The sequence below is a fragment of the Conger conger genome, chromosome 2 (genome assembly GCF_963514075.1).
Source record: "Conger conger chromosome 2, fConCon1.1, whole genome shotgun sequence".
Lineage (NCBI taxonomy): Eukaryota > Metazoa > Chordata > Actinopteri > Anguilliformes > Congridae > Conger > Conger conger.
In genome coordinates, this window is record NC_083761.1 from 22,942,575 (window position 1) to 23,014,663 (window position 72,089).

Sequence of the window (72,089 nt, forward strand, 5' to 3'; positions counted from 1 at the left end):
CTGGACAATACACCAATTTAGGCTACTGAGGAAGTTTGAATATCCTGTTGTATCAACACAAATTAAACTGGTAGAAGTAGTAGAACATAAGATCACTTTCCCAAATGTCAAAAAAATGCACATTTGTGGTAGGTTAGTGGAAATTGTATTTTGATATGGATTTTTTAAAGGTTTTCTATGCTAAATGATTTGTCCTCTACCATAGCTTTCAAGGGGATTTAGCATGGCACACGCAATACTAGGAATCTCACGACTAGTCCCACAATGTCATGGAAAATGTGAAATTTCACATACTACTTGAGTAACGACATGTTTCGGGATACTTCAAGACATTCTTACTGCTTGTATATGCTTCGGGAAACTCACCCAGGTTTGTACTTTGATTGATGTGAACTGGGCCAATAATTATAGAGAAAATTACAAATAACTGCAAAACCCCTGTGTTCGGATGAGGAGCGTGCCTATGTCCCCTCAGCCCAATGTCCCCTCAGCCCTATGTCCCCTCAGCCCAATGTCCCCTCAGCCCTATGTCCCCTCAGCCCTGTGTCCCCTCAGCCCAATGTCCCCTCAGCCCTATGTCCCCTCAGCCCTGTGTCCCCTCAGCCCAATGTCCCCTCAGCCCAGTGTCCCCTCAGCCCAATGTCCCCTCAGCCCTATGTCCCCTCAGCCCTATGTCCCCTCAGCCCAATGTCCCCTCAGCCCTATGTCCCCTCAGCCCAATGTCCCCTCAGCCCTGTGTCCCCTCAGCCCAATGTCCCCTCAGCCCTATGTCCCCTCAGCCCTGTGTCCCCTCAGCCCTGTGTCCCCTCAGCCCAATGTCCCCTCAGCCCTATGTCCCCTCAGCCAAATGTCCCCTCAGCCCTGTGTCCCCTCAGCCCAAAGTCCCCTCAGCCCAATGTCCCCTCAGCCCTATGTCCCCTCAGCCCAATGTCCCCTCAGCCCTGTGTCCCCTCAGCCCAAAGTCCCCTCAGCCCTGTGTCCCCTCAGCCCAAAGTCCCCTCAGCCCAGTGTTCCCTCAGCCCTGTTCCCTCAGCCCAATGTCCCCTCAGCCCTGTTCAGATCAGTACCTCCACCCAGGCGTGTAGTGGTAACTCTGTCGAGTGCAGAGTTTACCCACCTTGTTTCCCCTCATTGATTAATACAGTTGATGTGAAAATAGATCATCACAATTTTCTCAAATTGACCCAACATAAAGACCGTGTTCAGCAGTGTTAATTTTGTAGACAGTAATTAATTTTGTTGATCATTTTCGTCATAGTTTTCGTCGGCAAAATTTTTTTCACTGACGAAAACTAAATAAAAGCGAATTCATGATGACAAAAACAATGACAAAATGTATTGACACTTTCGTCAATGAATGAAAATAAGACAAAAACGCTAGGGAGAGACTTTGGTTTCGTTTGAACTCTGATGTTCCTTGTTCTTGAATAAAGACATTTCTCTGTAACCAAGATGATCAGTATTTATTTTCTGCAGCGACAAATACAAGGTCAACCTCGCTGCCCCCTTTGGCTGAGTCGTCGATGTCCCAAATTATTGTTGCGTTCATATTTCTATGATAATAAAAACTGTGACGTAATAAAACCGCAAGATGTCAAAAATACTCTCCGCTAGCAAGAATCATACTGTGACGATTCTGCCTCCTCGATGTTGTAGCCAGTCAGCTGTGAGTGAATGTGAATGTAATGTTACTTGTGTGATTGGTCGTTGGCTGCTAAGTGTTTGCCCCGATCAGAGCCTAGCTCATGTTATAAAGTTCTAGCAGATCCAACGACAACTCTCTTTTTAGTTCTGTTTGTTAAGGCATTAAGATGTCAAGTGATGAAGCTACCCCAACCGCCTTTCTAAAGGCGAGAGCAATGAAACGAAGCTCCGTCATTGCAAAACAATGACTTCAAACAATGTAGCTAGTGATTTCTACTTCAACAAAAAAAAAAAAGTGTAGCACTAGTCCGGATATTGCGGCTGCTCCAAACCCGCCAACCTGTCCTGATGCATTATGGAATATACAGTTATAAGCTGTTGACAACTAATCACGGCAGTTGCTTTATTTTACTTTCAGTTGAACTAATTTCTGTATTTAATTTATTATGGCAAATGGCCATTTGTTAATAAGGTTTCTTTTTCTTTTATGCCAATAATGGGGTGGCGAGCGCCCCCACTTGCCACAATGATCGCACGCCCCTGATCCCAGGTATACATGCCATTCAAAATGTGAATTTTTACTGTAGTTTTAATGCACCTGACCACAATTTGGAGTGCCACAGCAAAGGGTCTGAATACTTCTGAAGATATTAGTTTTTTATTTTACATACTTTTTCAAATATTTCTAAACACATGTTTTCAATTTGTCATTGTGGGTCATTGAGTATAGATGGGCAAAAAATGTAATTTTATCCATTTCAATTTAAATCTACAACACAATAAAGTATGCAAAAAGGATCTGAATACATTCTGAAGCAACTGTATAGCTGGCATGGTACTCTTCAAGAATGTGGTGGTCTTTTTTATTTTTTATAATTAAAATATTAAAATATATTTTTTAGATTTTTAAATAGTGCCATGTATTGAATTGAATAGAGATTATAGCAGAGTCATAGCCATCCCATAATTCCAAATTACAACAGTAAAAATTTACAGAATTGATGGCTTGTTTACCTGGGATGGTGTTCTTCAAGATTGTCATGATTTTTATATTCAATTCAATTCAATTCAATTTTATTTGTATAGCGCTTTTTACAAAGGGCCTTTGTCGCAAAGCAGCTTTACAGAGAATCCGGGCCCCAAGAGTATGCCTAGGGCAACAGTGGCAAGGAAAAACTCCCTAGAAACCTTGAGCAGAACCTGACTCAGTAGGGGAACCCATCTGCCGCTGGTTAACACCGGTTTGTAGAAAGAATGGTTTTAAACAGAAAACCAGATTAAATAAAAGTACATAAATGTCCAATTATAAACTTGAAGTAGAGATGAGGTTGAGGGATGGCAGGAACACCAATGGGTGGCACTGTCAGGCAAGGGGACAACCTTGGTGCTACAGCTGAATCAGCAGTGGCAGGAGGGAGTTGGGCTGGAGCTCCAGGCCAGGAGGGGTTGCGCAGGAAAAGTTTGGCTAGCGCTCCGCCAATTTGTGATGCCTACATCTAAATAGAGGACTTTGCGGGAAATCCAAGGAATCTCTCGTCTCTCTGGCCTCCTGTGTATTCTCGAGTGAATATTTCTGAGGAAGACAGTGAAAACACCATTGACTCCACATTGTCGTGACCCCATTTTATATCAGTGATCATCTAAATACATTCTCAAAATATTGTATTATTATTCAGTATGCTTATAAATAAGGAGCAAGCCTGCTTTTGAATAATAAATTGCATGTGAAATTGTGGATTGTGTTTGGCTTGTTGATGGGGGTTGGGTATTTCACAAAAACATCAATCAATGGACCTCAATGACTATATTAGTATATAAGATGTTATAATTATGATTATTGATGGAGAGGTAGGTAAATGGTTGGCATTTATATAGCGCCTTTATCCAAAGCGCTGTACAATTGATGCTTTTCATTTACCCATTCATACACACACCCACACACACAGACAGACACAGACGGCGATTGGCTGCCATGCAAGGCGCCGACCAGTTCGTCAGGAGCATTTGGGGGGTAGGTGTCTTGCTCAGGGACTCTTCGACACAGCCCGGGCGGGGGATCGAACCGGCAACCCTCCGACTGCCAGACGACTGCTCTTACTGCCTGAGCTATGTCACCCCAGTAGGCCGGGGGAAGTCCAAACAGAATAAAAAGTGTTGTATACTTTAGTATCGAGGCTGTCTGAGAGTCTTTGATTATTGTTTTTGCTGCCTGCCCTCAGTTCACTGCATAAGATTAATCTTGTCCACCCATGTATCCTCCCTAGTTCCCTCCATGTGTTTCCTTCCCATTCCTGACATGGCCAGGCCGGAATGTCTCTAACCTGATCTTCCCTTCCAGATCCGCTGGTGTTGATCTCTGTGGGGCCGGTGGCCTCTGGAACTGCCAGTTGGCAGTCCAGAAAGCAGACTTCATATCAGCCTTTGCCCAAGTAAAGGGAGGGTGGAAAACCAGCAGTTCTTAGCCCTTGAAGATTGTAATTTGCTGATCCCTGACCTACAGGATAGTAGATCTCCAGGTCAAGGTTGGTAACTTGGGTTACTTAGGACCATGAGAAACCTGCAGCCAATGTAAACCCAACAATGCATATATATGCATATACAATTACATTTGAATGCTTTATAGGCTATACATATTTGCATTGTCCACATGTTTGCAGTGTTAAAACAGTACAGATTCAAACTCAAATTGAAGTTTACCTTTCTGTAATATGTGTTTGCAGTTGTATGATGGATAACAGTAATAGTAGAAATCTTTAAGTAAGGCACTTAATCTGTTTTCCATTTGTTGAAGTTTATTTTGACATGTCTGATATTACACAGACAATCATTGCACAATCATGACATGTCCTGTTGAATATTTTACATTTTAGACATTGTATAGTGACAAAAGAACAAGAAAAAACAAAAGGAAAGCTCAATAAAAGAAACCAAACACAAAACTTTTACAAGCATCGAACATTTTAATACATAATAATATAATAATAATAATAATAATAATAATATATACATAATAATAATAATAATAATAATAATAATAATAATAATTGTAGCCCTATGGAAAATTAGGCCAAGTTATTAAAAGTTCATTGATTCATAAATAGGAATTACTAACTAGTATAAATAGAATAAATAGGATTTAAAAGGTTAAAAACTATGCAGAGGTTTAATATTGCATATTGTGCAATTGTTACAGGATTTCATGGTTAAGTTTCTGTATTGTGTTAATTACATGATATAAAATGAACTTTGTTTTCCAAAATACTATGTTCACAATGCTGGACATATTGTAAATATGTTTTCTTTTGCATAATGTGAGAAAAGATTCAACCGTAAAGTTTTGCTTTTTGTTTATTGTCATTAGCCAATGAAAAGTGAGTTGAAGGTCAGGGGTCAGGATTTAAAAAAGATTTAAAAAGATCGCGAGGAGTGTGTTGCTATGTGAGGAGTACTTGTGTTGTTTTGAAACGTTAACAGTGGAAATACGTAGTCCACCTATTTCCAAAGTGTTTGAAGAGTGTAATAACGTGAGTACACAACCAGTGAACTCTAGGAGTTGTTATATTCGACGGACAGACTGTTTTGAACAATTTATTCCGCAGCGGAGTTCAACGTTCGGGCGGTCTGCCATTTTGCCTAGCTTAGCTCTACATTAAGATAGCTAGCTAGCTGTTCTGGATTGCTCACGGACTGTGTGTTCGCTAGCCCGGAGAGCTCGACAAGTCCGCGTAAACCAGAGGAGACCGTAACACGAGAGATTCCTGCGATTCCAACCAACTAAACACACTTTCCGGAGAGTTAAGTAGCTTCGCGCGCGCTGCCTGTTCCAGGAACTGTGAGTTGTCGTTGTCCTCTAGCTCATTTAGAGTGAAGGAGCCACCATTTGGTGTGCTACACCGCACACAAGCTACGCGCTAGGCCTGCAACAACCACTTTGACTTGGGGTATTTTTTAGTTATACTGCCGGCTATAGGGTTTATTTCATGTCATTGAGGTATTTCATTTCACTGAGGCTTAGAGCCCTGTATCTGTTTTTTGTTGGTACTTGAATGTGCTCTTGCAAACTATTTTGTTAAGCCATGAAAGAAAACTGAATTGAATGAATACTGTACTAAAGGAATTATATTGTGTACATAAGTAAATAGTTAATTTACAAACATTTCAGTGCCTGTCAATGGTTATTTGCAGTTAAGCTTGAGAACATAGAGCTATAGTTTCTTTAGAGTGAGCCTTTTAGTAGCCTAAACTATAAGTTAAAATGCAGAGGAAGTTGAAAGCTAATAAGTTAAGTGAGTAAATACCTTGTAGTCCTAACAGTCTATTACTGCTATACAGTAATTAATACACAGTGAAAAGAGAAAATATACACACACTTATTGTTAGAGTTAAAGAACTCAGGTTAGCTACCCCTATTAATTGCCCGGACAGCAAAGGGGCGCTACACGTTGTTGTTGTTATTATTATTATTATTATTATTATTATTAATAATAATATGCATGCAGAAAAATAGTATTTGTAAGGGGAAAATGGTGAAGCTGTTCCATTAACTATTACATTATCAAGCAAGTAATTCATTTCATTCTACAATTAATCAATTTGGCAAGTGGGAAAGTACATTTTATCAAAACAAAATGCATAAAAGTAGAATATTTCTCCCCATACTCTCACTCTTGCAAAATAAAATATGAAGAACAAGAATCCAGCTATAAGAGGAAGCTATGCCGAGATGTCTACCTCCAAACAAAAGAACTAACTGATTGTACCCCTTTCTTTGGGCTAATCCAATTATATTTATTTTTCAGAATGTCATATTTATAATGCATTGTCCTTTCATTGTATTTGCTGCTATTAACCATATCTTTGGACCCCCTCCCAACATTACATCTGCCATACCTACCTGTACACTTATCACACAAGCTGATCACTTGGATATTTACAAATAAGTAAGTAACAATTTTCTTACACACACTATATCATATACAGCTTTGTCAACATAATGACATGATTTTGCTTTGATGACATCACTGTTACAGGCATATTCACTGGGATGACATCACTGTAATGGATACCCTCTCTGGGCAGATCTGCAAGGCTCCAGGATTATTGCCATCAGTGTATAAATCAGGATTGAAATAAGGGAACAGTTTATCAGTAAACAAGTCTTTAAAAGTGTAGATGAGTGACATGTCACTGGGGTCAATGAAGGAAACCTCTCCCCTGTCAACGTCCAGCTGAACTCTGATCCTCTGGAGTTTCCTCTCCAGATTAAGGTGGGAAACTCCGGCTGCTTTGTAGCCCTCACCTTTTCTGAGGGCTACAACCCAAAATCCTTCTGCTGGGCTGCATTTAATGGCCCCCTTCCTGCTGATGGACTCTTTCACTACTCCAACATCCCAGGAAGGTTTGTTCCCCACATCCACTTCCCAACTGTGTTTTCCTGAGGTAAAGCCTTCAGATCCCAGCACTCCAACACATGGATAAAATCTTTCTGGGTTGTCAGGAATCTGCGGGTTTCTCTCTGTGTCTCTCACTCTGGTTAAACCATTGGAAAGAAAGAGCCATAGGGCTGCAGTGTTGGGGTCCAAAATCACTGGAGCTGTATGTTCAAAAAGAAAGATAGCCTAGCTGGAGATTATACATTTGATTGAATGGATAAAATACATGGTATTCCTTCATACTTATTTCAGCTGAGTAAACGCGTCAACTATTAGGATTGAAATGGTGTAAAATAGACATTACAAATTATGTTTTGAATCAGTGTGTGAGTTTGATGTGCCTAATCTTTTTTTGATATTATTGTCTTCTTTGCCCCACATTACAAGTACTTACTGTACTGCACCATCTCCAGCATCTTCTCCCAGACTCTGAACTTCAGGTTGCCCAGGTGTTTGGCCACATCTATCAGTGACCCTAAAGGCAGCTCTGGATCCTGCAGTGTGCATTGGGTTCTGTAATGACATGTAGGAGTCACTCAAGTGTGTCATTTCTGTCTAAGTGACTTAAACAGATGAGAGGAAGACAAATTATACATTACATACCTTTGCTTGGTGTCCTTGTATGTCTGAAAAACACAATTATAACTAAGTTATTAATATGATTATAATGTTACAGCATCTGCCAGCAACAACATCAAGGAAATCACATGTTAAATCACATGATGTCACAGCAGTGCAATATATCATTGTTGTTCAATTTTGCTAACAATAATAGCTATATCTATATTATATGCCTGAACAGTCGTGTGAAACATTTTCCAATAAATGTCTGAATAGCTAAATTGGAATGGGGGCTAGAGGTGGCAAAATTGAGGGGTCTTGTTGGTGGGCAAGATCTGAAGATCTTTTTTTTGCTGCCAGAATGGTTAGAGTATGTATGAAGGTAGCCAGTGGATGAAGATGTGTCTGGGGAGGTTGTAGAGCGGATGAGTAGCAGCATTCTGGATGAGCTGCAGAGATCTAATGACAGGCAGGTATGACCCTCGTCTGGACTAAGAGCTGGATTCCCTGAATGTTGTACAGGAATCTGCACACCAACAAATTGTTCTGATCTGAGAACATCATGGCAATTGTCATAATGTTCTCAGATCAGAACAATTTGTTGTCAAGCAGGTACCACAGGTGTATGTCTTCTGTGTTCCATTGGACTCAATTTATCTCAAAGATTACAGTTGCCAGTTAATCAATATATTGGCTGTGTTAAAGTTATTCAAAGGGAACGCTGAGCAAGTCATCTTTACAGATTATAATAGTTTTTGGATGGTTTCATGCAGTCTAATTAAAACGTCACAATATTTTGCTACAGATATGGCAAAATATAATTTTAAAGACACTGCAATTTATGTTTAAAAAAGGTACTATTCCAGAACTTTTTTTTTTTAAATGACTGCTCAAAGACAGTACAGCCAATCCTTAGGGAAAATTAAAGCGATATAGGGCCAGTTTCACAGACACAGTTTAAACTTAGTCCAGGTGTAGATTAAATTCCAGAGATGAATTCTCCATAACTCAAAAATGAATTTGCTCCAGGGCTAAGATTATTCTGTGTCCCTGAAACCAGCCCATATAATGACTTCGTTTATGAGTAATACTCTGTCACATTTACAGTCTGTACATGTAAACATGAATTGATTCAATGAACACTGTAGGCAAATCAGGCTCTCACCTTCAAGAAATTGATGTCTTTTCCGTCCATGGTATTCTCTATGGTTGTGATATTGTCTTTAAGGGTGGAGATCTGTCTTGCAATATTTTCAATCTGCGCTTTCATCATTTGACTCTTCTGCTCCTCTTCCTCTCTTAGTGCAGCTATTCTGGCCTGCTCTTCATCTTGCAGGAACTGATGGAGCTTCTCAAACTGTGTCTTTACCTGCTTCTCGGTGTACTGGGCCTGACTCTGTAATTCAGTGGCATATTATTCAAAGAAGAGCACGCCTTAATATTTATGTGAAATCAAAAAAGGGTCTCTTCCTGCCCTACTCACCCTTATGTGTTCTGCTGTTTTCTCACACTCTTGTTTAGCATCAATGAACCTCTCAATCTTTTCTTTCATAGGATACAGTGCAGCCTTGAGTTTCTCCTGGAATAGGAAGAACTGGTTCATGTTGTGAAATTCATGCCCTGTGAATGTCCCGTGTTCGCTGTTAGGGTACTCGATCTGGCATTCAATCAAGGAACCTCATTGGTTACGACTGGAGGCACGCTATTGTCCGCAACACTGCTTGGTAAAAAATTGTTTTAAATCATTTTCATTTTAAAACAGTTTCTTAATTTCAAGAAAATTGTTTTTCAATATATGATTTTACTACCTTTCTAGTATTAGGCAGCCCGCATTTTTAATACAGGAATACGTAAAAAGAGCAGAATTAACTCCCCCAAAACTATTATCTAAAACATACAGTAGCCTAAACAGGAAATATTCATAACTTTATTCTGTCTAGTGAGTAATTTCACAGATAATAATGTTCAGGATCAGTTTTGCGTTTTATTGTAACTTTATGGTTAAAGTTGGAATTGGGGTCAGGAAATCTGATCTTGGAAGATCTGCACATAAGAGCAACTTCTCCCTGGAGCTGTATATCAAGGCTGTATAAATGTTGCCTTTTTAAAAGTAGCTATGTTTTCAAAAAGACTTACTGTGCTACTGGAGCAACTACTACTGTTGTGTTATTAATAAAGGGTTATGTTATGTACAATACGGGTATTTCAGATCTATTTGTGTGGCAATCATTTAGTTCTTTATTGTACTTCAACCCACTTCAACTCCTGCTATATTAATCTCCCTGCATTACACTGTTCACCAAGGGTGTTCCAATTGGTGCCAAGTTACAACCCAGTTACAAATATGCCAATCTTGCCTCCTGGGAAATGTAGTTCAATAGGCCTGCAGCAATGTAAGTAAAGGTCAGAGAGACTTCCTTATTCACTCAGTGTCATGTTTTCTTTTAATAGAGTAAAGTATCAAGAGAGAATATATTGAATTAACTGATATCTGAAAGAGAATACCTTAAGATCTAACGTAGCCTCTTCTACTGGAAAGAGCTGGTGCTTGATATGGTTGTTTGAAGTCTGGCACATGACACAGATAGGCTCCTGGTCCTCCATACAGAAAAACAGGAGTTTCTGTCCATGAAGGCTGCAGCAAGCTTCATTCTTCTCTTCACTTTCACTCTCCGGCTTCTGCTTAATGTAGGACTCCACAATGTTCTTTAAATCCAGGTTCCGAGGTTGTTTGCCCACAGAAGTCACTCTCTTGCATACTGGACACTCCCAGGGGCTCTTCTCTCCACAGCCCTGCTGGAGACAGACTGTGCAGAAGCTGTGGCTGCATGGCATCAAGACAGGGTCTGTGAATATTCCAAAGCATACAGAACAGCTAAGTTCTATGGAAGAAGCTTTAGCCATCATTTTACAGTGCCAGCTGCACCTCCAGTCTTTGTCAGACACAACTCTGCGATATCGCCCAAAGTTTCGCTTTTAGTTTGGCTTCGAAACAGAGCTGTAGCCTTGCTCATGTTGCAGGGACATTCCTTGACAGAAATAGAGACGGCTATTCTGAACCAATCAGTAATTGTGCTTATGACTCAGTATCTTAATTCATTCAGTATTCAGCTGGCTTGCTACACAGCTAACTTTCCACTACACCAAGGTTCTGCTAATCACATGGTATAGCAGCAGAGCAAAAAAAAAGTTACAAACGACAAATTAATTTCCTCTGTAGCTCAGGTCATCTCTTAACCGTTGTTCCATTACACCACATTTTGATAAACCACTCCTGAATCCCTACCTGAAGAGAAACAGTCAGACATTTTATGAAGGACAGAATGTTCTGCATTTACGAAAATCTGAACAGGAGTAGCTCGTATTTTCCAAACAAGAACTCATCAACCCTGGACCTAGAGAGCCACACGGTCGCCTTAAGAACATCAACCAGTTAACACCCAAGAGACTGGGCAAGTTAACTGTGTTTAAAATAGCTTCTTTAGTTTTTTCTCCTGACTTGGAATGCCCAATCATATTCACCAGCTGCACTCATTGCTGATTCTGCTATCAGTTTGGGACAGTGTGAGCATGTGGTCTCCTCCGGGACTTGTTGCAGTGCAGTCCACAAGTTGAGCTAGTGCAGACATGCCTCAGAGTTAAAGTGTAATTTCACTCACTGTTTCAGCCAGACTGCCTTCTACACAGTTTTGAAAAAATGGGTTCTGGGGTGGGTAGAGTAGGTGTGTCCATCTCATTTGCATAAAGTATTCTCTAACCAATCAGCCGCCGGCAGTGTTGCATTTCATATTGATCTGTAACAGCTGGCTTGCCGACTTTGATAATTAAATTCAACATTGGTGGGTGTCAATAAAGCTCTGACTGGAAATCTGATGGACATCTACAGTGGCTTCAATCGACACTCAATAACCCTTAATGACAAAGTGAAAACATGTTTAGAATTTTTTGCAAATGTATTAAGAAATACAAAACTGACCCTATGCTGTGGCACTACAAATTGTATTCAGGTGCACCCTGTTTGCTTTAATTATCCTTGAGATGTGTCCAGAAATGGACTTGATTGGAAATAGTTTAGAAAGGCACATGCCTCTGTATATAAGGTTCCACAATGCAAACTGCATGTCAGGACAAGAACCAAGGAACTCCCCATAGGCCAATACAATTGTTGTGAGGTATGAGGATCAGGGCAAGAGCATCTAACCATTTTGAGTGTTCCCAGGAGCACAGTGGCCTCAATAATTGTGAAATGGAAGACGTTTGGAATCACCAGGACTGTTCCTAGAGAAACCAAGCAAGAAGGGCCTTGGTCAGGTAGGTGACTAATAATCCAATGGTCACTCTAACAGAGCTTTGGAAGTTCTCTGCAGAGATGGGAGAAGCTGCTGGAAGCATCTTGGCAGCACTCCATCAATCAGGCCTTTATGGTAGAATGGTTAAACGGAAGGCATATGACCACCCATTTGGAGTCTTGCATTTCTTAGAGCATGAGGGAAAAGATTATCTGGTCTGATGAGACAAAGATTGAACTCTTTGGGCCAGACCCAGATACCAGCACTGCACCAGTCCCAACTTTCAAGTTCTGTCCCGGATCTAGTTTCCTGCTTTACTCTATACCCGGTCCCCAGTGCCGCTCCTGTTCCAGCGTCCAGCGCAACCTCAGTTCCAGTCAGCAGCGCCTCGCCTGGTCCAGTTCCCAGGGTTGTCTCAGACCCAGTTTCCTGCCCTGCACCAGGTCCAGTCTCTGTCACAGTTGCCTCTTCCATCACCCAGTTGAACTCCATTTCCCAGGCTGCCCCAGATCCTGTCTCCAGTGCTTCTCCAGACCCAGTCTACAGTGTCACCCCAGTTCCGGTTCCAGTACCGCCCCAGACCCAAGCTACAACTCAGTTGCAGATGCTTTCTCCAGCACCTAGTTGAACTCCATTTCCCAGGCTGCCCCAGACCCAGTCTCAGGGGCTTCTCTGGCTCCTGCCCTAGTGTTGCTACAGGCCCTGTCTCCAGATCCATCCCAGGACCTGTCTCCAACACTCGGACCAGCTCTGTACCTGGTTCCGGCTTTGGCGTCAGCACTTACTCTGTCCCAGGACCCTGCTCCAGTTCCTGCACTGGCTCCGCCCCAGGTCCCATCCTCAGCATCAGCGCTGGTTCAGCCACAGGACCCAGCTCCAGGCCCTACACTTCTGGTTCCGGCCCAGTCTCTAGTTCCGGTGTCTGAAACCCTGTGGTTGCCTGTGGCAGAAGCATGAAGCCTGCATTTCCTCATCCCTGTGTCTGCACAAGGTTTCCCTGTCCTGCGTTCCCTGACAATGGCCAGAATATACCCACCTTATAATTGCTACTTCCAGCATGATAATGCACCATGTCACAAAGCAAAAGTAATCTCAAATTAATTTCATGAACATAGCAATGAGTTCAGTGTTCTTCAGTGGTCTTCCCAGTCAGTGGATCTGAATCCAATAGAACACCTTTGGGATGTGGTTGAACAGGAGTAGCATGAATGTGACAAATCAGACAAATCAAATAGAAATTACGTGATTCAATTATGTCAACTCAATCTCAAATGAATGTTTTCAACATGTTTTGGAATCCACGCCCCAAATAATTAAGGCTGTTTTATGAGCAAAGGGAGGCTCTATCCAGTATTAGTATAGTGTTCCTAATAAAGGATCTGAATGATTGTATATTGGACTGGCTACAGTGATCTTAATTTAGAGCGCAACCAATAAGATCAGCCAACTCAATGCTGCAGAGCTCAGTGAAATGGTCCAGAAGTGACACTTAAAAAAATAATAAAATAAAATAAAAAATAAATTTTTTTAAAGACAAATGTTATAAGGCACTGTCACACGCCATGTGACTCCCCTGAGAGGAAGATGTGGCACTTCCGGAATTTCCGTGGAAAGAGAGAGCACCAACACAAACACAAAATAAATAAGAAGTCTTAACCCTTCCCCCTCACAGATTCCGGGCAAAAATAAACATAATAAGCTAAAATTAGAAAGGCAAAAGAAAGTAGAACCGAGTGATAGCTTGCCAGCCGGCCAGCTCCGCCAATTTTTTGCATTGGTGCCTCGTTCAAAAAGCAATTAAATCGATGAAACCTGCAGACATCACAATCTCTTGCAAGCAGCTTCTTTAATATATTAGTGTTAATAATATTTTCTCACATAGACAGCATTCGTTCTGCAAAATACAACTGCATTTCTCACATGTAAATCGTCTACTTCAGTTTTCAACTGATTTTCAAAGAGCTTGCAATTCCTAAAAGAACCATTTGAGGTCAGGACTGAGGCAGAACAAATAAGAAAATGATATGCTTTCAGGGACTCATTCTGCTGAAGATATTGCACATATTCACTGAACTTTACGGTGTGTGCTTGGGTTATTGGGTTAGCATGTAGCATAATTAGACATTTCACCACAGGGGATTCGAGCACAAGTGCTGTATCCACGTTTGCCCTTGCTAACAAAAGAGGCTTCTTGTTAGGTTGTGATTATATCTGTGATGATGAGGTCACTATCTCCCCCTTCCACGTTCTCAAACACTGGAAAGGCCTGCAATGACATCTCTCATTCCTTCTTTCCTCTCTATACTCATCTTACAGCTGTGATATTGTTTATCACTCTCCCTCCTTTCTCTGTGAAAGTAAATTATTGTTTTGATCAGGCTGTGGCTGATGTGTGCAATGGTGTGTCCTTGGAACACAAGTGGGTGGCAGTGAATGATGTCTCTAAGTCACAGAGTTTGCTGTAGCATAACATCAGTGCATCTTTTTCCTCCCTCTCTTTTTCAGACATTTTGTGGTCTTATTCTGGCTGCCAAACCAACTCAGGACAGCCACAAGACATGAAACGGCCACAGCAGGTTCAGTCAGTGACAATTTACTTACCAGTGTACACAGGGAGAGCTTCTCAATTGTCATTATTGACAATCCTTGGTCACTTCCATTAGAATGTATCCACCAATTACTACCTTTCACCCCATACAAACCCCCCTGATCTGTACTGGTAGGCCGCAATCCTCCCGTAATGACAGTATGAGTGCCAATACACCACATCAAGCATTCTTTCAAACCTGCTTTGCTTCAGTGACTTACAATAACCTTGTGGGTCCCACTCGTGTACAGGCTGTCCCTATAAGTAGTTATTGAACAATTTGGAATTAATCAATAATATAAAGATCTGTGCAAGGTGAAAAATCACAATGAACAGGGCCTTCATTCTCAAAGAAAAACAGGCAATTCGATTCAGTCAGGAGGCCAGATGGCTTATTCCCATTATGTGCCTTTCCCAGACCGGTCAAGCTATTTGTCTGACACTGTTATGTAGCCAACACAAATACAAGATGAAACCAAAAAAAAGGTCCAGTGATTTAGAACACTGGACCAAACACAACCCCGAAATGTACTGTTCAGGCTAGCCAAAAGCCAAGAGCCAGTTGGTGAAGTCAGGTGCAAAGCATACACATACCCCTGCTGTCTTTTATGGAAACCACCAGATTGCAGGTGGGAGGGTTGTGTGTCAGCCCTGCAGGACTACTGATTCGTCTACCGTGGGGACAACAGATGCAGCAAAGCCAGTCAGGACTAACTCGGATTCTGTTATCTGAAACCAAAACCACCTGTTCCTTAAAACAAACTTACTGCACACTGTTTTAAAGATAGGCAAACTATCTACAGGCCAGGGCAGCAAAATCATCCTGGATTGAACTCCATTCCAAATACATGGACATTTCTGCTACAACTGTAACTATTCATGTCATGCCATTGTTGATTTGTCTCATTAGTGTACAGATTTTCCTTATCTTTCTCTTGTGAAATTGAAAATGAGTCTTTTACTACCTCTGGTTCAATCATCATATGGTAATATACAGGTACTGGGGAATATATTGGAGCAAAAAGACAGGGTGGTTGGGCAGACTTAGGTATAAACATGTTGGTAAACTAGACAGTCCAAGCACAGACATGTATGCGGATGAATAGGGGAGAGGTGTTGCGTTTGGGCCACCAGGTTGCATTCTTGCATGAGACAGGACCAGGACAGGGACAGGACAGCTGAATCAAAAAAGATGCAGGCACTTAGTTGAGACATTACACACGACTACAATTGCATACAAATTGTTTGGGTAATAGCCAACCACTTTGTCAACCTGCCACATCTAGCTCCATAATATTTCATTAGTCAGCACACCTGAGCTTAGGTATAGCCGACACGATAGCCTCATCTGATCGGACTACAATTAGCCTTGCCTAGGAACATTCCATTCAATCAATCAGTTTGCCTGCAAAACACCCCATTCCCAGAAATCTGTCAAGTCTGTGGTCAGGCATATGCAGTGGGTATAAAACTGAACCTAAGTCTTAAAAACTAAAACAAATGAAATTGAAATATTGGCTTTAACACTAAATAGAAATAGTATTGTAATAGTATTTTAGTCAATCAAAAAAAGCAAATTTCATCAAAAAGCGGAATAACTCTTTCCGCTTTCTCACTGTGCTTAGTTCAGTTCAGTTTATTTGACAATTCACTTTCAAATGGACAAATACATGATTCTCAATCCTAACCATTTCAGTTTTAATAAAAGCATTTAAATCAAACTTCATTATTCTAAACATTCCTGGTTTTCATTAAGAGCATTTTGAAACTTCAACAGTACCTGCACAATTAAAAGTACATCAAGGATAGGACAAAAAAGTCAAGACTTATTACCATTGTGGTCCTTGTTACATATCATGGAGAAGTATGTGTGCATGTGTGTTGATCGTGTTGTTCTGGAAGGAAGTGTCGTTCTGGGGAAGTGTCGTTCTGGGCATACTTTGAGAGAGAAATGGAAACTCTTGGGCATCTAGTGGTCAAAAAAGAAATAGCGTTTGGTAAGATTTCAAATACATTAGTGTTACTGGTAAAAGCAAATCCATGATTACTGCAAATCAAGCTGATGAGAGGATCGTCTCAGTGTGTGGTGAACATAAATACAAAAACAAACTTGTTTATTTAGTTAATTTTCGCTATTTCACTTCCACTCTTTCCATCATCTCCTCCAAGCCCCAACCAGGCCCTTCTGTGTGGAGTTTGCCTGTTCTCCCTGTGTCTGCATGGGTTTCCTCCCACAGTCCAAAGACATGCAGGTTAGGGACAACAGATGAAAATGAGCTCATTAGCTAACTCTGGCACATTTATATTGACATGGAAACTGAAAATGTTGATTAATGTGCACTGTCTCTGATAAATAAAATCAATAAATGGAACAGTTCAAATGTTTTGCAGTCGGCTGAATTTTAAGGCACCTCTGAATGGTCAGTGCAGCTGTTGTCTACAAAGCTGGCAATGTCAAAAGAGAGAACCGTCAGACAGCCCGCAGTACAGGATGTAATCTAATAATTTTGCATAGACACAGAATATCACATAATACTAAAATACTAAAACAAAATGGAAATGGGAGTCCTAAAACTAAAATAAAAATGGCCAGAAAGTCATAAACCTAATCTGAACCTAAACTGAATAGTAAATGGAATATAAAAACAAAAAACGTAAACTAAAATCAACCTGTTTCAGAGTGGGTTTTTTTACTTCATTTAAGCACTCATGCTGCTACTAGCTGTGTGCTTACTCTAATGGCATTAGTGGACTGTGGGACCAGGTCTGCAATTTGACCAAAGTACTATTACATTTTGTATGCTCCATGTCTTTTAGAAACCAAGCTCACAAATTCAACCAACAAGCACATCTAGTGGTGAGGAGGGGTAATGTAGGGGAGCACAGCAAAATACAAGTACACACTGGCTTGCCAGGGCTTATCAATAAAGTCTTGACAAAATTTTCTTCTCCTGATCCAGTGATCAGATGTGTGAAGCAGAATTGGAGTGGTCACTAATATTATAATTATTATTATTAATTACTTCTGAAGTCTTTGATATTGGTAATGAATTTTATTTTTTTGCAAATTGCACAAAGTTGTTGTTACCACATGAGATAAGAAACGAAGAAAGCCTGCCCATAGAGCATCCTATCTAAATCTGGCAGCCTGTTTATAAAACATCCATCAAAGCACAGGCAATGCTAGTTCAATCAGGGCTATATCATTCCTCCTATTTACCTGTCTTATATGCTGATGACATCAGGAGACAACTCCCATTCCCCCTCGGATATGAGTCTCGACACATTCATTCATTCATTATCCTAACCCGCTTATCCTGAACAGGGTCGCAGGGGGGCTGGAGCCTATCCCAGCATACATTGGGCGAAAGGCAGGAATACACCCTGGACAGGTCGCCAGTCCATCACAGGGCACACACACCATTCACTCACACACTCATACCTATGGGCAATTTAGACTCTCCAATCAGCCTAACATGCATGTCTTTGGACTGTGGGAGGAAACCGGAGTACCCGGAGGAAACCCACGCAAACACGGGGAGAACATGCAAACTCCGCACAGAGAGGCCCCGGCCGACAGGGATTCAAACCCAGGACCTCCTTGCTGTGAGGCGGCAGTGCTACCCACTGCACCATCCGTGCCACCTAGTCTCGACACAGCTTGCCTAAAAGACATCTAAACCTGGATGGCAAATCATTACCTAAAGCTCTACTTGCATATCGTCCTCCCGATACTTGACCTTTCCTTCACCTGAATGGCTCCACACTCTTCATCTGCTAGGAATCTCGGAGGCACCAAACTACAATTTGTTCCTCACTGAGAACATCACAGATTCTCTCAGTACAACATACAGATTAATCCCTTCTTCACAACCTACTCAGCTTAGCTGGTCAACTTTGCTGGCCTCTGTGCCTCCACCATAAAGGTCTGCCAGTCTGATCTACAACCTCCCCAGAATCACTCCCCTCTTCATCTCCCTCTACTGGCTGCCTATTAGCTCACATGAAATTCAATACTTAGTGCTAGCCGATCATGCAGGTAAATGGGCAGTTATCTCAAAAAGATCATCAGACTCTACATTGACATTTCCCTTGTAAATTTTGCTCAGCATGAAGAAATAGATTACTTGGTCTAGTCCCACGACAGTCATATTCCGTTCACTTTCCTTCATATACAGGCCCCTCCAAAAGTATTGGAACAGCAAGGTCAATTCCTTTGTTTTTGCTATACACTGAACACAATTTGAGGTAAAAAGATGTGCATGCAATGACAGATCTGAATTTCAGCTTTTATTTCCTGGTATTTTTATCTGGATTTGTTAAAACAACTTAGAACATATCACTTTTTATATCAGACCACCCAATTTTTAGGTGAGCAAAAGTATTGGAACATGTGACTGACAGGTGTTATTGTGCAGATGTGTCTTCTTAGATTGATTGGTTAAACAATAAATAGTTCTGAATGTCTACTCTTGGTTTTACCCTTGGGTTTTGCCTGATGTGCATGCAACTATACCAGCCTATACCACGAGATGCAGACCACTCATCAGTAGTAAGAATTGGAAGGTGAGAAAGTGAATTCAGAAATCTACAAAAACATTCTCTCTGCCAATTTACAGAGAAATGCGTCCAAACTAACTGGGAGGAATCAACTGTACTTTGCTCTGGATAAGAGTGTCTGCCAAATGCCAATAATGTGTAATGACCAATCAATCACCAGACCTTAACCCTATTGAGCATGAATTTCACCTCCTGAAGAGGAGATTGAAGTGACATAGAGTTAATTTGGCAGAAGTGTTTGATGTTAATTTGGAGAACAGAGCTTTGCACGTGGGTTAGACCCATGGCGATTCACATTTTACACTGGAGTTGCAGGCTTTCTGGCCCTGTCTGGGCTCTTCCATACAAGTGAGGTTTACAGCAACACCCTTGCATCTTGGTGTGGATTAGCGCCAGAATGGAGGAACAGGGGCTGTAGAGATCTGTTTATGGGTCCAGAACCCATGGCTCCTGTACCTCAACATCGGTTTTTGTACTCCTACTCCGGAGATTCTATTCATTCGTGTGCAATGCAAGCTAATGCTATTCTAGCTAATGGTGGATATCCGAGGGAGTGACGCATTGCAGGTACCAATGCACCAATCAGAAACAGCCGCATGACAAACACCGCAGCACATACTCATCCGCAGACTTAGTACCAATGTCTTTTCTACTCATATAGTGATAATTTGGTCATTATATGAGTTAAACCTGACGAGTTACGCGTTTAGGTTAATACTTATTTTTTAAATACTGTCTTCCGTCTGTTCTGTAAAGGATGTCTTGACAAAAGTTATAACAGGAAAGAAGGGATGTCAGTGAACGTATACAGGGGGAGGTGTTCATGAACAACCGTTGAAGGCGGGATTGTGGCAGTGTGTTCTCTACCATTAGGATACAATTGGACTAACAAGGAAAGGGAACTGTAGAATAACGAAATGGTAAGATTATTAACATTTGTTTTGGTAGATGGGATGTAATTGTGTGTTGTTTTGATATTGGGCGTTAATTCATTCGTTATAACATATACAAAAGTTGCGTTTAGCTATGTGCAGCACTGGACAAGGAATAGCATTCATTTATTGGATTGGGTGGAAGCGGGAATCCTTGTATTCTTTAGCTAGCTAGAGAGTTGTGCACGCGCCTTTCCCTGCTAAAGTTCCCTGTAAATGGACTCATGTAAGTTATGAATTCGTTAGCTATTGCTGAACATGGTTCAATTTAACAATGGCGACACGGCATCTGGTTAACCTTAACCACACTACTTGGTTATCCAACTATACGCTATTACTAGCTAGCTAACGCTGAGTAAATTAACGTTGAAATTCTAACCCTGCGTCCTGCTAACTATGCAGACAGTCGAGGGGCTATCCATCACCCATCACAGTGAAATGAAAAATATTTTGGTATCACACGCACTAGTTTAACGTTTGTCATATCGCTCGCTAAATTCATTATTTGGAGGCCAAGTTACTTTTGGCGATAGCTACCTTACAGCTGCTCCCGTTATCAAGCGTTTGCCAATAACGCTGTACCTGACGCCAGTGTTTTAAAGGACGTTAATTTAGCTAGCCGGCTGTTTGCAAGTGTAATATCTAGTGTTAAGTGGGCGGATATTATAACCTGACATTAGCTAACTAGCCTAACTAACGTTAACGCCACGCCTAGTTTTGTATCTAGCTAACGTTAGCTAGCAACAATGGCGGAGTCTTGCTATGGCTAGCTAGCTACGAAACTCAACACAATTGCTCTGTGCGTTGTTAGCTGGTTAATCTATGGCCGCTGCAAGTTATTAAATTACATTTATGGATGTCTCTGTGAATAGGTGACGTTAGTTAGCGACCTCGCTTCACCAGCACAGTTCCATGGTGAGATAATGTAGCCAAAAGGTAGCTAGCGCGGTCTAGCTCTTCGCTACTGCTGTGTATATTGGTCAAATGGCGGATTTTGTATTGCCTAACGTTAGCATAGCTAGGTAACTGTATTGCAATGGCGTGGGTTTAGCTAGCTAAGATATATATCATGTATCAAATGTGGTCTGAGCCTAAACATCCAGGTCTGGGGTGATTCCTCCGTTAATGCGGGATTACGTGTCCATTAAACGTTAGATGAGTGGGCCGTCTGAGCGGGCAGGTATTATCGCGCTTGCGCATTACTTAGAACGTTCGTACGCAGTTATGTGATTGGGGTCCACTGTGCGTCGTAGGCGGAGTGGGTGTTTGGAAGAACGATGCAGCCAAGAGGAAAGATTGCTCTTTGAGGAGGCAAAGGCGCGATTGTATAATGTGACGCGAACCATTTCGTAAAAGGCTTTTCTTTGAATAACCCCATTTCCTTTTTTCGTCGTTAAGCACTTGTATTGTAACCACTTTCATATCTAGCTACTACTCATCCACGCAAAATCAGTTCGTTCATAATTTGCTTGAATGATGACCAGTATAATGACCACATGATCGTTACCTCATGATCGCTTATTTATTAGTATATACATAGTGCGTGTTGTCTTGTTGGAGATCTATTGTGCACTGCTTGTGCATGTCCTAAGTCTGCTATGTTTGTTAGCAGACTTAGGAAAGTAAGAAAGTAGTTGTAAAATGCCACACACTCCAAAAATTGGTGTATTTAGTAAATTGCAGTGCCATGACTTAAAATCATTCTGTTTATCCACGGCTGTGAGTAATTCTAATTTCTCCACAGGCTGACCAGCTGACAGAAGAACAGATTGCCGGTAGGACTGCTAGTACTCTTCCTTTCCTCTGCCCTCTCTCACTTTGACTCTTTCCATCTCTCTGTCCATCCACTCTACCTGGCATGTATCCAGTGGTGTGGTTCCCAGCAGCTCTGCCCGCAGCTCGTTTCCCTCTTGGGGGTTATTTTTATATTGCCTTATAAGGCCTGGCCTGGAACTGTGTGTATATGCGCTCCCTGCGTGAATGGTCAGACTACTGAAAAATGACCTCCATATTTATTTATTTTTATTATTCACTTATTTTTTGCCAAAAGAGACTGTTATCTGTGTTGCTGTATCTCACCTGCCGTTGGATCTTTTCTCAGGTTAAGGGTGTATAGTGTGCTAGACAGAAGACTATTTAATTCATGCGTTTGTTTTGAGAGTGGTAGTGTTCAATTGTTGGGCCTCATGCAAGAACATTGACTTTTCTCATACAAAGGGCTCATGCATGTGTGCCACGCAGATTCAGGAAATGCACCTAACTTCAGACCACTGTCCTAAATTAAGATGTTTGTTATAATGCGGTATAACGGTATATGCATAACTGTTATTCCCATCTCAAATAATTCTAAATAAGAGAAAATTGGTGAATGCGGCAAGTTGTTAAATCATTTGTTTTAAGAGATTTACGAACAACTCTGTTCATACGAGTGGTTCTTGCATGAGGGTCTTTTATTCATTTATTTGTTTTAGAAATTCCAATTGTAGGTGTATGTTGGCTGGTGTAAGTGTTTGTGGACCGAGCAGCCAGCTTGTGCTTTGGAGAGCTGTTCAGTGTAGGACTAATGGTAGGCTTTTGGGATTGCTATATAGTTGTAGACATGTTGGCACTCTGGCTTTTTGTGGGAGTTTAGGTTTAGATTTAAATTTAAATTCAATCTATTGACCTGGTGCCTGCTTGTGGGGGTGAGGGGAACCTTACTGTTCCCCTTTTTCAGACCATTGAGGGACACTGTCTCTTGCACTGCTGTGTAGGGTGGCGTATCGGTTGCTCAATATTGGCATTGAGACATAATTGAGAGATATGTAGGCTGCCCAGATTGGTTGCAAAACGCTTGGTATGATTCACTGTTGCACCCTGTGACTGAATAAATTCACAAGGTATGTTTCACATACCTCCACCGTCAGGGCGCTTTCACACCTGCCTCGTTTAATCCGTTTGAATCCAACCCTGGTGTTTGTAGTAAAATTTTAGCCTTTTCTGACATAAATTCCTGATCTATTTTTGCCGAAGTGCAAAATGCTGTGTTTTATGCATGCCAAGTAGACTATACACCATTGGACATGTACTGTCATTAGCGAAAATGCTTTCCCGTTGTCAAATCAATAACATGCATGCAGTTGGTTCTTGGACAGAAGTTATACTAGTTGATTGCGCATGGATGGGGAGAACGCCTATACTTATGGCAACCAGCAGAATTCACTGGTAGTGCCCTGGGGTCTGAGTTGGTTAGTCCGGGATAGAAAATGGTACTCCTGGGAATAACAGCTGTTGAAAATACAGTGTAAGGACACATTAGCTTATTGGTGACTGATTGATTCATTGAGAAAAAAAAAGAAAAGAAAAAGGCTTGGAGTTTGCAAACCCTTTTGTACTGGAGTGAGTTTGAGTAAGTGAAATTCATCTTTTGGTGGTATGCCTACTTGCTTAAGATGAGCTTTAAGGCATGCTCTTCTGTGTCCTGCAGAATTCAAAGAGGCGTTCTCGCTGTTCGACAAGGATGGAGACGGCACCATCACAACCAAGGAGCTGGGCACGGTCATGCGGTCTCTGGGCCAGAACCCCACTGAGGCTGAGCTGCAGGACATGATCAACGAGGTGGATGCTGACGGTGCGGACACTGCCCCTTACCCTCGCCAACCCCACTCTTTTAACCGCCAAACTGTCTAAACATTTTGTGAACGCCATAATGGCACCAGCTGCCACAGCTGGTTAGTCATATGGTGGACTTTAAACTCAACAGAACACTAATTGGTTTGCATGTCATTTCTTAATGGTGCCATGCGGTAACCTAATTTGGGGATTCTTCACAACTAAAGTACATTCAAAGCTCTTATTTGCCTCCCTCTGAATGCGCATGCTGCCTCAGTACCCATTTATTTATTTTAATATGCTTTTGTTTTTACCCTGCTGATCAGGAAATGGAACAATAGACTTTCCTGAGTTTCTGACCATGATGGCGAGGAAGATGAAGGACACGGACAGTGAGGAAGAGATCAGGGAAGCATTCCGCGTGTTCGACAAGGTGACTGCCACACTTTCTCCTCCCATACAGTTCCATTCTTTGGTCTACTGGTCCTGACACGGATACAGCAGCCTTTGATTGTGGTCACTTGACTGTAGGTTGGCCTCTGGCTTTCTGCGGTTGCACTGATTGCATGCGTGTTGCTTTCTGGTGTGAATTTGGCAGTTTTGTGATATGAAACTGAGTAAGTAACCTGGGTACATTTATTCAAAAGGGTTTTTTTTTTTTTTTTTTCCCTATTGGCTTTTTTGAAATTTTATTTCTGGCCAGTTGGTTGCCCCTTGTTGACCTAATGGTGCAGTATCAGTTACCAGGGCTGCTGCTCCACATTTAATCACCATGGATGATTGTGTTTAGTTGCAAAAAGCCATAGGATGCTGTTTAAACGGTACTAGTCGACATCTGACAAATGAGTTCTCTTATGTTTGACCTAGCTGCAGCCCAGTGTGTGATGCTTCTGAGCATTCAAATACAGAGTAGTACTGTTGGGTAAGTTGGGGCAAAAATACTGAGGGGTGCTTCATGTGGAGCCACAGGACAATGTAGACCTGTATGGCTGTCAGGAGGAATTCCACAATTTGAACATAGTTTAAATGTTCAAGGAAAAGGTTTCAAATTTGGGGCAGCAGGCTCTGGGTCATCCTCCCGTGTAGGCTTCTTGTAGACCCAGAGCTATAGACGTTCACAGCCGTTTTCCGCGAGCGTAGATCGGTGTTTTAAAGGTGACGCGCGTTGGTCAGGAACACGGTGGATCATGGGGGCAGTAATGACTGTTTGGGGTTAAAGTGCTGGTAGAGGGTGTAACCGGTCATGCTGGTGCTTCCAGGACGGCAATGGCTACATCAGCGCTGCTGAGCTGCGCCACGTGATGACCAACCTGGGCGAGAAGCTGACGGATGAAGAGGTGGACGAGATGATCAGAGAAGCGGACATTGACGGCGATGGGCAAGTCAACTACGAAGGTACTTTTTAGGGTTTAAAATTTTATTTATTTTATTATATGTTTTAAATGCACGGGCACCGTATTCCACCCTACAGTATTGTAGAATCCCCAGAGTGGTGTCTACGGGTAAATGTGAGATCTGCAGTTTGTGATCCGGCTGTGAAGTAACAGACTTCTAAATGCTGGTCTCATCTTTCATTGCGACACCATGATATTGTGTCAAGTGCTTTGCGTGCGTGCGTGCGTGCGTGCGTGCTGTATTAAGCTGGGTGCTTGCTTCTCTTGGCAAGTTTACATTTCTTTGTGCAATTTAATTAAGCTAATTCAGTCAGGGCTGCCCAACCATGTTCCTGGAGATCTGTAGTCGTGTGTGTTTTCATTTTGGGCCTAATTTAGCACAGCTGATTCTACAAATTGGCAACTCAGTGAGATCTCTAACCATTGAACAAAGTGTGCTTTGTTAGGGTTGAAATGAAAACCTACAAGACCTATCTCCTGGAACAGGGTTGGGGAGCCCTGGTCTAAATGTATACATGTGGTCTCCTGGCATACCTTATTTATTTGCTTGCATTACATAATGTAATAATGCTGAAAGTACGTGCTTGCTTTCTACTTCCTTATTTAGTGGGCATGACTTTGGCTTCAAGACTTTTAAAGCAAACGCATCCCATGATTCCTATTGTATGTATAATGCATCGTATAAATTTTTTTTTTTTAAATGCTCATGAATGGAAAATGGTCCTATGAGTTGGTTCAATGATTGAATAAACTCTCTCTGTCTCTCCACAGAGTTTGTACAAATGATGACCGCAAAGTGAAGGCCTTGTACAGAATACTATTTCTTGTATAAAATTATTTGCCTTTTTCGCGGTTTGTAATTTATCTGTTACCCCTCTTCTCCCTTCTGTCCTAAGGCCCTCATCCCATTTTGTTATGTTTTCTTTGATATTTTCGTTGCCATTGTTTAAAAAAGAAGAAAAAAAAGAAAAAAATCAGTGTGATAGAATTGTCAAATGGTCAGCTACTGGGCATGGCTTGGTAGCTTAGCGGGCACTCTTAACTATTCCGCCCCTGCTGCTCTGGCCACCCGAAGCTGCCACCTTTCAGAATAACCGCAACAATGTTGGCATGCATCCATTTTTGTAATGTGCAGGAATAACTGCATGGACTATGGTCAGAGTATATTTAGGAGAAAACGTGCAGCATTGCACTACTGCAAAATAAAAACTGTAGAATATGAGGTATCTGCAGGTACTTCTTTTTATATTTGTTCTGTACCCTACTGGTTCTTAATATGCTTTGTAATGTTTTAGTCCTCTTTTTCCTTCCTTTTTTAAACTGCTTCTGGCACAATTGTGCCTCAAAGAATCCATTCCAAATTGTATATTTGTTTTCCAATAAAATGTACAATTTTACCCAAGCTTCAGAAGTTTTTTTTATTTTATTTTTATTTTTTCCTTGTCTTTAGACCTCATTGCAGAAAGCAATGGATCGATACCTGCATGCTTTGTCATTTTTCATCAATGAGGGTTTAAAAAAAATGGTTTTCAAATATTTGTATTAATCTAGTTGCTAACCACTGGACAATTTTGCAGAGATTCATTCCAGAATGCTCTGCTCCTTGCCTTGTGAAAACTGCCTACATTTTTTTTTTTTTTTTTTTTGAAAATCCGGGCACGGTAGGTCCAGCGCAAGATTTCAAAATGGTCATGGAGATGTGTCAATGCAATGAAAGCTTCGCAAATCCTTTTGTACAGTAAACTGGTACAAGCCCCCTCAAACGAAGTGCCTTCTACTCAACGACAACGGAGGAGCAGGCCTGCATGCAGTTCATCTGCAGTGGAGATGGGCTACTTGCTGCCAACACCTGATGGGTTTATATTGGACCGCAGCTCCGCATTAAATCGGGTAGTGAGTCCTGCTCACATGCCTGTCTGAAGCACAAAATATGAAACTGAATGTGATTTGTTTCAATGAGACAGAAGGCATTTTATTATTCTGTGGTGATCTGAAGTATCACCACAGAATAATAAAATGGAAAAAGCTGGTGCTTGTTGACTCCCGTAAAGATTTTCCATACCAAACACGCTATACTGATGCACCAGCAATAAATTTGTGGTGGCCTCGATCAGTTCTGATATCATTTCTACTTTTGCAGTTTAGAAATCTGAAACCATAAAGCAGTAATTGGTCTCAGACCAGCCTTGCAAAAATGGCACTGGTGTATGAGCAGGCACATTTGATCCATCTCATTACAGTGAAGAATTATTTGCATGGAGTATGGGTACGATTTTATTTTGTGAAAGCGTTGGGTTGTAAACGGGCCACCACATTCATATCATTCACCATGTTGCAAATGTGGACATGAAGGTGAAACGTGGTTTTAACTTGGTAATGGAGGCTGTCTTCATGCCCCTTCGTGATTATAATGTAATTTAGCCCCAGGAACTGTCGTTTCTCTGACCAGAGGTGGTTTCAAATTTAATCTAAAATCTAGTGTCTTTGTGTATGGTGAGTACTGCAAAGGGCCAACAGTCAAGGTTTTGTCTTGGAATATATCGGTCTAGTGTGTGTCCTGCTTTGCTATTAAAACTCACCCAGAAATCTTAAATGAGGTTGCCTTTGACGCAAAATTAGACAAACATGTCTGAAGGCTTCTTTCCCCATGTATTGTTGACTTGTCTGAGATAATATACGGACACAATACTTTAACTAAATAAGCTAGTTATACTGTCCCCTCCAAAAGTATTGGAACCGCAAGGCCAATTCCTTAGTTTTTGCAAAACTGAATACATTTGGGTTGAGATAAAAACATGATCACAAGAGTTCAGAATTTCAGATTATATTTCCTGGTATTTACACCTTGATGTGTTAAACTACTCTACAACATTGCACCTTTTGTATCAGACAACCCAATTTCTAGGTGAGAAGAAGTATTGGAACAGTATTTAAGTAAAGGAATAACACTTAATATTTGGAAGCATATCCCTTGTAATAACTGCATCAAGCCTGTTACCCATTGCCATCACCAAGCTGTTGCATTCTTCTTTTGTGAAGAATGCAACAGCCTCTTTTAGTTATTTGTTTTGGGGTTTTTTTTCTTTTCAGTCTCCTCTTCAGGAGGTAAAATTCATGCTCAGTTTGGTTAAGGTCTGGTGATTGAATTGGCAAGTCTAAAACCTTCCACTTTTTCTTCTTAATGAAGTCCTATGGAGCATGATGAAGTTCCTCCCAATTATTTTGGACGCATTTCTCTGTAAATTGCCAGACCGAATGTTTTTGTAGACTTCTGAATTCACCGTGCTGCTACCATCATGAGTTACATCATCAATAAAGATAAATGAGCCCACTCCTTGAAACTTCCTCCACTGCTTCACAGATGAGCTTGTATGTTTTGGATCTTGAGCAAATCCTTTCTTTCTCTATGCTTTGGCCTTACCATCATTCTGGTGGAGGTTAATCTTAGTCTCATCAGTCCATAAAACTGTTCCAGAACTTTAGTGGCTCATCTCTGTACTTTGCAAATTGTAATCTCACCTTCCCATTCTTACCACTGATGAGTGGTCTGTATCTTGTGGTGTAGCCTCTATATTGCTGCTCTAAGTCTTCTTTGAATGGTTTGTTGATTGTTCACCCCTGCCCTGTGGAGAGTGAGATGTCACTGACAGATGTTTTGGGGTTTTTCTCCACAGCTCTCACATTTTTAGTCATCAACTGCTGCTTTCCTTGGTCAACCTGTTCAATGTCTGTTTCTCAGTGTGCCAGCAGTCTTTTATTTTTCAAGACATTCCAAGTTGTGGTACAAGCTATCCCCAATGCTTGTGTAAAAGCTGAAATTCGGATCTATCATCGCCTGTACATCTTCTGACCTCAAACTGTCTTCAGTGTATAGCGAAAACAAAGGAATTGACCTTGCTGTTCCAATACAATATATAAATGTGTAAATTGAATAGTGTGTGTGTGCTTGAGGTTAATCCTGTTTTGTATCTTGTCTGCTTTGGAATTAAAATAGGTTTCTCTGCTCCAGGAGACCATCATAGATAAAGAGTTTTATCTAAAGGAAAAAACATGTTATAGAGATGGGGCCATGACCTTGGGGGTTGAGGTTGTGATTTGATTGTGAAGTCAGAAATGTGGGAGGGAGATTGTGATCGTTAACCTTGTGCAGGGGAGATTGCGCACACAGATTAGGAGGGGACAATGCAAAAAAGGGCCTAAACTGTTCATAGTGGATCTTCTGCAGAATGAATACACACTAAGCCCGACAGCCAGACTGACAACAGTATTCTGCTTGACTTGGGTTCAGCTCATTAAATGGAAAACATTGTGGGAATAGACTGGACATATTTGTCCACCAGAGCATCAGAACATAAACAACAGTGTTTGAGAATGTGCTCAAACCTACGCTCATGTCCATACTTTCAAAATGACAATTCCAGAAATCATGCGAGGAATCTAAAGAGTTGTACAAATGCTGTAGTGTTATAAGTCTGTATCTGGAAGAGGAAAAATGTGAAATGTCTTGCATATCTCGCGTCTGATAGAGCTGGTCAGCCATGCTTCCTGCGTCAAGCTTGTTGCCATAGAATTTGAATGACAAATAATGCTGTGTTGTGGAACAAGGAGGCTTTAGACCAGGGATGGCATGATGGCCTTTTCTCAGGTAATGACATAATTATTCTCCAGTCATCTTTCCTTGAGCATCATAACTAGAATGTTTGAAGTAAACCATACTCAGCAGAATCATAACCAGTCTGAGAAACAGGCCTGGGTTCATTTAAGACATCACATTTTAAACTCTTCTCTTATTAATGTTTACCATAACGTATCCAAAATTACCTTAGAAGTGTGGCAACCAAACTGCTTCTTACACAGGAGTAAGTGGGAACAGCTACCCAGCAACTCTGGGCACATTTTATTTGTAAATGTATTATGAGGCTGATCACGGAGCTAAAGGACTGGTCCTTGTTGCAGACAGGCTCCCTGGTGTGGAATTGAATTGTGACCGTGCTAGTGATAACTGTGACTCCGGAATCTAATAGAGTGACGGACAATGGACTATAGATTTGGAGGATGAATGGTGTCCGTTCTTAGGCTTATCACCATATCATCCACCGTGACTTAATTGCTCGATCAGGCTCCTGCGGGTTTGCAGGGTCTTCCTTTGATGCAATGACTGCACTGCTGAGAGGCAAACAAGGTGAATACATGGGGCGGTACTTTGGGGAATAGGTGTGTTTTTTGTACGTACGCAGGGAAATCTAAAATTCTGAAAAGAAAAAAATAAAGAAGAGTCATACATTTGCATCACAGGCAGAAGATACTGTTAACATGTTTAAGATGTCCTCTGAAGAAAATCCCTGCATCTTCTAAGCATACTACTGCACCCAACATCTAAATGTTACTCTTCCTGACCCTAATGTCTCTTCAGCAATAATAACACAATGGCAGGACATCACAGATAAAGGTGGTTTGCTTTGGAGCTGAATCCACTATGCTCTCTACTGTGTTCTCTCTTGGGAACCAATCAGGAGACGATCTTACCCTGCTCCTTGTTGCCATGGTACTGGCTCCCAGCAAGTCCTAGATCCCATGTTATGGTCCTCAGTGGGTGTTATCACTGAACTGACTTATCTCTCTCTTACCCTGAGAGCAAAGCTGCAACAAATAAAATAAAAAAAGTCTGCTTCTTTTCTAAATGGATAATAATCGGCCAAATCACCCTTTTTGCATAATTGTCCATCAGCGTACATACTATGCTTGTGAATCAGATGCCTGTGATCTGTCAAAACCAGCTCTGCCAGCTCAGCTCTCTGTCTCGAGTTGGCCATGCACATGCACGCTAGTGTGTGCGTGCCCTCCCAAATTTACAGAGCATATGGCAGAGATGGAGAACGTACTTGCTGCCTCAGAAAAGTGGATTAATGAAAGGCCAGTGGAGGTATGACACTGACAGCAAAGTGCTTTATTCATTTCATGAAGAAGAAATTCTACTGGATGGCTCAATGGAACTGCCCCTGCCAGTTTGGTTTGAGTGACAGCTGGCTTGCCATTAGTTTCTGTCAAAGTAGAAGATCGGAGACTTTGTTGTACGTCGCTCTGGATAAAAGCCTCTGCCAAATGCCATTAATGTAATGAGAGGAACATCAGTCTAGATATCCTAGATTTACTTCCATGCAGAAATGTTATCATCGGCCTTGTAGTCTTTTAACTATGCCAAATGTCAAGATATGGTGCAGTTGTGAGGGAGGGGTATACAGAAAAAACTGAAAGGAGAGGTTCATTCTGTTGGGAATTGTGGACTCCAGAATTATTGGTACCCCTGATAAATCTTCACAAAAAGTGCTGTAAACTAATTTCCCCAAAAGACAGGTTACACAATGAGTCATTATCCTGCTGGACAATCTACCTACAACCAATATTTTCTGCCAAGGTTTCCTGGTACTTCGTTGAATTAATTGTGTCAATGATCTAGTGCCCTTGGACCACTGGCAGAAAAACATTTCCAAAATATCAATGATCCACTGCCATATTTGAAAGTAGGTATGAGGTGCTGAAAGTGTGTTTGTCCAAAACGTTCAATTTTGGTCTCATTTGCACTCTCTTCCAGTCATAATTCCAATGAGGTTTGGCAAACTAAAGAGTTTACTGTGCTCAGTAAGGGCTGTCTTTGTGCCACCCTTCCAACGAGTTTACTGGTATGGTATTATTATTATTTTTTCGACTTCAACTTCAATACAATGGCACCTCCATACCAGTAAGTGGCCTGGTATAGAGGTGCCATTATGGCCTGCCTCCCCATCTTCCTTGTTGTTCATGGGATAATATATTACAAAACCTATGTAGCGAGATAAGGCTCGGGGCCATAAGCGCTACGCATGGCGGCCTGCTTGACCTTCTCTCCTCTCCACCTCTCTCCCAACAGAATAAACACCTTCTGCTCCGCAGAGTCAGTCAGTGGGCCCTGTCCTCAATCTTCATCACAATAATGCAGAGAGGGAATGTACACACAACCACACTACACCACCCAGGATGTAGGCTTTCAACTCAATCACCTGTGAGGATTCATATACTATCCATCCTTGTACATCATGGTACCTTGTATAATATGCACGTATATACATATTGTGTCCCACAAAAGCAGAAAACGTATTATGCAAATGAGTAGCTTGAAAACTATCTTTACCCATGTATTAACAAAATTGCTGCCGACTTTCTTGTATTTTGCTGCTTTTCTATAAAACTCAATGGATGTTAGCATAACCATATCCGTTTTTATTTTGACCAAGAACTGGCACAATAATAGCCAGCCATCTTACTCACTATGATGCGGTACTCATGGCAAGCCAGCTACCTCATTCAGATAAAGGTTACAACGTATATCCATGCATTAGGGATGCTGAATAATGTCATGGTTGTTCCGTAGAATACAATCCCATTAATTGCTTTAATAGCTTTTAATAGCTGCTCACTTTTATTGTGTAAATGGGCAGTTTTTCAGCATATTCCAGCATTTTACAGGTATTCAGTTCAGTACTGGGACAAGAAATTGTTTTATACTTCCACACTGGCTCAGGAAAATTTCCACCCGAAAGAACTGTATGACAACCTGCAGGAAATGGCACTATAAAAAATATAATGGATTATTCAGTTGGATTAGCGACAGGTTGATTCGGCGGTCAATATCTCATTACAAGGGCGGGGATATGTTCACAGGGTGGGAGGGGTCAAAACACAGACACAATTCAGACAAATGGTGCTCGCTGCTTGGCAGGTCAGTTGGATGGATTTCTAAGGGTTGAAACGGAAATTTATTAAAGCATTACCTTTGTTTGTCAGCCTGCTCTTATAGTAAGTATTATGTACAAATAGATCATGATCCCTATTAGATCACTATCAGTGGTGTATTCATGTATGTTTCTGCCTATTACTGCCATCGCCTGGCCAAGTAGGAAAGCAGCAGCCTGGCTTCCCTCCAACCTGGAGCCACAAGCCACTATTTATTCCTCATTCACGGCCCACTTCATAATTGGGCAAGTTAAGCATGTGTATAGGCACTCTTTAGTGAGTACCTGACTGGAATGAGCCTGTGGGTGAATTTCTCATCCTCCCTGGGACTCACCCCCACCCCACCCTCCCAAACTGGATAAGGAAATTATGTTTTTGTTCTTTTTATGAAGAATGTGCCTGTCCCTTTTGTCCTGCACTCTATTCAACTCTATCAACCTGATGCATTTTCCTATCTTATGTTACTCCTCCATCTTATGCTATGTGACACAGTTTGTGGAGAATGTGGGCACAGTGCGCATGAATGGCAAGGCTGCTGGGTACCTGAGCTAGCAGCAGATCCCAATATGTACCCAAAAAATAAGTTAATGTAAATATTTAATTAGCCAATCATGTGACAGCAAGTACATGCATACAAGCTTGCAGACATGGTCATGAGGTTCATCTTTCTTTCAGACCGAAAGGTGAAGAAATGTGATCTCAATGACTTTGACTCTGGTGCCAGACATAGTGATTTCAGTATCTCAGAAACCGCTGATCTCCTGGGACTATAACAGCAGTCTCGAGAGTTTGCAGAGAATGGTGCGAAAAACTAAAAACATCCAGTGAGCAGCAGTTCTGTGGGAAGAAACACGTTGTTAATGAGAGAGGTCAGAGGAAAAGGGCCAGACTGGTCAAAGCTGACAGGAAGGTAGCATTAACAGAAATATCCATGCATTACAATTGTGGTATACAGAAAAGCATCTCTGAACACACATTGTCTAAGTGCACAAGCTACAGCAGCAGAAGACGTAATAATAATAAAAATATTAAATACCTAACAAAGTGTTCCCTAAGTGTATGTTTGTGCAAGGAACAATTCATAGTATAAACAAACGATGTAGCTCAATTACCCTCCTGTTATGCTATTACCTCCCTCAACTATTTTATTCTAGTTCCCTTGCCATGTGTGTTTTAAGTTCAAATGAACTGTTTTATTTATCATTATTTCTGAGCTTCCAGGAGCTCATAACCATGCTTCTAACTTCTCTTGCTAAACATGCTCAAATAATTTATTTTAATAATAAATGATTGACTGAATTTATATATCCCATTTAAAGTAATGAGATTGCAGTACTTTGAAGCAAGTATTCCTTTAATATTTCACATAAAAAACAATATATTATATTTCTCGGTTGATATCACTCTCACCAACAATATTTAACATACATTTTCAGGCATCACTGTTATTGAAACCTTCCAAGGGCATATCTGCAGAGCTCCAGGGTTACTGCCATCTTCATTTCCACAAGGAGATATATATGGAAAGACCCTCTCTGTAAAAGTGTCCACAAATGTGTAAATGTGTGACATGTCACTGGGGTCGAAGAAGGACACCTCCCCCCTGTCATAGTCCAGCTCCACTCTGATCCTGTGAGGTTTCCTCTCAAGGGTGAGTAGTGTTCCAGAAGCTGAGTAACACTGATCGCCGTCCCTCAGCAACAGAACCCAGTATCCCTTCGCTGGGCTGCATGTCACCTGTCCCTTCCTGCCGATCGACTCTTTAGCCACTCCTATGGTCCACTGAGGTTTGTCCTTCACGTCTACCTCCCAGCTGTGTTTCCCTGAGGTGAAGCCCTCTGAGCCCAACACGTTCACACAGTAGCTAAACCTCTCTGGGTTGTCAGGAAGTGGCAGCGTAACATTCGCGTATCTCACACTGGTTAGATCATCAGACAAAGAAAGTTTGGGATGAGCAGAGTTTGGGTCCAAGGTCACAGGTGCTGTAGGATAAATGAGTGAAAATGTAAAAGAGGATTCCTGGAGGAAGCTGGTGAACCATGTTGGAACTGAAGTGAGTCGACACTGGGAAGCCTTACTATCTAAATACTTAGACTGCACTTTATACTGTACATTTTATCTGACTGATATTTACCTAGATATGTGCAAGACTACATCAAATCACTATTATAGTTTTCTACACTAATTCATTATGATTTCCTTTGTAGTCTCATCCCCAATATACTCACTGTACTGCACCATCCCCAGCATCTTCTCGCAGACTCTGAACTTCAGGTTGCCCAGGTGTTTGGCCACATTTATCAGTGCCCCTGAGAGCAGCTCTGGGTCCCGCAGTGTGCACTGGGCTCTGAAATGACAAGCGGGAGTCAGTCAAACTGTGGGGTAGGAGTCACTACACCAGCTACTGACATAGTGATCATTACATACCTCACTGACGTCTGGCTGTACTTCTGAAAAGACAAAAAGGCAGTTATTTTAAAATGAATATCAGAATTCATGGTGATAACTCATATAGAAGGATACAAATTTAAGCATGATAAAAACAGAGACATTTATCACTTTCTCACCAATCACCTCTGAGCTAAATGTGATGTAATCCTTTTGGACATCATCACTTTGAATGTTATGCACTCTTTCTTTCATCATTCTGTCACCTTTTCTGTGCATAGTCTGTACCCACAGGAAATATGTTGATTGACAGGTATGTAGAACAATAAAATGTCATCCATTGTGGTCAATACTTAAAACATTTAGCATTTATGAATACAGTCAGAGATACTTTTAACTAGAAGAGGTCTTTCCTTTGATATTTAGGCCACTGAATTTGGTCAGCCAAGCAGCTTGTACAACGGCTATTGCTTTCTCTCAAGTTTAGCTTCGTCAGAACTACACCACACTGTGATTATATGCACAAATGTGATTATATGAATGCATGTTGACTACATTCATGTTTTTGTAGGCTGTCATGTGAATACCTTAAAGAATGGCATATCTTGTTCTTTCAGTTCCTGTTCCACATTGCTGATGCTATCTGAGAGAGAAGTGATCTGGTCCTGAATCTTCTTTAGCTCTTCGATTATAATCTTTCCCTTCAGCTTCTCTTCCTCCCTCAGTGCAGCTAGTCTGGCCTCCTCTTCCTCTCGCAGGAACTGGTGGAGTTTCTCAAACTCTGCCTTTATCTGTTTTTCTGTTGCCAACACTTGTTTCTATACAAAACAAAGAATCACAACTACATGATGCATGCATATGCTATCACATTGGAAACACAGATTGACAGTATAAAACACGGCAACTTACCTTTGTACATTGCACAATTTTTTCATATTGGGTATTGAATTTTTGACACTTTATCAGTTGATCCTGCACGGGTTTAAGGCTTGATTTGAGTTTTCCCTGGAATATAATGACACAAAAAAAAAGATATTATAGATTCACATACCATTACAAATGAGTGAAGTATATCAGGATTCATCTAAATATCCTTTACTGCATTTTGATAAAATTGAAATTGAGCATCTTACTCGCACAGTCCAGCAAACGCAAACACACAAACAATCAGTAATAGGGTTTTATTTCTATATTATGTTGAAATTATTTTTAATGAGGTCATTTTAGCTCTGCATATTATTTCACTGAAATATTCTCTGAAATTGGGACAACAAAACAAGTGCTTACCTTCAGGTCAGACACAGCCTCTTCTGTAGAGATTATATTATGAGTGGAATGATGTTCAGGAGATTCACAGAGAGCACACAAAGCCATCTTATCATCCACGCAGAACCACCTGGGCCTCTCCGTGTGTTTGTTGCACATTGTCACCCTCTCCATTGCTCCACCAGACCCTTCTTTTCTAGAGAGTGTCAGCATCTCCTCTTCAGCAACTCCCTCTTTACTGTAGGCTACATCCTTCTCTTCACCTGCTCCTGATTCCTTCCTCTGTACAAACGAGTCTGCGAGCACCTTTAGGCTGAAATTCACATCAGGTTGAGGCATAGATGATCTTCTGTTACAAACGGGGCAGTTTCTGGTATTTTTCTTCTCCCAGAAGCGATGAATGCATATTTTGCAGAAGCTGTGGTTGCAGTGAAGCGACACAGGGTCTTTGAAAATTTCAGAACAAACATGACAGCAAAGGAACTTGAGCAGTGATTTCTCTGCCATTGTTAAAGATTCACCTTGACACTGTAATGGCTGGTCTGTTACCCAACCTTACTGGATAAGTCCATCATCACCCTTACACTCTGTATGAGCATGTTGGAGTGTTTGGAATTTGACAATGCTCTGTTTATATGAACTATTATTCTGTATCGTATAATAAAGCAGTGATTTTCGTCGGACTTCGTGGGATTTCGAGGCAAGCTAGTTTGCAGAAACACTGTCTAGCAGTGCAGTTGTTAACGTGAGCCAACGGTGCGGCTTAGCTTAGCTCTTGGTCTATGACGTGAATGTAATGAAAACTTTGGTATGCGTTAATGCGCAGTGAAATTTGAACCGTCTGTTAATACTAGTGTACTTTCATTATTCTTTTTTGGCCACTGTATTATTTTTGTGTTTATGCATTTTCGTTTTGTCTCTCTTTCCAATACCTTGAATAATGGATACGCCTAGAGTAGGGAATCACACACTGGGTGTTGGGAGGGCAAGAGGTTTAGAGCTAGCAGGGTTTGGGAGAGTGATATGTTGGGTGCTTCTGTTACTCCTTCGATATGTGGGAGGGCTCAGCCACATAATCCTACGCACATGGGTGCATGTGGAGGTAGTGATTCATTCCCTGATAATGTCACAGCTGAACGTGGTGGTTAGGTCGGAGGTGAAGGACCGTTCCGCGGTGATGGCACAGATAAATGCACAGTGAGTGAATGGGTGGATCTCATGCAGATTTTTCTAAAGAAGAAAAAAGTTGCTGTTGCAGACAGGGCAGATGAGTTACAGATTAAGCTAATGGGCAGGGCTAAGGATGTGGTCAAGATTGCACTCAGAAGCGACCCGTCTCGTGATGCTACTCAGAACCCTGAAATAATCTATGCCATTCTCAAACAACACTTCAGTGACATTTCGTATTCGTGCATGCCACTTGCAGACTTTTACAGCACATTGCCCAAACAAAAGGAGAACGCTTTTGATTACTGGGTGCGTTTAAACAAGGCAGCAGATGTGGTTGATGAGTGCTTGAGACACCAGGGTAAGAGAATGGAGGATGTGAACAAAGAAGTAGCAATGATGTTTGTGCGCCACTGCCCTGACCAGTCACTTGCCATGGTGTTCAAAAGTAAACTTGTTGAACAGTGGACAGCTAAGGAGGTCCAGGAAAGAATTGATGAGCATCAGAGTGAGATAAAAACGAAGTGTGTTGATGTCAGCTACTTTCCTAGACAGAATGCAGCTTTTATGCTTAAGAATTTGCAGGGCCACAGTGAATTCAGTCCTGAGTGTGCATTGCAGTCTTGTAAGCAGAACATAGATCAGCCCCGCCGTTCTGATGAGTCTGGGCTCACCTCACAGAATAGTGTGGACAAGTTGACTGATATGCTCAGTCAAGTTCTTCAGAGTAACAATGCCCTGCATGCTGCTAACTCACCCTGTGTCCCACAGCATACGAGGAGAAAACGTGGCAGATGTCAGATATGTAATGACTCTCACGCCACACTTGAACACTGCAGAACTCACCGTCTATGTTTTGGCTGTCACAAGCCTGGACACCTGAGACAGTCCTGTCCCACAGCTCCTCAGCCGCCCCCTACCAATGTGCCCCTGTCACCCCCTCAGTTAAACTAGATAGCCCGCATTTGGAGAGGGAAAGTGTGGGCATTTCTAGTGCATCCCTCAATCACTCTTGACTTGGAGGCCATATTCAAATCAGTTAAACGATCTTTGCCAGGCACTGCCAGTCATCATGCAGAACACATCACGTTTTACATACAAGTGACAGTTTGTTTTATACCTCTGTTGTTATTAATGGAACTACTACTGTGAGAGCCATGCTCGATACTGGATCTATGGCATGCACCATTAGTGAAGACATTGAAAGAAAATTAACTGACGCTGGTTCATTGGATTGTGGTGTTAAATCTGAAACTGACATTGTTTTAGTGGGCTGTGGAGGAAAATTTGTTTATCCTAAGAAAGTCTATGACCTCCGCCTTGACCTGTATGGATATACCGTCATCTTGCCCACGCTAGTAGTGCCTGGCCAGACTGACGATTTGATTATTGGCACAAATGTGATTAAGTTTTTGACGCATAAATTGAAAAGAAGTGACATGTATTGGAAAGTAGTTTCAACTCAGGGCAGCTGTGGTGTTGAAGGCGACCAGGATGACTTTGTCGCCATGCTGGCGGGCGTGCATCAGTGGAAAAGTGGCAACCTCCACGACAGAATAGGCACAGTGAAGCTCCACCAAGCAGTCACTCTTCTGCCAGGCCATGAGCATTTGGTCTGGGGCAAACTTCGAGAACTCACGTGGCCCACCGGGTTCCACAGTCATAGTTGAGCCAACCATGTCACGGGCAGTCCCGAGGAACATCCTTGTGGGCTGTGTAATTACGCCATTATGGGGTGACGGGTGGATTCCCATGAAGATAATGAATCCGACAGATAAGACTGTAGTTGTTTGTAGAAATGCTAAAGTAGCGGACGTTCATGCCTGTGTAACCGGGTGCATAAATGTAAGGTTCAACCTAAAGTACGCCCAGTCACACAATATAACAGAGGCCCCCTTTACAGTTTGATAATAACAAGACAGAGACGTGGTCTAAGTTAAATGCAATTACTTTATTAAATCAATTCTGCTGGAAGGCAATAATGAGGTTAAGACAAAAGCTCATATTCGTATAAAAATATATTTATTTTGAATGTCAATTTTACCAGAATAAATAGGAATAAAATAGACTGATGTAAAGCTTAAGGATGGTGGGTGACGACGCTGATGGGATGGGGCATACTCACCTTCAGGGCTCCCAATGTGTAGTTACAACCCAGTGCTCTCACAGCAAGCCTTACTACAAACAAGGTGATACTATATGTGATTCAGGTGCCATTAACACTTACACACTAACACGTGAGGAGGGTACCCCTATTGACTAACCCCGCCACCAATCAGCACCGAGCCCACCATACAACAAGAGACAAGTCCTAAAAGTCCAAGAAATAACCTAACTGCAGCCTACCTATACCAGTTGCTTCAATACATGAAAATAAAGAAAATAAAGAAAATGGGAAAGTACAAGTGCGCCTCTAAGAAGCCACACCAAGACAACTCCAGGCACGGAGGTCTAATATAGGCTATACACCACGCGCACCAGCCGCTGCGCACCTTAGGTCGTCCGGCCAACAACTAGTCTATAGCCGTGCAACGCGGGACACTAGCGAACGTACTCAACAACAGGCGGGTTCCGCCCGCCTGATAAGCGCAACCAAACGAACTTCAAATAAAACAGCGAGGCAAAACAGCAGTGACTATTGCACCTACAAAGTGAAGAAAGTCACTGTTAATCTGGTATTTTATAATTAAAATCCAATCAGAATATACATACAGCAAAACGGTACATTACCAAACAATCCATGGAATTCTAAGTTGCGCGAGTTGTTACTTCCGTGTTTCGGAGAAGACTCCGCAAACAGACGCATCTTAATAAATGAATTAGAAGAAAATAACATTACTGTCGATAAATGTCAAGTAATTACAACTATAGAAATATAGCCCACCTACCGAAATCAGGGGGGACAGCTAAATCGCGGCGAATTACCCAACAGATAACAGACGGCAAGCTGCAACCAAAGCATTGTGTTAATCTGCGGTGTTCCTAACCCACGCAACACTATCAGGGGGAAAACAGAATAGATGTTCTCTTACCTCTCATGGTAAGGCAGGCAGACATGAGGAGAGGACGAGACAGGAAACAGGAAATCAATCAGAAAGATCACAGGAAGCGAAAGGAAAAACATTTAAAAGGTAGGGAGCCAAGAGATTGGTCCAAAAGATGAGGTCCTGCCGGTGCCACTCCCCCACCCCAATTACTGCACCATTAGGGACAACAGCGAGTCTAACTCGCCTTGTCACACCTGCATGGCTCTGGAAGACATACAAGACGGTGAGCTTCCCCACCTTGTGTCAAATGGCCAGCGCATTGACGATAACACACAAGAGCAAAGTGTCAGCATCTCTGATACATTAAAACAACATGGCCTCAGCGATCTGGACATTGAATCATGTGAAGTGTCTGACATCTGGAAAAATAAGATGTGTAAACTTGCAGTGACGTTTTCTGACATTTTTTCCAAGAATAGCCTAGACTGTGGCGAGGTCAAAGATTTTGTCCACCGTATCCATTTAATGGATGATAAGCCTTTCAGATTGCCATGCAGATGAGTCGCTCCTGCAGACTATCAGAAACTTTGTGTCGTCCTGAATGAGATGGAAGAGAGAGGGATTATTAGGAAGTCAACGAGTGAATTTGTGTCTCCTATAGTTCTTGTGTGGAAAAGGAATGGCGATCTGAGACTTTGCACAGATTTTTGGTGGCTGAATGCCCGCACAGTCAAGGATGCACATCCACTGCCTCACCAAGAAGACTGTCTGGCTGCGTTAGGCGGCAACGTGCTTTTTAGCACAATGGACCTCACTTCTCGCTTTTATAATGTTCCCCTCCATGAGGATGATAAAAAGTACACTGCTTTTTCCTCTCCTGTCGGTCTGCATGAATATAATAGACTCCCTCAGGGTCTTTGCAACAGTCCTGCTAGCTTCATAAGGATGATGTTAAAGATCTTCGGTGACCAGAATTTTATGAGTCTGCTTTGCTACTTAGATGATCTCATGTAATTTGCCCCAACTGTGGATGTTGCTTTGGAGAGATTTGAAATTATCTTCCAGAGGCTGCGGTTACACAACCTGAAGCTTGCTCCCAAAAAATGCTTCCTCTGTGCGTTTTCTTGGGCATGTCATAGACAGTCAAGGCATCTCCACTGACCCTGCCAAAGTGGAGGCGATCACCAGTATGGCCAGGACAGATCTCATGAAAGCTGATGGGCTGATTCCTGACGCCAAGAAGGTACAGTCCTTTTTACGGCTGGTAATGTGGTATCAGCGTTTCACTGAAAACTGCTCCACCATAGCTAAGCCACTTTTTTACCTGGTAGCCGGGTGCAAACAGACCAGAATGACCAGAGGGGGAAAGAAAAAAAACGTTCTTGTGTCCAGACAACTGACCACTGCTGATTGGACGCCTGACTGCGAGCAAGCCTTGCTTAATCTGAAAGATGCTCTGAAAGATGCTCTTCTTGCAAATATCATACTGTTGCACCCTGATTTTCAAGACCTTTTATACTGGCCACTGACGCATCCTCTGATGGCTTGGGTGCCGTTTTGTCGCAGGTGGTGCCAGGAGAGGATTGGGCCCGCCCTATAGCTTTTGCGAGCAAGACTTTGAGTAAGGCCCAGAGCAAATATCCCGCCCACCGCTTGGAATTCTTTGCTTTGAAATGGGCAGTGTGTGACAAATTTAGTCATTGGTTGAAGGGCCACAAATTCACAGCGTGGACAGATAATAATCCACTTACGCACATTTTGACGAAACCCAGATTGGATGCATGCGAACATCGCTGGGTGTCTAAGCTTGCAGTCTACGACTTTGTTGTACGTCGCTCTGGATAAGAGCGTCTGCCAAATGCCAATAATGTAAATGTAAATGTAATGATGTCAAGTAAGTGCCTGGACAGAGAAACGTAGTCGCTGATGCCCTGAGCCGGACCCCTTTTGCAGCCGGCAATGTGAGTCACCGCATCATCCATGAGCCATACTCTACCCTCCTCTCCGCCTCAGAGCATCTGCCCGGCCCTGAATTTCAGGACTTTTTACGCCAATCTGCTGTTTGTCAAACTGCTCAACACGTCACTCAGGCCACGGGGTCAGATGGTCAGCGCTCTTGTTTCGAAGACTGCCGCTGAAGTGGCTGCAGTCATGAGTGGTCACAGTAACTGGGAAATGGCCACTAGAGTGAGAGCTGTCCCCTTGGCCAGTCACCTCCAGAGCCTGGCTAACGTAGGTCAGGAGACCTTGCCATCTTTTTCGGCTCGGGAGCTCCAGGACAGACAGCGTGATGATGCGGACCTTGCCCATGTCATCTTTTACGTTGGGCGGAGACGGCGGCCTTCCAGGTGTGAACGGGCACAGGAGCACTGGAGCACACTGAAACTTTTGAAGCAATGGGAAAAATTGTCTTTGAGAGATGAGATCTTATACAAAGTCACTAAAGATCCAGCTACTGGCAAGAAGAGATTTCAATACGTCGTTCATCAGTCCCTTAAGTCAGATGTTCTGCCATGAGGATGCAGGACACCAGGGTCAGCTAAGGACGATACATTTGGTCAAACAGAGGTTTTGCTGGGCTAGCATGGAACGGGATATCGCCCACCATGTCAGGTGCTGCACCAGATGTGTGGTGAGCAAAACACCAGAGCCTGAGGGCCGAGCTCCTCTTGAAAGTGTCAAGACAACCGCGGCCCTCCAGTTGGTCTGTATTGATTTTTGGACTGCAGAGGATGCAAAGGGCAGATCTGTGGATGTCTTAGTGGTGACTGACCACTACACGAAGCTGTCTCATGCATTTTGCTGCCCAGATCAGACAGCGAAACAGGTCGCTCGGAAGCTATGGGACAATTTTTTTTGCTTTTACGGCTTCCCTGAGCGCATTCATTTAGACCAGGGAGCGAACTTTGAGAGTGACTTAATCGCTGCCCTCCTCCAGATCTTGGGCGTGAAAAAATCTCATATGACTACCATTCAATGGGAAGCCAAGCTGAGCGGTTCAACCGTACTCACGGCAACATGATAAGAGCTCTCCCGCCCAGAGAAAAAAAGGCTTGGCCTCAGATGCTACACACTTTGACTCTCATGTACAACAGCACTGTGCATGAAACAACTGGCTTTCCTCCGTTCTTTTTGATGTTTGGCCGTGTCCCACGGCTTCCTGTGGATGTAATGTTTAAGTCCGTTCTGAGGGAAGACGGTGAGGCCGCCTATCCAAAGTTTGTCGACTCACTCCACAAAGATCTTCGTGAGGCAATGCTCCTTGTTGAAAAGAATACAAGCAAAGAGCAGAGACATCAAGCTCAAGTCTACAACCGACGGGTCAAGGGTGGCCAGATTGTGTGCGGTGACAGAGTGCTGCTAGCTAACAAGGGTGAAAGAGGCCAAAGGAAGTTGGCAGATAGATGGGATAATGTCATTTACACAGTGACCGACAGTGATCCAACAACTCACATTTACAGAATACTCAATCCAGTTTCCGGACAAACTAAAGTTGTGCACCGTAACATGCTCCTGTGAGTCAACTTTCTTCCTGTCATGGCCGTCACAGAAGGTGAGAGTATTTATACTATATACTAACTGCAGTTTCGAATGTGATGACACTGATACTCCCTCTGACCAACGAGCTGAGTGCGTTGATAGAACTGCCCGCACCGATGAATGGGTCTCTCAAATCCCTGTTCAGGAGCCGGAACGTTGGATTGGAGGCCCTGGCGGTGATGCCAATTCACAAGATGAAGATTTGGATGAGTTGATGGCAGACCATGAGTCTGTGTCCTACAGTGAAGAAGTTGCCAGTGCTGTGCAAGATCGGGAGATCTGTGCCACTGATGCAGATACTGACCAGACAGTCCACGGTCCCCACTGCACCACACACGCACACTGAGCCCCTAGATTCCCTCGATCCTGCACAGTCCCAACACCGTTCTGACACTCCTACACGTAGGTCCAGGGTAGGTCGTATTATTAGGCCTGTTAATAGGCTCATTTACAATATGTCAGCCCAGGTAACTTCACCTGCACATAAACTTAGGAGATGGGCCAGTTCAGTTCTCAGTCTGAGAACCGTTTGTTAGGATAGCGTCTTCCTCCTACTCTCTATGCTATGCTTTGTTTTATTTTTTAATTTAGCTTTGATACAGTGGCTTAGTGTCTTTGTGATACTGTTATATGGTGCACTTGTGGTGCACTTGAATGTGTGCATAGTGGTGAATTGAATGTCTGAAGTGTAAATGGCACATTATAGGTCTACATCAGGCCTGGCCAACCCGCGGCTCCTGGGCCGCAAGCGGCTCTTTGCCCGATTTCATGCGGCTCTTACATTCATATCTAAGTTTGTATTTGTGTTTTTCTAATTTGCGTGTTCGCGTCACTTGAGTTCAATTTGGTATTTTCGTCAAACATGCATGTGCGTGGGATGAAAATACCTCAAAGTTTCCCAGTAGGAGCAAGATCATTTGAGGAAACAATTTGTGTCAAGTTCGCTCTCAAAATGGCAGGGAAAAAATGCACAGCAAAACGAAAATATGAAGATGAACACAGGACGTTTTTAACAGAGTGGGAGAGTTTATATTTTTTTGTTGAACGTAATGGCAAGCCATTCTGCCTTATATGTCAGGCGCCATTAGTGCATTTCAAAGCTTCAAATCTTCAGTGCCACTTCAGCTCACTCCATGCTAACATCGACCAGGAATTTCCAAAAGGGAGTGAACTTCGCAAGCACAAGTTGGTCACTTTGAAAAGTCAGGCAGAAAAGCGGATACAGTTTTTCCAAAAATTTACGAAGCACTCAGAGACTGTAATGCTTGCATCTTATCAACTGGCTTGGGACATTGCATGGGCTAAAAAGCCATACAATGAAGGGGAGTTTATTAAAAAATGCCTTGGTGATATTGTTGAAATCTTGACTCCTGAAAACGACAAACTAAAACGAATGGTATCAGACGTCCAATTGTCCCGCCACACTGTTGAACACAGAATATCGGACATTAACACGGCTATTGAATCACAGTTGCACTCTGACCTTCAAGCATGTGAGTATTTTAGTGTCGCATTGGATGAGAGTTGTGACATACAAGACAAGCCTCAGTTGGCAATATTTGCAAGGTCTGTGTCAAACGATTGTTTGATCAAAGAAGAACTCCTTGATATTGTGCCATTAAAAGACAAAACCCGTGGCATAGATGTGAAAGAAACAATGATGGCTGCATTTGTGAAAGCAAATCTGCCCATACCAAAACTAACTGCAATAGACACGGATGGAGCGCCAGCCATGATCGGATCTGTGAACGGACTTCTGGGGCTGTGTAAAGCTGACCAAACATTTCCCGAGTTTTGGAATTTCCACTGCATCATCCACAGGGAGCAACTCGTATCTAAATCATTGAATTTAGACAACGTCATGAAGCCTGTGATGGAAATCGTCAACTACATCCGCACACATGCGCTTAACCACCGGCAATTCAATAATCTCATCGCTGAGCTGGACCAAGGGCTTCCAGGTGACTTGCCGCAGCACTGCACTGTGAGGTGGCTGTCAAAAGGCCAGGTACTCTCTCGCTTCTTTCAGCTTTTGGATGCCGTGACACTGTTCATGGAAGAAAAGGACAAAGGCTATCCCGAGCTCTCGGACCTCGAGTGGATTATGGATCTGGCCTTTTTGGTCAACATGCTGTGTCACTTGGAGAGACTGAACCCGACCTTGCAGGGTAAGTTAAAAATGCTGCCTGACCTGGTGCAAAGTGTGTTTGCGTTTGTCAACAAACTGAAGCTGTTCAAGGCGCATATTCAAAAGGGAGATTTAACGCATTTTCCCATTCTGCTAAAAGCCACCAGTGTCGCCCTGAATAAGCAAAGAGCCAGATATGCAACACTGGTTGAAAACCTGCACGAAAGCTTTATGGCCCGGTTCCGTGATCTACAACTGAAAAGGCCACAGATTACATTCCTCGTCCCATTTAATGCTGAGACGGACTGTTTGAAAGCCCCGCTAGTCACAGATGAGGCTGCGGCTGAGTTGGAGATGATCGATCTTTGTGAGGAGGATCAACTGAAACCTGCTTTAATGGAAGGGACCATTGAGTTCTGGAAAAGGGTGCCAATGGAAAAATACCCCAATGTAAAACGGGCTGCGCTTAAGATACTGTCAATGTTTGGGTCAACATACGTTTGTGAGTCTGTATTTTCTACCCTGAAACACGTGAAATCAAAGCATCGATCTGTTCTGACTGACACCCATGTGAAAGAATTGCTTTGAGTGGCAACAACACAATATAAGCCAGATTTGAAGAGGATTGTTCAAGGCAAGGAATGCCAGAAGTCCCACTAAGCAACATGCATAGTAAAAGAAAAACGTAAATTGTAAATGTAAATTGTAAATATTGTAAATTGTAAATTATTTTATTTTTGTTTGTGTCTTGGTTGAATTGAGAGTTTGTGTGTGTGAGACACTGCACACAATGCTCATTGTTAAAAATGTTAGTAGTGTAGGAGTCAATTTCTGCCATTATCATGTTGGTGTGTGACATTTATAATAAATCTGGCTGAGCAGAGGTCTGTGTGTGTGAGGAAGGGATGGGTGACGTTCATGTGTGCCCATGTGTGTGATGCGGTAACACAGTAAAAAATGGTCTCTGACTGGTTGGCCACCCCTGGCCTACATTGTAGGGTTTGTGGATAATGCTACACAGCCCTCATGAGTTCTTAGATGAACAGCCTTTTGGTTGACAGAGGTATGGGATTACCTATTTCGATTCAAGAGTTTTGTGTGTATAATATGTGATGATCCAGTGTAGTGTTATGGAATGTATTTGAAATACTGTTGTTAGTACCTGGGCATTTTTCTGTATTGTGACTTGGCATTTGGTGTCTGAGTGTCGTTGGGGATATCCTATGCAGTGATGATTTGGTTTCTTCCACTTGCAAGCTTTCTGTATAATTTTCTATACTACTATCTAGACATCTAACACTGTTGGGAGTATACTGGCCCCTAGGGGATAAACAGGTAGAACTGCGTGGCTCTCGTCCCAGTTCAAAAGGATTAGAGCCACGGTAAGTTGTGTTAAAAAGCGCTCCTGGAATATTATTTTACAATTCTACAACTGAACGTTCTAAGTTAACACTAACTACTAAAATGTGTTCTACATGCGTCCCTTATGTAAACAGTGTATTTTGTGTTACACTTTTGCACATTGAGAGCTATTTTTTATCGAAGTTTATAATAATAAATAATAAATGAGGTTACATAAGCAAACACAAAAAACAACAGAACACACAACATCATCCCAAAAAAAAATAGAATTATATATATCTATATATAATCGAAAATGTCACTGAGAGAAAGAGCCAGTTTTGTAAGAAAGGGTGAAAACACTACAGTAAATGTCATTTTCCTGTAATCATGCTCTATATAAGCAATCCTCCTTGTAAACACAGTCTTATTGCACAAACTTGCATACGAATATACAGTATATATACCCATATGCATGTAAGAAAATGTATCCACTTACCTAAACATTCACGTAAGTACAAGCTATAAATTTATCATGTATTCACATACACATTTACTTGCTAAAAATCTGCATATACACATCAATACAAAAGCCTGTACAAAAGTACCTATACGACACAGACATGCATGTGCCTTCATTGCTAACGATATAGACTCAAACTGGTCCTTACCCATGAATGACTATGTTTATTCCACCAGCAGTGAGACCAGCTTGATACCATATACAGTATATTACATAGACCCTGGAGAAATCAGCAGTAGCAGAACCCAAGAAAAGTACAGAAGACCCCCAAGACCACCGTCCTTGCCGGTCTCAGCCAATCAGCTTCCAAGATTCAAAGTGACCCATTTTCTAAAAGAAGATTATATTTTCAGAGAAGTCATAGTTAAACTAGTACCTTCCAGCTGTCTGAACCAACAAAGCAGCGGGAAGCAGGATCCAGGCAAGGCAGAAGCTCTCTGCACATATGACAGGAACTTCTACAGGAAATGAGGTTCAGTGCACAATGAAAATAGAAGGGGCCAGTGTCATACCTTTTGTGTCTGCCAAAATGATTGGCACCATTGATAATATATAAGTACAACATAAACATAAAGCATTAACGTCCGTTAATTCAACATATTTCAGGGTCACAAGTCTCCCCTGCATAACAAAAAACAAAATGATCCGACATTCAGAAATAAGATAGTTACTTGACGAAGATTAAAGTGAGTGTCTTTGATACTAATGGCATCATTCAGCTTCAAAGGGTTAGTTGCAGCATTACATGGTTTTTTGTTTTGCAGACATACTGTACTCCATTCCAAATACAGCTGGCTATTTACCTTAACAAGTATTGATAGATAGATAGATAGATGCATTTACACCCAGTGAGCACTTTATTAGGTATTTATTACACTTAATTTTTAGACTCATTAAGTTCTGCTGCTGTCACCTATCCACTCAGAGGATTGATGCGTTGTATGCTCAGAGATGCTCTTCTGCATACCACTGCTGTAATGTGTGGTTATTTGCGTTACTGTCATTGACCTGTCAGCTTCGACCAGTCTGGCCCTTCTCCTCTGAAGTATCTCCTTAACAACGCGTTTCTGCCAGCAGAACTGCAGCTCACTGGATGGTTTCCGTTCTTCGCACCATTCTCTGCAAACTCTAGAGATTGTTGTGCGTAAAAATCCCAGGAGATCAGCAGTTTCTGAGATACTCAAACCACCCCGTCCGGCACCAACAATCATTCCAAGTTCAAAGACACTGAAATCACATTCTGCATTCTGATGTTTGGTCTGAATTGTATGCCATATGATTGGCTGATTAGACATTAGCATTAACGAGCTGGTGTACAGGCATAGCTAATAAAGTGAGCACTGAGTCTATGTGTGCTGATCCCGATGCAGGCACCGTCAGTGAAGTCAAACAGCCTCCAGGTTATTTGCCACTAGGGGGCAGCGTTGCCCTGTGGTGGATCGTGAGGCAGTGGGGGGGGTGCCTGCTGACAACACTGTTCTTCTGTGAATATGACAAAGAGCCTCTCTGTGTCGTCTGTCAGACTTCAAAAAAACACAGAAACCACCAGGTCTGTCCTGTTGAAGAGGCTGTACTGGATCTGAAGGTATTTTATTTTAAATGTCATCTATTTCATATTCTATAAATTATTAAATATTCAGTTCTGATAGACTGCTGTGGAGGTCTTACCTTAAGGTGTGGAAACACTGTATCTGAAAGTCCTGTTTTCAACCCTCAAAGCATGTTGAAGTACTTCGTATTTTCAGTAGGATTTGAGGTAGTGACCGATTGGGGCCACCAGAGGGCAGGGGCTCATTGTTTTCACCTGGCCCTCATTAGTGCCAGGGGAGCCTACCTCCTGAGAGTATTTAAGGCCAGTGCTGACAGTCTATCAACGCTTTAGTGTCAACTGTTCGCTCTGGCACAAAGCTGGTAAGCACAAGCTAGACTCAGTGATTGTTGAGTCAGGTAATGTGCTGGTTAGGGTCTCTGATACACTTAAAAGAAAAAGGTAAGGAAGGTGTTCAGTTCGCCAGTGTGTGTACACTGCTGATGCCTTCCTAAAGGTTTTTTATTTTCGTGCTCGTGTGAGCCTGTGGTTGAGGGATTTTGGTTTGCGTTTTTTCCTGAGGTTTTTATTTCCATGCCTAGTCTTTTTCTAGGTTGTACTTTTATTTTATCCCCGGTCTGGGGCTTTCAGTGCTCACCTTCAAGCACTTATTTTGGTTGGGTAGTTCGCCCTGTTTTTTAAGGGTCGTTTTATTTTCTTATAGCCGTTTTGGGCTTTATTTCTGATTTGGTCAGAGTTTTCATCCAAGTTATTTTCTGTTCCTCCTGTTCTGGGAGTAGTCTCCATTTATATTTGTATAATCCCTGTTCCTTTATCTTCCCGGGATTTTGTGGCGAACACGTTAGCGTGTTCACTTATAGGGGTTTACCCTTAGTTGCTTCTGGCTCTTCGCCTATCCCCGGCATTACAGATATATAGTATAATGTAGTATAATGTAGGCAAACACACAGTGTAACTGTGTACAAATAGAGATCACACAGAACCTGTACAAATCTATAAAAACTATAAAGGTCAAGATATAAGTGAAATACTGTTCTATACTCTACACTAAATATTTGTTGGATCTATATTTGGTTCTGTGCTTCGACAGGAAATTGAGCAACAACCAGGAAGTACAAAAATCCATGATGAGTTTAGTATACTGTAACCGCCGGTGAAGACAAACTGTATGAAGTCAAACCAGTTTATGAATGCTTCAACATTTCGTAATCCTACAGTGAGCTCCATAATATTTGGAACAAAGACATATTGTTTTCTTGATTTTGCTCTGCACTAAATTTTATATACATATGTGGTTCAATTTGTTGGTACACCTCGAAGAATGGACCATCTTCTCTGAAATACTTTTGTCAGTTTCAAGTTAATTGGCATCCACCATTGTTTATTCCATATTTTATCATATTTTATGAATTCCAATTCATTTTTGATTCAACATAATGTAAATAATAAAACAAATGAAAATGGCTTGGACAAAAATGATGGGACCCTTAACCTAATATTTTGTTGCACAACCTTTAGAGGCAATCACTGCAATCAAACATTTTCTGTAACTCTCAATGAGACTTCTGCACCTATTAATGATTGTGGCTTGTATTGACATATTTTAACAAATTCCAGACTTTATGTTTTTCTTTCAAAAGCACAGTGACTACTTTTCTCCATTTAAATAGGCTGAATGACTGATCGCAAGATCGGAGACATACTGTGTGATACTAATTAAATTAACCAATTAGTTTGAAATATCACTATAATCCAATTATTTATTATCTTTTCTAAGGGGTACCAACAAATATGTCCAGGCCATTTTAGAATATCTTTGTACAATAGCCAATAATTAATCTCTATTTACAGCTTCTTTGCTTTATTCTATGACATACCAATGGCATGCAAGTATATGTAACCTGAGGGAATCACTACCACCACACAGGACACAAAATGTATCGGGGTTCTTTGTCTTTATTTTCCCATCGTTACATTTGACTGCCAATGAGGGCTAGCAGTATGAAGATGTATTGTAGCTTGTTTGCTAAAAGCGTTTTATATCCATACAATACGGCAGTGGGCTTGTCTAAAACCAATACCAAACAAAATGAACAAAATAATACATATCAATATCATGGTAACGACCACAAAAAAGTATAAGAACCCCCTTTCAGTTCATTAACTCACCTCCAAAACAATCTCAGGCTAACCGCCAAGTAAACGTGGACGATGACCCAACATCAATCTTCAAACATCTTAATTTCGTCGATCTACGATACAGTGATCAACTCATGTTTTTAACTAGTACATTACAAGTAATTTGACAATCAAGGAATATCATGTGTGGAAATCTTATTACCAGATAATTATTCAATCCTTGGACCATGTACCCTTCTGCTTACTTCTCACATGAAGATATCAAACGAAAAAGACAGATTTCCCATGAGCACGGTAAACTAATAAATCACACGAGTAAGTATACACTCTAGAACAGGTACAGTGACTATCGCCTCCTTCTGGGTAAACAGTTAACTGAAACTCATCGCTGTGCACTTGGCATTACATGAAATCAACACAGCAACAAAATGACAATGTAGGCCTTTTATATTAAATCAACAAAAATCCAAAAACTTGTGTGAACTTATTCACCTTTTAGTACCCATTGTACTGGATCTTAATATTCTGAAATGCCACCTGGTTACATATACGTGACAATATAGTTTTTGATTTCATCTCTTTTCAGGAGGTATGAAGCATTATTTCAATGAGCTGTAAGGGTACCAACAACTTTGACCATGTCTGTAAATACAATTTTAGCAATTCATATTTGGCTAAAGTACAGATGCGATTTTTATACCTTGCCCTACCCTTTGCAATTACTATTGAACTCATCAGTGCCCTCTTCTTAATAATTCAAACTTACAGTTAATTCGACTAAGCGTGGGACAATCCCACTTGGGGTTAAGGGCCTTGCTCAAGAGCCTGCACAGATCTTATTATAGCTACACCAGGGCTTGAGCCACCAACCTTCCTTCCTATCTGAAAGCTCTCTTATACCTGCACAAAGGAAGCCATTTAAAAAATATTGTCCCAAATGTTATGGACCTCACTGTATATTCTGAAATATTTGACTGGTATAATAGGACTGAAAACAAATAATAACATACAAGGATATTTCACTGATCTTTAAACTTCAGTTGTTGTTGTCCCTACTACATTTCCCATATAAAACATACACTGACCTTCACTTGTGTTGCAGCAGGGTTATTACTGTGCCATGTCTTTCTGTAAGTGATAATTGATTCATTTAACTCTAGGAGGAACTCAAGCCTGCACTTAATCGGATTAAAGAAAGACTGAAGAGGTTTACTGTGGTTGAACAAAAATGCAAGAAAGCAGCAGAGCACATCAGGGTGAGTAAAGGAATTAGGAATCATTTTTAACTACACAAAAATACATTGTTGATTAATGTTGTGACAAACACACTGTCTGCCACACATAAATAGTAATGTATAGTTCCACTATCAAGGTTAAATTGCATATTTTAATTGCAGAGTCAAGCCCGGCACACAGACAGTCAGATAAAGGCAGAGTTTGAGAAGCTCCACAAGTTCCTGCAAGAGGAAGAGGAGGCCAGACTAGCTGCACTGTAAGAAGAAGAGAAACAGAAGAGTCAAACCATGAAGGAGAAGATAGAAAGTGTCACAAGAGACATCTCCACCCTTACAGGCAAAATGACAGTTGTAGAGAAGGCCATGGACACTGAAGATATCTCCTTTTTAAAGGTAGGAGCTTAATTTACTGACAGTGTTCTGAATTTACAAAATACTAACTAATTCCAGCCATATTGAGATCCCCAGTTTGTTATTTGTGATACAGATTACAGAGTAGCATCGGCAATTTTCAATATGAGGGTAATGACACACAATCCCACAAGCAGAATGAGGAAGCTGAGAATGGACTGCCAGCTAACAATATGCCATAATATTATACATATTGAACTTATATTATTGAAATAGATATTATACATGATATAACTTTAAAAAAATGTTTCCATGTCATAACAATATAAGATACTATATCACATTTCCCTATTCCCAATTGGCCAATGCTGGGCTGACATACATATAGTCTATAATCGTTATACCAACTGCGTTCATGGGAGAGCAGAAACAAGAGTGGAATTGAAGGGAGACCATTTGTATGCAGCGGACATGCAGACCTTAGCCACCTAATCACCCAGCGGGTAGCCAGATGAATGTGATCTGATAAGTATGCAAAAACATACATCATACAAACAGCTTGGGACAATAGCAGTTAGGAAAAATCATATTGAACGGCTATAAATGTTGTCAATCCGAGTCGGAATCTCTGGCACCTCTGGAGTAGACCGTTTTCCCGAGATGACGACACACAAGTCACAGCTGAACAAAGCATCATAGCGAAACATCCAGTTTTTTGTGGCACCCATTATTCCTAGCATGCACAAATGTGGTATGGTCGGGGTGACACTAATTACCTCGCCTTTTTAAGTTCTAACCTTCCGACACGAGCAGTGTCAGTGAACCCACCATTAAGGGAATACTATGTAGGATTTCTTTCCTTGTGTCACTCCCGTGTTTACGCAAAAAAACTGAAAACTATTTATTCTTATGCCCCATTCTCAACCCCACCTACACCACCAAGATCAGTCTGGCTCATGTTCTGGCCAGCTGGTAGCTTTCTAGTTAGCTCTGTTGCTGTATGCTGTGATGAGCTGAGAAATATGGCTTGTAAAACATCTGCATTAATAGGGGCTTTCCACACATTTAGCTGGCTATTTAACTGACATGTATTTAGTTATTGTTAGTAGCTAGCCGAAAGCCACACTTGTCAACCCTGGGACCTCAGAAATGGGGAGCTGCTGTAGTTGAAGATGGGGGTCTGGAGGTCCTCCCCGAGAACATTTTTTTCTTACTTGAATCAGTATGGAACACAAAGCCCCAGGATGATATGAAAAGCTCAAAAACACAAACAATATCTGTGTGGGCCTTTTTGTTTCAGTTTGTATCAGTTTCATTTGCATGGCTCCTGTTCCTCACTGATAATACATTTTACTGAATACATTTATATATGCATCCATCTAATCAAAATTACGCTGTTATGTGTTTTTCAGAGCTACAAGAACATTGAGGAAAGGTATGTAGACTCTCACCTAATTTAATCTTGTCTGTTGAAAACACTTCAATCTCCAAAGCTTGACTAAGTCCTGCTTGTCATTACAGAGCCCAGTGCACACTGCGGGACCCAGAGCTGCTCTCAGGGACACTGATAGATGTGGCCAAACACCTGGGCAACCTGAATTTCAAAGTCTGGGAGAAGATGCTGGGGATGGTGCAGTACAGTGAGTATCTGGGGCAGTGGATCTGTGCATGTGTGTGTGTGTGTGTGTGTGGTTCAATTGTGTGTGCCAATGGTTCTTCAAATAAATAAAAAAAATTCTTTTTTGCCACACCAAATGTATTTGTGTGCCTTTTGATATGAATAAAATGTTGTCCTCCACAGATTTTGCCTAATTTTATTGATTAAGCATAATGGGCCAGATCGTACATGAAACTCGCAGTACAAAACATGCAGTGCTAAATATTTTCTGTGACAAACACCCAGCCTTAATTATTACTTGGGGGCAATCAACAATTAATACTGAATATTAATGATCTTTTTGATGATTTCTTGTTGAAATACTGTTTTTGGTGCAAATATTATTTCAGTGCTGCTTTTGCAATCAAACCATGAGGCTAAACAAGGCCTTCTTGCACTACTTAATCAGATTGAAGTTTACTACCTATATTTGAGGAGTCATGGACCCACACATAGCTATATACTATAGGGAATAAGCTTTTGGGTGATAGTCCTTCAGTCCTACAGCCTTTATACTTGACCCAGCTGGTATTACAACATCGAAATTAATTTGTTCTGTACATTTTATGAGACTACAGTACTTCCATCCATCCATCCATTATCACCCGTTTATCTGGAGTCGGGTCGTGGTGGCCTCTCCCCAGCAATGCATTCCAGCTCCTCCTGGGGGATCCCGAGGTGTTCCCAGGCCAGGAAAGATATATAATCTCTCCAGTTGGACATGCCCGGAAAACCTCCAAAGGGAGGCGCCCGGGAGGCATCCTGATCAGATGCCCGAACCACCTCAATTGGCTCCTCTCAACGCGAAGGAGCAGCGGCTCTACTCCGAGCTCCCTCCGGATGTCTCCAGATGTCTATCTCTTAGGCTGAGCCCTGCCACCCTACGGAGGAAGCTCATTTCAGTCGCTTGTATCCATGATCTTGTTCTTTTGGTCACTACCCAAAGCTTGTGACCATAGGTGAGGGTTGGGACGTAGATTGAGCGGTAAATCGAGAGCTTTGACTACCAGCTCAGCTCCCTCTTCACCACAACGGTCCGGCACAACACCCGCATTACTGCTGACGCTGCACCGATCCGCTTGTCGATCTCATGCTCCCTTTAACCCTCTCTCGTGAGCAAGACTCTGAGATACTTGAACTGCTTCACTTGGGGCAGTGGCTCCCCTCCCCCTATTCGACGCCCTCCCCCTATTTCGACACAGACTCAAAACCCACCTTTTCAAACTCTACCTTAGTCCTCCCTCCTGATTTCCCCTGCCCCTCCTTTTTGATATCCCTATCCTTGTCTAACCCCCCCCCCAAAAAACCAAAAAAACAAAAACAAAAAAAATAAAAAAATAAATGCACTTCTGACGACAACTATGTTTAGAACAGCATTTCCTGTGTATTTTGCTAGTTTCTGGATGTGATGCTCTGACTTATGGTAGAACCTATGCACTTGTAAGTCGCTTCGGATTAAAAGCGTCTGCCAAATGTAAAATGTAAAATGTAAAAAAATGGCTCATTCCCAACCCGGAGGGAAAAATCCACAGTTTTCCGACAGAGAACCATGGCCTCGGACTTGGTGGTGCTGACTCTCATTCCAACTGCTTCACACTCAACTGCCCCAGTGCATGCTCAAAGTCATGGTCCAATGAAGCCAGCAGAACCACGTTGTCTGCAAAAAGCAGAGACACAATTCTGAGGTAACCAAACCGGACACTCTCCTCACCTCGGCTGCGCCTTCAGATCCTGTCCATAAATATCATAAACAGGACCTATGACAAGGGGCAACCTTGGCAGAGCCCAACACCCACAGGAAACGTGCTTGACTTTGTGCCGAGAATGCGGACACAGCTCTTACTTTGGTCATACAGGGACCGGATGGCTCGTAACAGTGGCCCCGGTACCCCATACTCCCGCAGTACCCCCCACAGGGTTCCCCGGGGGACACAGTCAAAAGCCTTCTTCAAGTCCACGAAGCACATGTGGCCTGGATGGGAAAACTCCCATGACCCCGCCAGCAACCCCGCTCAGGTAAAGAGCAGGCCCACTGTTCCACAGCCAGGTTGAAAGCCACATTGCTCCTCCTGAATTTGAGGTTCGACGATTGGTCAGAGCCTCCTTTCCAGCACCCTATAGTAAACTTTCCCAGGGAGACTGAGAAGTGTGATACCCCGATAACTGGAGCACACCCTCCGGTCCCCCTTCTTGAAAATGGGGACCACCACCCCGGTCTGCCACTCTGCAGGTACTGTCCCCAACCACCACATGACACTGAAGAGGCGTGTCAGCCAAGACAACCCAACAATGTCCAGAGCCTTCAGCATCTCAGGGCGAATCTCATCCGCACCCGGCGACTTGCCGCTGAGGAGCTTTTTAACTACCTCAGCAACTTCCACCAGGGATATAGGTGCGGATTCCCCCGAATCTTCGGGTTCTGCCTCTTCCACAGAGGACTTGTTGGTCATGATCAGGAGCTCCTCAAAGTGCTCTTTCCACCGCCCGACAACATCCCCAGTCCGGGTCAGCCGTTCTCCCCTGCTGAAAACAGCCTGAGACAAGACCTGCTTTCCCTTTCTGAGTCGTTGGATGGTTTGCCAGAACTTCCTCGAGGCCAACCGAAAGTCCTTCTCCATAGCCTCCCCAAACTCCTCCGGGATGCACGAGAAGTTCCTCCGGAGGTGGGAGTTGAAGATGTTTGGGTTTACCGGGTCTGTCCGGCAGCCTCCCCAGCCACTTGATCCAACTCACCACCAGGTGAAGATCAGTTGACAGCTCTGCTCCTCTCTTCACCAAGTGTCCAAGACATACGAGCACAGGTCTGATGATACTACCACAAAGTCGATCATCGATCTTTGGCCTAAGGTGCTCTGGTACCAAGTACACTTATGAACCACCCTATTTTGTTCGTTATGGACAATCCATGACCAGCACAGAACAATAACTTAAATCAGGCAGGCCGTTTCTCCCAATCACCCCCTTCCAGATTTCGCCATCATTGCCCATGTGAGCATTGAAGTCACCCAGCAGAACTATGGAGTCTCCGGGTGGCACCCTTTCCAGGATGCCGCCCAGTGACTCCAAGAAGGCCGGATACTCTGAACTGCCACTTGGTGCATAAGCACAAACGACAGTCAGAGCTTTCCCCCCAGTGACACGTAGTCGCAAAGAGGCGACCCTCTCATTTCCTGGGTGAAACTTCAACACAGTGGAACTCAGCCGGTGGCTTTTGAGTATCCCCAAACCCGCCCGGTGCCTCTCACCCTGGGCAACTCCGGAAAAGAACAGAGTCCAGCCTCTCTCCAAGAGTTTGGTTCTGGAACCAGTGCTGTGCGTGGAGGTGAGCCCAACTATATCTAGTTGGTATCACTCCGCCTCCCGTACCAGCTCCGGTTCCTTCCCCGCCAGAGACGTTCTACGTCCCTGGAACCAGTCTGCGACATAGGGGTTCAGCACGCCCGGATCCCTGCCTTTGCCCACTGCCCGTTGGGCAAAGCACCCGACTCTGATGCCGACCCCTGCAAGTGGTGAGCCCACAGGTTGGCAACCCCAGGTTGGCAACCCCACATGGGACCGGCCAGGTCCCATGGGATAAGTCCCGGACACCAGACGCTCGCTGAAGAGCTCCCCGCCCGGGTCTGGCTCCAGGAGGGGCCCCCGGTTTCCCTTTTCCGGGCGAGGTACCTGGGTTGTTGTGTGGCCGTATCATGGACTCTCCAAGGAATCTCCACCTTAATGCGGTGGAGGGGTTTGTGTGTCCCGGTGATCCTGGGAGCTATGTTGTCAGGGGCATTAGCCCCTGGTAGGGTCTCCCAAGCCAAATTGGTCCGGGGAGGAGCCACACAAAGAGCAATTCAAAGACTCCAACTACAGTACTTGTAAAACCTATATCATAAAATCTTAATATTGATCTACTCAGCACTATTTTCACATGTGGTGTCTCCCCATAACTCTCAATTGAATAGAACTGTTAGATGTTTTGGCAATTTGACAATTTGACAATCCTATTGTGGCTTAGCTGGTAGAATGCAAGACAGGAGCTGAAATTTCTGGGTTTACCGTTTTTTTTATGAATTAACGAAGATAAACTTCTGTTATGTACGGTCCTGAGAACCCAAAAGCAAACCAACGGATAATCCAAAAATGTTGTTTATTCAGTGCAAGTTCAGAGCCAAGAGATCAACAGACAATGCCCAAATCAAAGCAAAAGAATAGTCGAAAAATCAATCAACGGTCAAAATCCAGGGATCCAGAAAAACAAAGGTACAAAAGGGCTGAGGCACAAATCTGAGTCGAGAAGGCAAAGCAAATAATTAAAAACCCAAGAAACAGCTTGGCAACCGAAACAAGAGAGCAAGGCAAACATGAGGGAAGGTGACAATCTAGGCGGGTTCGGAAGACAGGTGGGCTAAACAAATAGACAACAGACACAACAGGGAATCAGGAATGCAAAACTGTAATGGGAGACAATAACCAGATATGAATGAATGTGAATAAATAACAAGAATAAACAATAATAACACTAACAAACTCAGAAACATAAAAACTTCACCAACAAATTGATGGTTACACAGTCTATACATTGAAAAAAAAGAAAAATATTGAAGGAAGCTTAAATTCTGTTCTACAAATGTAGTGTTTCTTAACATAGCATAAAGACAGGGAGAAGATTTTTTGGGGGTATTTATATTCATATGGATTTAAATAAATTAAATTTAAATTAAAGCTGACAGTCCATAATTTAAGCTCATATTCATAATTGGTACATTTTCAAGCTGGAATGCAGAGCTATGGAATTTAAAAGGTGCGTTGGCCTTCTAATCCCATACGAATCCCGCACTCCAATCATTAATCAAGCAAGTTAACTACTTATTTTATTATGCTTTTATTCCAAGGTGGACATGGTTCCACCCATGCCATCTTCTACACCATTCAAGATTGTTAGTGAAAGACAGGTGCTACTTGAGGTGTTCACCTCTGAAGACGTCGCATGACAGATGCTTCAATAATTCAATTAGTCTGCACACAACAAGAATAATGGCATGTCATGGGCTGCCCTGCACCATAATATGCAGAGGTCAAAACTGTTTTATAAACATTCTAATATGAGTATTCTGCATAAGACACGATTGAGAAAATGATATTACAATAAAGGTTATTTCTCAAGAACTGAGGAAAATTACACTTAAGTACACTTCAATTATTTACCAACTATCTTCAACTGAATTGCGGGTGTGATAGAAAACAATACATGAAAATGATTTATGTTTTCCCATTTAACTAACCATACAGACCACCACAAAGCTTTACTTCTATTTGTATATTTCACAGTTTGAATCACATTTGCTTTAAGTATACATTATTTTTAATGAATTACTGTACATCAGAATTTAAAGATTTACAATTATTTTAGTACATACATGTTTCCACATAATGAAATAAATATTTCTTCTTTCTTGACCCCTCAGCTGCTGTGACTCTGGACCCTAACACTGCATCCCCCAGGCTGTCTGTGTCTGATGATCTGACCAGTGTGAGAGACACTGGAGTTCACAAGCAGCTTCCTAACAACCCTGAAAGATTTGACAGCTACGCTGATGTTTTGGGCTCTGAGGGATTTAACTCCGGAAAACACAGCTGGGAGGTGGAAGTAGGGAACCAACCTGCTTGGGAGATAGGAGTGGTCACAGAGTCAAGCAGGAGAAAGAGTGGAACCTTAAACCCAGTGTTTGGGTTTTGGGTTCTAAACCTGAGGAATGGTGATGACTATGAAGTGTGTACCAGTTCAGGTGTCAAGAAAATGTTAAGACTCAAGAGGAAACCCCAGAGGCTCAGAGTGCAGTTGGACTATGACAGAGGAGAGGTGTCCTTCTTTGACCCTAGTGACATGTCACTGATATACACTTTAACACACAAGTTTACTGAAAAAGTCTTCCCATATTTCTGCTTAGAGTCTCACAGTAAACATGGAGCCATGTGGTTCTGCCCTGTGAAGGTTTCTGTAACACTGAAGCCATGATGGACATAGCAATGGTTAAATTGGGATAGCTATTTCACTGTCTGTCATTCTTGGCCCCAAGAGAGTGAAATAAAGTGTAAGTAATCAAAAACAATTACAGTACTAATCACTGTCACTAATTTGTGGAGGCTATACAAATGTACTGGCATATAATATACTGCAATTATATCCTTTTTCTGCAGATTTTAATTTTTCTTTCATTTTAATTTATTGACCTATTGTCTTGATTATGTTATCAAGTTTAAATAAAGTATCTAATAATAATAAAAAATAAAATAATAATAATAATAATAATAATAATAATAATGCATTGGATCTCAGAATCTTGCATCTTGTACATAAGTAAAGATGAGTGGTAAGAAAGAACCATTCAGAAGCACTGGTCTGGACTGAGGCATGAATGTTTTCTGCATCTTGCCACTAGAAGGCTCTGTTGACACCTTAACTACACTCGCCACTTGGAGCAGAGGAAGTTTTCCATCTGAGTTACGGTCAGCAGCCTGATCCCAGACACTGAAAGGCCCTGAGCTGTAACCAGAACTTCACAGAACTGTGCTGGACTGTGTTGATGATGATGGACTGCAAGACCCATCAAACAAAAACTCAAGCCTTCCAGTCCAAAGCCCAATATGAAGTGGGCTTTTGGCTTTGGTTGAGAAAATTGAGAAAGCTAAGGGAAATTAGTATGGTTTTAATAGGCGCTCAAAACAATAGTATTGCAGTCATTTTGATTGGTTGAAAAGGTGTCAGGTCCAGAGTGCATAAGGCACTCTTGGGATTTTACGGAAGTTACGCTTGAGTGCAATATGGCGCTCTCGGGACAGAAAGGGTTAAGGTAGGGGTGGGCAATTCCGGTCCTGGAGGGCCAGTGTGTATGCAGGTTTTTGTTTCCACCAATTAACCTGGCTAAATGAACTAATTGGCTGCCTGCACCAACGCTGGTTCACTCAAAGATTAGATCACAGTAAAACCGGGGACACAAGAGCAGTCTTCGGCTGTCATTTATCAAGAAATGTACTGTAGCTAAAATCTAAAAGTCAGATGACAAAAAAGGCGAATTATGTAATTAAGGGTTAAGGCAAAGTTTGAGAAGCTCCTGCGGATGTGGAGATGGCCTAAGTACAACAAGCCGGATAAGCAGGTTTTTTCTGGTTTTGAAGTTCATAGGGTGTGTTCTGTCCTCCAAGCAGGCAGCAAAAGCTTTGATTCCTGAGGATGAGCTTAGTTTTGTAAGGTTTTTTCAACGTGAGACTGAGAGCCCCAGCCATGCAGATTTAGTTACATTGATGTAGCTGTTAGTACCCCAATGTGCTATACGCACCACTGCAAGCAAATCATTTTTTTCTTTTCGCAAATATATGCAATAAAAATGTTGCACTTTGAGACTGTAAGAACCCCCCAAATAAACCAAAAGGTGGAAATATCGGAGTGGTGAAGGAAACGTGTGTAGTCTGACCAATGCTACTGGAACACGGTTAATTTAAAGTTGTTCTCGTTTATCTGACTCCAACTTAGTATGTATCATTTGACGGCACTGGTGTATAGGCGAGTGACTAGGTTGTCTATGTCTGTTAGGACTCTGCACTGCTAAGTATGCAGTACTGCGAGTCAAGAGGATGCAGGTTCAAATTAATACAATTTTTCAAGCATTGCAGAAATAGAATGACAATGTGTTACAGGAATTATAAGTTGTAATATGAATGGCTATATGCAATGGTGTGCAGGAGGTCGTATTAGCGAGTCTCCTCTAACCATTCCACGTTTCCCTCTATATACCCGGCGTTTACAGGAAAAACAACAAATCTTCAAATAAAGAGTCACAAAACGGTGGTAACAACAATGGCCCTGCTGATGTTATCTCTGTGTGTCTAACAAATCTGGTTAACCTTTGTAGCTCAGCTGGATGCTGACTCAGAGGTAACTTGCATTACCTGTAGTTTATTCCTACAATATCTTTATTCAGCAACCAGTGTACCGCACCACCAATGACACCAAACTATTTCCCACAAAATGAGCTATCTAAAGACACTAAACACTGTATGTGGAAAACCCATGATCTATACAGTCCTATTTCACCTCAACAGTTCTGGGACCATTCCACTGAGGTGGCAGAATTGCGCCAAGAAAGCACAATGATGGGAGCAATAGTCCTGTATTGACGAGCCCTGTCTTTTCATCAAGCCTTGCTGACCCTGTGTCAACATGGTAAGCACAGTCTGTTTCCCTTTGGGGGTCTGCAGAGAGGCACACTTATGTAAAATGCCCTACGAGACGAAGCACACAAAGATTCAGTTTATCCATACATGGTGGTTTGAGAACCATCCTGATTAACAGGTTGTTCTGGTTTTGAAGCACATAGGGTGTGTTCTGTCCTAAATTCAGCAAAACTGAAAGGGAGAATCAGACTGAGAGACTAAGTCTGTAAGATGGCAGATCAAGCTTTGGTTTCCTGAGGACGAGCTCTGTTGCTCTGTATGTTGTGATATTTTTAAAGAGCCTGTTATCCTGAAATGCAGTCACAGCTTCTGTAGAGTGTGTGTGCAGCATTACTGGAAAGAGAAGAGCTCTCGAGAGTGTCTCATCTGCAGGAGGAAGTCCTCTGCTGAAGATCCTCCTGTAAACCTGGTCTTGAGAAGCATTGTGGAGGATGAGCTTAGTTTTGTAAGGTTTTTTCAACGTGAGACTGAGAGCCCCAGCCATGCAGATTTAGTTACATTGATGTAGCTGTTAGTACTCCAATGTGCTATACGCACCACTGCAAGCAAATAATTTTTTTCTTTTCGCAAATATATGCAATAAAAATGTTGCACTTTGAGACTGTAAGAACCCCCCAAATAAAGCAAAAGGTGGAAGTATCGGAGCGGTGAAGGATACGTGTGTAGTCCGACCAATGCTACTGGAACACGGTTAATTTAATGTTGTTCTCGTTTATCTGACTCCAAATGATATGTTCAACTGCTCCTCTGTTCTAACTGCAAATGTCTGCCAATAGTGTGGCTCCATACGCTATCTATCTATCTATGTAGATGGGGACGTGCCTGTGGCCTGTATAGCCTACAATGATACACTTAGTATGTATCATGTGACGGCACTGGTGTATAGGCGAGTGACTACGGGGTGCAGGTATCCTAGGTTGTCTATGTCTGTTAGGACTCTGAACTGCTAAGTATGCAGTACAATATCTTTATTCAGCAACCAGTGTACCGCACCACCAATGACACCAAACTATTTCCCACAAAATGAGCTATCTAAAGACACTAAACACTGTATGTGGAAAACCCATGATCTATACAGTCCTATTTCACCTCAACAGTTCTGGGACCATTCCACTGAGGTGGCAGAATTGCGCCAAGAAAGCACAATGATGGGAGCAATAGTCCTGTATTGACGAGCCCTGTCTTTTCATCAAGCCTTGCTGACCCTGTGTCAACATGGTAAGCACAGTCTGTTTCCCTTTGGGGGTCTGCAGAGAGGCACACTTATGTAAAATGCCCTACGAGACGAAGCACACAAAGATTCAGTTTATCCATACATGGTGGTTTGAGAACCATCCTGATTAACAGGTTGTTCTGGTTTTGAAGCACATAGGGTGTGTTCTGTCCTAAATTCAGCAAAACTGAAAGGGAGAATCAGACTGAGAGACTAAGTCTGTAAGATGGCAGATCAAGCTTTGGTTTCCTGAGGACGAGCTCTGTTGCTCTGTATGTTGTGATATTTTTAAAGAGCCTGTTATCCTGAAATGCAGTCACAGCTTCTGTAGAGTGTGTGTGCAGCATTACTGGAAAGAGAAGAGCTCTCGAGAGTGTCTCATCTGCAGGAGGAAGTCCTCTGCTGAAGATCCTCCTGTAAACCTGGTCTTGAGAAGCATTGTGGAGGATGAGCTTAGTTTTGTAAGGTTTTTTCAACGTGAGACTGAGAGCCCCAGCCACGCAGATTTAGTTACATTGATGTAGCTGTTAGTACTCCAATGTGCTATACGCACCACTGCAAGCAAATAATTTTTTTCTTTTCGCAAATATATGCAATAAAAATGTTGCACTTTGAGACTGTAAGAACCCCCCAAATAAAGCAAAAGGTGGAAGTATCGGAGCGGTGAAGGATACGTGTGTAGTCCGACCAATGCTACTGGAACACGGTTAATTTAATGTTGTTCTCGTTTATCTGACTCCAAATGATATGTTCAACTGCTCCTCTGTTCTAACTGCAAATGTCTGCCAATAGTGTGGCTCCATACGCTATCTATCTATCTATGTAGATGCGGACGTGCCTGTGGCCTGTATAGCCTACAATGATACACTTAGTATGTATCATGTGACGGCACTGGTGTATAGGCGAGTGACTACGGGGTGCAGGTATCCTAGGTTGTCTATGTCTGTTAGGACTCTGAACTGCTAAGTATGCAGTACTGCGAGTCAAGAGGATGCAGGTTCAAATTAATACAATTTTTCAAGCATTGCAGAAATAGAATGACAATGTGTTACAGGAATTATAAGTTGTAATATGAATGGCTATACGCAATGGTGTGCAGGAGGTCGTATTAGCGAGTCTCCTCTAGCCATTCCACGTTTCCCTCTATATACCCGGCGTTTACAGGAAAAACAACAAATCTTCAAATAAAGAGTCACAAAACGGTGGTAACAACAATGGCCCTGCTGATGTTATCTCTGTGTGTCTAACAAATCTGGTTAACCTTTGTAGCTCAGCTGGATGCTGACTCAGAGGTAACTTGCATTACCTGTAGTTTATTCCTACAATATCTTTATTCAGCAACCAGTGTACCGCACCACCAATGACACCAAACTATTTCCCACAAAATGAGCTATCTAAAGACACTAAACACTGTATGTGGAAAACCCATGATCTATACAGTCCTATTTCACCTCAACAGTTCTGGGACCATTCCACTGAGGTGGCAGAATTGCGCCAAGAAAGCACAATGATGGGAGCAATAGTCCTGTATTGACGAGCCCTGTCTTTTCATCAAGCCTTGCTGACCCTGTGTCAACATGGTAAGCACAGTCTGTTTCCCTTTGGGGGTCTGCAGAGAGGCACACTTATGTAAAATGCCCTACGAGACGAAGCACACAAAGATTCAGTTTATCCATACATGGTGGTTTGAGAACCATCCTGATTAACAGGTTGTTCTGGTTTTGAAGCACATAGGGTGTGTTCTGTCCTAAATTCAGCAAAACTGAAAGGGAGAATCAGACTGAGAGACTAAGTCTGTAAGATGGCAGATCAAGCTTTGGTTTCCTGAGGACGAGCTCTGTTGCTCTGTATGTTGTGATATTTTTAAAGAGCCTGTTATCCTGAAATGCAGTCACAGCTTCTGTAGAGTGTGTGTGCAGCATTACTGGAAAGAGAAGAGCTCTCGAGAGTGTCTCATCTGCAGGAGGAAGTCCTCTGCTGAAGATCCTCCTGTAAACCTGGTCTTGAGAAGCATTGTGGAGGATGAGCTTAGTTTTGTAAGGTTTTTTCAACGTGAGACTGAGAGCCCCAGCCACGCAGATTTAGTTACATTGATGTAGCTGTTAGTACTCCAATGTGCTATACGCACCACTGCAAGCAAATAATTTTTTTCTTTTCGCAAATATATGCAATAAAAATGTTGCACTTTGAGACTGTAAGAACCCCCCAAATAAAGCAAAAGGTGGAAGTATCGGAGCGGTGAAGGATACGTGTGTAGTCCGACCAATGCTACTGGAACACGGTTAATTTAATGTTGTTCTCGTTTATCTGACTCCAAATGATATGTTCAACTGCTCCTCTGTTCTAACTGCAAATGTCTGCAAATAGTGTGGCTCCATACGCTATCTATCTATCTATCTATGTAGATGCGGACGTGCCTGTGGCCTGTATAGCCTACAATGATACACTTAGTATGTATCATGTGACGGCACTGGTGTATAGGCGAGTGACTACGGGGTGCAGGTATCCTAGGTTGTCTATGTCTGTTAGGACTCTGAACTGCTAAGTATGCAGTACTGCGAGTCAAGAGGATGCAGGTTCAAATTAATACAATTTTTCAAGCATTGCAGAAATAGAATGACAATGTGTTACAGGAATTATAAGTTGTAATATGAATGGCTATACGCAATGGTGTGCAGGAGGTCGTATTAGCGAGTCTCCTCTAACCATTCCACGTTTCCCTCTATATACCCGGCGTTTACAGGAAAAACAACAAATCTTCAAATAAAGAGTCACAAAACGGTGGTAACAACAATGGCCCTGCTGATGTTATCTCTGTGTGTCTAACAAATCTGGTTAACCTTTGTAGCTCAGCTGGATGCTGACTCAGAGGTAACTTGCATTACCTGTAGTTTATTCCTACAATATCTTTATTCAGCAACCAGTGTACCGCACCACCAATGACACCAAACTATTTCCCACAAAATGAGCTATCTAAAGACACTAAACACTGTATGTGGAAAACCCATGATCTATACAGTCCTATTTCACCTCAACAGTTCTGGGACCATTCCACTGAGGTGGCAGAATTGCGCCAAGAAAGCACAATGATGGGAGCAATAGTCCTGTATTGACGAGCCCTGTCTTTTCATCAAGCCTTGCTGACCCTGTGTCAACATGGTAAGCACAGTCTGTTTCCCTTTGGGGGTCTGCAGAGAGGCACACTTATGTAAAATGCCCTACGAGACGAAGCACACAAAGATTCAGTTTATCCATACATGGTGGTTTGAGAACCATCCTGATCAACAGGTTGTTCTGGTTTTGAAGCACATAGGGTATGTTCTGTCCTAAATTCAGCAAAACTGAAAGGGAGAATCAGACTGAGAAACTAAGACTGTAAGATGGCAGATCAAGCTTTGATTCCTGAGGACGAGCTCTGTTGCTCGGTATGTTGTGATATTTTTAAAGAGCCTGTTATGCTGAAATGCAGCCACAGCTTCTGTAGAGTATGTGTGCAGAAGTACTGGAAAGAGAAGAGCTCTCGAGAGTGTCCCATCTGCAGGAGGAAGTCCTCTGTTGAAGATCCTCCCGTAAACCTGGTCTTGAGAAGCATTGTGGAGTCCTTAAATCAGAAGAATGAGTGTGAAATTGCAGACAAGAGTGACCCTCACTGCAGTCTTCATGGGGAGAAACTGCTATTATTCTGCAAACACGACAAAGAGCCTCTGTGCGTCGTCTGTCAGACTTCAAAAAAACACAGAAATCACCAGTTCTGTCCTGTGGAAGAGGCTGTACTGGATCTGAAGGTATTTTATTTTAAATGTCATCTATTTCATATTCTATAAATGATTAAATATTCAGTTCTGATAGACTGCTGTGGAGGTCTTGTAAATACCTTAAGGTGTGGAAAAACTATCTGAAAGTCCTGTTTTCAACCCTCAAAGTATGTTGAAGTACTTTGTATTTTCAGTAGAATTTGAGTATAATGTAGGCAAATACACAGTGTAACTGTGTACAAATAGAGATCACACAGAACCTGTACAAATCTATAAAAACTATAAAGGTCAAGATATAAGTAAAATACTGTTCTATACTCTACACTAAATATTTGTTGGATCTATATTTGGTTCTGTGTTTCGACAGGAAATTGAGTAACAACCTGTAACCGCCGGTGAAGACAAAATGTATGAAGTCAAACCAGTTTATGAATGCTTCAACATTTCGTAATCCTACAGTGATATTTGGAACAAAGACATATTGTTTTCTTGATTTTGCTCTGCACTAAATTTTATATGCATACGTGGTTCAATTTGTTGGTGCACCTCGAAGAATGGACCATCATCTCTGAAATAACTTCAAACTGACAAAAGTAATTGGCATCCACCATTGTTTATTCCATATTTTATAGAAATCAGACTTTGTCTTTCATTTTTAATTCAACATAATGTAAATAATAAAACAAATGAAAGTGGCTTTGACAAAAATGATGGGACCCTTCACCTAATATTTTGTAGCACAACCTTTAGAGGCAATCACTGCAATCAAACATTTTCTGTAACTCTCAATGAGACTTCTGCACCTGTTAATGATTGTGGCTTGTATTGACATATATTTGAACAAATTCCAGATTTTATGTTTTTCTTTCAAAAGCACAGTGACTACTTTTCTCCATTTAAATAGGCTGAATGATTGATCACAAGATTGGAGACATGTGTGATACTAATTCAATTAACCAATTAGTTTGAAATATCACTATAATCCAATTATTTATTATCTTTTCTAAGGGGTACCAACAAATATGTCCAGGCCATTTTAGAATATCTTTGTACAATAGCCAATAATTAATCTCTATTTACAGCTTCTTTGCTTTATTCTATGACATACCAATGGCATGCAAGTATACGTGACAATATATATATATTGTTTTTGATTTCATCTCTTTTCAGGAGGAATGAAGCATTATTTCAATGAGCTGTAAGGGTACCAACAACTTTGACCATGTCTGTAAATCCACTTTTAGCAATTCATATTTGGCTAAAGTACAGATTAGATTTTGGCCTACCCTTTGCAATTACTATTGAACTGATCAGTGCTCTCTTCTTAATGATTCAAACTTGCAGTTAATTAGACTAAGCGTGGGACAATCCCACTTGGGGTTAAGGGCCTTGCTCAAGAGCCTGCACAGATCTTATTATAGCTACACCAGGGCTTGAGCCACCAACCTTCCTTCCTATCTGAAAGCTCTCTTATACCTGCATGAAGGAAGCCATTTAAAAGATATTGTCCCAAATGTTATGGACCTCATTCTGAAATATTTGACTGGTATATTAGGACTGAAAGCATATAATAACATACAAGGATATGTCACTGATCTTTAAACTTCAGTTGTTGCAGGGCTATTTTCCCTACTACATTTCCCATATAAAAACATATACTGACCTTCACTTGTATTGCAGCAGGGGTATTACTGTGCCATGTCTTTCTGTAAGTGATAATTGATTCATTTAACTCTAGGAGGAACTCAAGCCTGCACTTAATCGGATTAAAGAAAGACTGAAGAGGTTTACTGTGGTTGAACAAGAATGCAAGATAGCAGCAGAGCACATCAGGGTGAGTAAAGGAATTAAGAATCATTTTTAACTACACAAAAATACATTGTTGATTAATGTTGTGACAAACACACTGTCTGCCGCACATAAATAGTAATGTATAGTTCCACTATCAAGGTTAAATAGCATATTTTAATTGCAGAGTCAAGCCCGGCACACAGACAGTCAGATAAAGGCAGAGTTTGAGAAGCTCCACAAGTTCCTGCAAGAGGAAGAGGAGGCCAGACTAGCTGCACTGAAAGAAGAAGAGAAACAGAAGAGTCAAACCATGAAGGAGAAGATAGAAAGTGTCACAAGAGACATCTCCACCCTTACAGGCAAAATGACAGTTGTAGAGAAGGCCATGGACACTGAAGATATCTCCTTTTTAAAGGTAGGAGCTTAATTTACTGACAGTGTTCTGAATTGACTAAATACTAACTAATTCCAGCCATATTGAGATCCCCAGTTTGTTATTTGTGATACAGATTACAGAGTAGCATCGGCAATTTTCAATATGAGGGCAATGACACACAATCCCACAAGCAGAATGAGGAAGATGAGCATGGACTGCCAGCTAACAATATGCCATAATATTATACATATTGAACTTATATTATTGAAATAGATATTATACATGATATAACTTTTAAAAAATGTTTCCATGTCATAAAAATATAAGATGCTATATCACATTTCCCTATTCCCAATTGGCCAATGCTGGGCTGACATACATATAGTCTATAATCGTTATAATCGGAGAGCAGAAACAAGAGTGGAATTGAAGGGAGACCGTTTGTATGCAGCGGACATGCAGACCTTAGCCACCTAATCACCCAGCGGGTAGCCAGATGAATGTGATCTGATAAGTATGCAAAAACATACATCATACAAACAGCTTGGGACAATAGCAGTTTGGAAAAATCATATTGAACGGCTATAAATGTTGTCAATCCGAGTCGGAATCTCTGGCACCTCTGGAGTAGACCGTTTTTCCGAGATGACGACAAACAAGTCACAGCTGAACAAAGCATCATAGCGAAACATCCAGCATTATTCCTAGCATGCGCGAATGTGGTATGATCGGAGTGACACTAATTACATCGCCTTTTTAAGTTCTAACCTTACGACACGAGCAGTGTCAGTGAACCCACCATTAAGGGAATACTATGTAGGATTTCTTTCCTTGTGTCACTCCCGTGTTTACACAAAAAAACAAAAAAAAACATATGTGCCCCATTTTCAACCCCACCTACACCACCAAGATCAGTTTGGTTCATGTTCTGGCCAGCTGGTAGCTTTCTAGTTAGCTCTGTTGCAGACCACTGTATGCTGTGATGAGCTGAGAAATATGGCTTGTAAAACATCTGCATTAATAGGGGCTTTCCACACATTTAGCTGGCTATTTAACTGACATGCATTTAGTTAATGTTAGTAGCTAGCCGAAAGCCACACTTGTCAACCCTGGGACCTCAGAAATGGGGAGCTGCTGTAGCTGAAGATGGGGGTCTGGAGGTCCTCCCCGAGAAAAAATGTTTTATAATGTTAATATATAATATCAAGGTGGAAATACTGCATAGTATGGCTTTAAATGAGCATACTTCAAGCAAAATGTTTTTTCTTACTTGAATCAGAATGGAACACAAAGCCCCAGGATGATATGAAAAGGCCTTTTTGTTTCAGTTTGTATCAGTTTCATTTGCATGCCTCCTGTTTCTCACTGATAATACAATTCACTGAATACATTAATATATGCATCCATCTTATCAAAATTATGCTATTATGTGTTTTTCAGAACTACAAGAACATTGAGGAAAGGTATGTAGACTCTCACCTAATTTAATCTTGTCTGTTGAAAACACTTCAATCTCCAAAGCCTGCTTGTCATTACAGAGCCCAGTGCACACTGCGGAACCCAGAGCTGCTCTCAGGGACACTGATAGATGTGGCCAAACACCTGAGCAACCTGAAGTTCAAAGTCTGGGAGAAGATGCTGGGGATGGTGCAGTACAGTGAGTATCTGGGGCTGTGGATCTGTGCATGTGTGTGTGTGTGTGTGTG

The 72,089-nt window shown here is 42.0% G+C and overlaps 4 protein-coding genes across 4 annotated transcripts in view; 2 read left to right on the top strand and 2 right to left on the bottom strand.

Annotated features, from left to right (window-relative positions):
• Nucleotides 1–6,680: 6,680 nt before the first annotated feature.
• Nucleotides 6,681–10,544, bottom strand: LOC133121197 (zinc-binding protein A33-like). The gene is made up of 6 exons (XM_061230403.1): nt 10,143–10,544; nt 9,121–9,216; nt 8,803–9,033; nt 7,680–7,702; nt 7,471–7,589; nt 6,681–7,237 (listed from the first exon to the last, which is right to left on the bottom strand). Exons 1-6 carry the CDS (start codon nt 10,542–10,544, stop codon nt 6,681–6,683), a joined length of 1,428 nt encoding a protein of 475 aa, XP_061086387.1.
• Nucleotides 10,545–19,804: 9,260 nt separating this feature from the next.
• LOC133115046 (calmodulin-1) lies at nt 19,805–26,387 on the top strand. Its single transcript, XM_061224760.1, has 6 exons — nt 19,805–19,993; nt 21,750–21,780; nt 23,472–23,615; nt 23,923–24,029; nt 24,856–24,991; nt 25,762–26,387. The coding sequence occupies exons 1-6, from the start codon at nt 19,991–19,993 to the stop codon at nt 25,788–25,790; spliced, it is 450 nt and encodes a 149-aa protein (XP_061080744.1). The 5' UTR covers nt 19,805–19,990; the 3' UTR covers nt 25,791–26,387.
• A 4,112-nt stretch (nt 26,388–30,499) lies between these two features.
• LOC133121198 (zinc-binding protein A33-like) lies at nt 30,500–36,921 on the bottom strand. The gene is made up of 9 exons (XM_061230404.1): nt 36,678–36,921; nt 36,436–36,602; nt 36,058–36,153; nt 35,736–35,966; nt 35,415–35,430; nt 35,188–35,266; nt 34,989–35,107; nt 34,251–34,742; nt 30,500–30,555 (listed from the first exon to the last, which is right to left on the bottom strand). Exons 1-9 carry the CDS (start codon nt 36,919–36,921, stop codon nt 30,500–30,502), a joined length of 1,500 nt encoding a protein of 499 aa, XP_061086388.1.
• A 30,901-nt stretch (nt 36,922–67,822) lies between these two features.
• Nucleotides 67,823–72,089, top strand: part of LOC133121831 (E3 ubiquitin-protein ligase TRIM35-like) — a 7,836-nt gene continuing 3,569 nt past the window's right edge. The window contains exons 1-5 of the mRNA XM_061231331.1: nt 67,823–68,246; nt 69,955–70,050; nt 70,192–70,422; nt 71,824–71,846; nt 71,922–72,040. Of these exons, the coding sequence (XP_061087315.1) occupies nt 67,842–68,246; nt 69,955–70,050; nt 70,192–70,422; nt 71,824–71,846; nt 71,922–72,040 (874 nt within the window). The 5' untranslated portion in view covers nt 67,823–67,841. The remainder of the gene's footprint in view (nt 68,247–69,954; nt 70,051–70,191; nt 70,423–71,823; nt 71,847–71,921; nt 72,041–72,089) is intronic.

Coding starts and splice junctions, on each gene's coding strand:
- LOC133121197 (XM_061230403.1), bottom strand. CDS start 10,544: ATGATGGCTAAAGCTTCTTCCATAGAACTTAGCTGTTCTGTATGCTTT. Junction 9,217..10,142: donor AGGCTACGTTAGATCTTAAG/GTATTCTCTTTC, acceptor TTCCTATTCCAG/GAGAAACTCAAGGCTGCACT. Junction 7,590..7,679: donor TACAAGGACACCAAGCAAAG/GTATGTAATGTA, acceptor ATGTCATTACAG/AACCCAATGCACACTGCAGG.
- LOC133115046 (XM_061224760.1), top strand. Junction 21,781..23,471: donor GACAGAAGAACAGATTGCCG/GTAGGACTGCTA, acceptor TGTGTCCTGCAG/AATTCAAAGAGGCGTTCTCG. Junction 23,616..23,922: donor CAACGAGGTGGATGCTGACG/GTGCGGACACTG, acceptor CCTGCTGATCAG/GAAATGGAACAATAGACTTT.
- LOC133121198 (XM_061230404.1), bottom strand. CDS start 36,921: ATGGCAGAGAAATCACTGCTCAAGTTCCTTTGCTGTCATGTTTGTTCT. Junction 35,967..36,057: donor AAATTGTGCAATGTACAAAG/GTAAGTTGCCGT, acceptor TGTTTTGTATAG/AAACAAGTGTTGGCAACAGA. Junction 35,108..35,187: donor TACAGCCAGACGTCAGTGAG/GTATGTAATGAT, acceptor TTGTCATTTCAG/AGCCCAGTGCACACTGCGGG.